We start from the raw sequence: 72,089 nt of genomic DNA on the forward strand, positions 1-72,089 counted from the left end.
TATATTCAGAACACACAAAAGTAACTAGAATATCAGTATTCAATGTTAGATTAAATGTGACCAAAAAGAGGAACAAAATGAAATTTAATGTTGAAAAGATGGAAGTTTATTGTTGTCGTTCTCGTGATATTATTAGAGAGGAGAAAAATGTGATTCACTTCATAATTGATGAAGGTAAATGCAAGCAGCATAGTGTTGATTTTCTTCAGGCCTTCTATTTGTTGGAGGAAAATACTCAATTATAACTTAAGAATGCTTATTGCCTCCAGAATGTGGTTTATACCATAGTGCATGCTGAGAGTTCCTATCTGGGCATAACAAAATAATATAGCACTTTGGGGCAAAGATGCAACCTAGTAATCCAGCACTGGAAGCCAAGATGGAGAAGATCTCCACAGCTGCCATGACCTTCCCCTTGGTGCTGTGGTAGACAGGGAGGAAAGTGACCCAAACACTGCAGAACACCAATATGCTGAAGGTCAAGAACTTGGCTTCATTAAAGGTGTCAGGCAGGTTCCTGGCCATGAAAGCTACTGTAAGGCTCCCAAGTGCCAAGCAGCCCAGGTATCCCAGGACAAAGTAGAAGGCAGTGGCTGAGCCCTTATTGCACTCAATGATGATATAACCAGGCTCAGAGTGTGCATCTTTATCAATGAATGGGGGAGAGGTTCCCAGCCAGATGCCACAGAGTGCCATCTGTATCAGGGAGCAAATGGGAATAATAAAGTTAGGTGACCCTGACACCAAACACTGCCTCATCCTTCTCCCTGGAGCAGTGACCTTGAATGCCAGAACCACAGTGATTGTTTTGGCCAAGACAGTGGACACAGCCACGGTAAACACAATTGCAAATGTGTTTGTCGGAGGATGCAGATGGCTGTGTTGGGCCGACCGATGAAGAGTAAGGCGCAGAGGAAGCACAGGGTGAGGGAAATGAGGAGGATGTAGCTCAGAGTCCTATTATTGGCCTTGACGATGGGAGTGTCCTGGTGCTTCACAAAAACCCCAAGAGTAACAGCAGCGAGGAAAGAGAAGCAAAGAGCTGTGCAGACCAGAGTCATCCCCAAAGGGTCTTCATAAGCCAGGAAAGTCACAACCTTTTGGATGCAGTGAGTTCTCTCACTGTTTGCATACTGATGATCTGGACATCTCACACAGTGTTCTGTATCTGACAAGAAATGCAAATTGTCATCAGACCATGTTCAATAATTCTCACCTATTCACTGGACCCAACAAAACAAAACTGGACCCAAATCGGTTCAGTTTGTGATGACTCTAAATAATTCCATATTTTAATCTGCTTGTTATCCTTCCCCTAACCTTTCTTTTAGACCTCTGGCTTTCTTTTAGAAATTCAGTGCTTCAATTTGATAACAGTTGCACTTTATTCACTGATGAGCTTCCATTCTTTTCTTTTTTAAAATATATTTCTTCATGTGTAAAATATGGTCATAAAAGTAAACAAACCATAAGTGTACACGCTGAAGAATTATGAGGAACTGAACCTGTGGGTAACAGCACACATGCCAAGCACTAGAACATACCCAGCCTTCCAGAAGCCTCTTCTCTAACCCCTCTAAATAATTTACTCCCTTGCAAATCTCCAAACTAACTACCTTCTTGAATTCTAAGCATGTAGCTTACTTCTGCTTGGGTCCTTTGTCCAATATTATTTGTGAGATCCATTTACATAGTTCTTTCACTTTTTAAAAATTGTATGCAAAATCACTAATACATGAATTTACACAAGAACTGAATGTAATATAAAAGTTGTGAACTTACAAAACAAGCATGCATCATATCATACAGGGGTCCCATATGTCAACCCACCACCAACATGCTGCATTGTTGTGAGAAAAAATTTGTGAAGTATGGAAAAAGTGTGCCAAATATATGGTATGGATGATGGCTGGTGGCAATATTCTGATGATATAATCTCATAATCTGTAACAAATATTCCCCTATGTTTTGGTGTGTTGATGAACGGGTGTTGTATGGGAATTCTACACATGTGCTTGACTGTTTTTTAAGTGCCAGCTTTGTGAAAAATTTGTTTAAAACTAATAATTGTGTGGGTTGGTGCTAAATACTCTATTATATATGGACTATAGTTAATAGTAAGATTGTTATGATATTCTTTCATAATTTAGATTTCATTTATTTTTAAAATATATTTTTAGTTTCTCTTTGCAGTCTCATTATGTGGACCCAACATATATTTCCTCTTTCCTCTACCCTCAACCACTAGTAACCTCCTCACTGCTTTCTGCTACTGGAGATTTACTCCTTTTTAACATCTCATATAAATGACATTTCACTTCCTTATTTCAAAGAGTATAACATTTGCAAGGTTCTTCCGTTTAGCAGCACATCTCAGAAATTCATTGTTCTTGTAGCCAGATCATATCCCATTGTTTGTATGTACCTCAGTTTGTTTATCCATTCATTTATTGATAGACATTGGGTCACTTCCACATGTTGACTATTGTGAAAAATGCTGCTATAACCATTGTGCACAATTATCTGTTTGAGAACATGTTTTCACTTGGTATGGGTATATACAGAGAAATGGAATTACCAGATCATGTAGTAATTCTACTCTTTAAGAAATTGACATACTGCTTTCTGCAGCAGCTGAACTATTTTACATTCCCACCACCAGTGTATAAGAGTTCCAATTTCTCTGCATTTTTCTGACATTTGTTATTTTATGTTTTTAAAACATAGTCTTTGTGGATGTGAAGTGTTATAATCTATTCTCTTACAATGCTGAATAGAATTCTATTAATACATCATCTTTTATTTATCCATTTTATAGTTGATGGATTTTTAGATTGTTTATGAGTATTGGTTATTATTAAATCTACTGCCATGAACATATTTCATACAATATGATGCTATAATTTTGGATCATATAATAAGCAAATATTCGCCATTGCAAGTAATACCATAGAGCTTTCCAAAGTTTTACACCACTTTGCCATCCAGTTGTTCCATATTCTCTTCAACAATGGACACGGTAATATTTAATTTTAGCTTTTATGGGGATGTTTGGAGCTATTTTATTATGCTTTTTAACTGTAATTTCCTTGTGAATAATTAATTAAGCACTATCACATATGTGCACTGTGTGCATGGAGATATTTTGGTAAGGAGGCCTTGTTCACACATTGAACTATTTTCCTAATGAAATTTTTGCTTATCTTGTTTCTGTAGGAGCTCCCTGTATATTCTTGATGTAATTAATTGTTCACCAGATCTATTTTAATTAATTTAATCCACTTGTGTCTTGACCATTCATTGATGAACAGAAAATAACAGTATTAGTGTAGTTAACATTTATTAAATGTTACACTTGTTTTATTTAAGAAATTTTTGACTTTGAAGATGGAAAATATTCTTCTTTATGTTTCTTTAATATTTTTATTTTTACATTTAGAATTCCAATTTGCCTGATTTTAATGAATCTTTATGCGACCAGTTTGTTTCTGGATATGCCATTTGGATTTTTTTTTTCTTTTCTGTCCTATGCTGAAAAAACATTATTGTGACTTTATAAGAAATAAGCAACTAGAATAAGTACTTCAATTTCACTTTGTCTTAAAGTTTGTCTTAGCTAAGTTTTTCTCCTGTTTGATTTCATATGAATGATTTAATAAGTTTCAGTTGCCTCAAAAAAGTTGTGATTTTAACAGCAATTGCACTGAATCAATCAATTTGAAGTATACTGCTACCTTTACAATATTGAATACTTTCGCTTATGAATATGGTTTTCCCCTCCATTTATTTAGTCTTCTTTAAATTTTTCTGAATGATTTTCTGTATCTTTATGTGTAGAAGTCTTTCAACAGTTTGCTTAATATTATTTTTAGGCATTTAACACATTCAAGATATTGTAAATATCATCATGACAATTTCATTTTAGAAAGCCCTATGACTTGCATATATAAGAAGGATTTATATTACACTTGTATTCAGACCAATAATATCAATTTATAAAATCTTCCCAATTTTAGACTTGCACAATAAAATCCTTCACAAATTATGTCAACTATAGTTTATCCTTTCTCATAATTATTCCTTCCAATTCTTTTCCTGCCAATATTTCATTGGGAAAGAACCCCAGTGTATTAGTAGCTGTGTGAATATTGTGGATTTTTGTCTCATTATTGATCTCCCAGGGATGAATGCTTCCAAATAATGATACTTGTTAATTTTCAGAATATGTCTTTTAAGGGATTAAGATGATTCCCTTCTATTCCTATATGATAAGTGCTATTTTTGTTGTTTGTTTTAAAAACACTGGTGTGTGTTGAATTTTATTAAATGTTTTCCTGCATTCATCTAGATGACTGTTTCTACTTTTCAGGGGCATATGTACTGAATTACCTTGCTGCCATGAGAACGCATCTTTATAAAATATTGCTGGAAACTTAGACTGCAATTTTTTCTTTGATTTGTGAGTTTATGTTTAAAAAGCAAGACACCTGTAAATGTTCTATCTTGTAATGACCTTATAAGATATTGATACATATGGTAAACACTAATCATAAAATGAATTGAGAAGTTTTCCGATTTCTTTCCTATTCCTTGTAAGAGTTTAAGTAATTAAGTATTATTTTTGCCTTGAAAGTTTGTTGGAATTCCCCAGTAAAACCATTGCTCAATATAAAAATATATGAAAATGTTTTAAACTATGAATTCAATAATTGAAGGAGACATGAAACTTTTGAGATATTTCATTTTTTCTTGGGATATGTTTTGATAACTTTTAGTTTTCTAGGTATTTGTGTATATAATTTACATTTCCAAATGTACTGGCATGAAATTATTTACACTAGCCTTTTATGTTACAAAATTCTGCACAGAATCACCTTTTTAAGTCCTGGTATTACATATTTTGCAAATTTCATTTTTTAAAATATATCATTCTAGGGATTATTAATTTTTTTCTAATTCTGGAGTTAACTTTATCTTTTTATCCTGTGTATTTTGTCCTTTATTTTGCTTCTTTCTTATATTCATATTTATTATCTTGTCTTTTATTTATGATTTCTTTGCTTTTATAATTTTAATTTTTGATGACTACTTAGATGTTCAGCTTTTTCCACTTAAATAAATATAGTAAACTACTTAAAATTATATATTCTAGGATTATACAGTTTTCTCTGAAATAGTTAGCTTTAGCTCTATACCAATGAATTGAAATGCAGCATTTTCAATTTCAAAATTTTCATAAAATCTATTGTATTATCTAAATTAAATGAGTTGCTAAAATGTGTATTTCTTAATCTTCAAACATGTGGGATTTGAAGTTGATGATTAATGCATTCTTTATATGTGCCCATGGATCATATACTTGAAACTATTTTGTACTGATGTGTACATGGATCATTTTCCCAAACTGACTAATTGCAAGGTTATATCAGTAGTCTGAACACATCTCCAAAAATAAAATAATAGTGTTTTGGAAAATTTAAATGCATATTAATCAAGAAATGATAATCAGAAATTCCCCACTGAAGATGCCATTCCAACAAGTAATATCATGAATATGGTTAATTTTTAGAATTGTATTATGAAGAAAATATGGCACACATTTCTTTATGTTTCCATCGATATCCTCAGTGTTTTCTATGATTCAGTCATACGGATCCTTTGTTTTGCAGTTCTCTGAATCTCTGAATAATACATGCAGTGGTGATTTGCCTTTCTCTCATTCATAAGAATTCTGCCAAGAGTTTATTGCCCCTTTATTCATCTTAGATAATACTAATGCTACTGCCTCTATGAAAAACTCCTTAGAACCACTTTTCCCAATGAAATTGCAGGCTCTTAAGACTCTATACATGCACTAATTGCAGGATTTAAGGATGTACACAAAGTATCCCTATGTTTTGTCCCCTCAGTCAGCTGTGAACTATGAGAAAGCAGAAAGTGAAACCCATTCATTGTGGCTGTGCTATATTGTCCTCATATAGCACACCATGGAAATACTCATTCTTAAAACCATCACAAATTTTCTGAGCATCTGTTCTTCATCTCAGGATTAGTTATGAGGAAACTGAAGATGATTAAGACCCAAGCTTTTGATACAATCTAAATATTCTTTCAAACAGGATGGAGAGCAAGTGCTTATAATACAATGTGTTAGTTACAGGATAAGGATGAAACTTAGTTTACTATTGTGGGTTCAGAAAAAGTGTTTCCTAGAGATGACTTTGCCTGCAATTTGGCTAAAGCTTATCAAATAGGATAGATTATTGCAGAGGAATGTCATTCCAATGGAAAATATTATTGATTATAAAATTAAATTGCTAAATGAAGGAAGGATAAATTTTGACTCTAGTTTCCTACAGAAACTTTTCAATACCTTGTATGAGTGGGGGACATAAAGGAGAGGTAGGACTTTCTTCTGGGCATGAACTTGCCTGTGTCATTGGAAATCTCATCCTCTGGGCATGCAGTACAAAGAAAGCAGCAGGCAGGCTTTCCCAACTGAGAGATTTTGCTGAATCCAGGAATGCACTTCTCACTGCATACTGAGTGGGGAGTCTGGGAAGAAAATAAAAAAATGTGTTAACAACTGTGTCTTTAATTCTCCAAAATATAACACTGCTAGTGGTTTTGACTCAAACACAAATTTAAATTTTAAATACATAAATCAATTTATCTGGAAGGATTTCATTTTCATTGTAACATGTGAAATACATAATAATTTACAAATACATTATTTGAATAAATGTGTTCTTACCAACCATTTGACACTGGGTAAGAAAAATTTTCAAGTTGAAATGTAAGATGTTAAATACCCACATGTGGCAATTTACTAAGCAGTAAGGAGGAAGAAATCCCCTATAAAGAGATTTTCTTCTACGTAATACAAAATATGACGATTGAGACATACTCACCTCTGAAAATCCTGCGTTCCACTCAATCATCTCCTCAGATTTTGAAAATTGTTCATCGTGTGGCACATCTGAGGCAAACTCTCCTACTTTAACTTTTAGAGCAAAACTTTCTGGGAAATTCCAAAAGTTAAGAATGTCAAACCTGGCATCCAATTTCCTTGCCTCATCCAAAATCATGCGGTCACCAACAGGATTTTTAAATTGTATGTTTTTCAGAAATGGGTGCAGCTAAAAGAGACATCATTTTGTGAGGGAGTTTGTCCAAAGATTAAAGATTGAAAATCCAAATTAGGGAACATACATGAACCTATGTGAGCCCTGCTTCAAAATGCAAATTAATTATTAGCATCTAATGAACTAAAAGAATTAAAAGTGAATGGAGGGAAGATGGGAAAATATGGTGGCCAGGTAAGGAGTTACAAATGTCAGCTTGTCTTACAAGGCAATTAAGAAGCACCCAGAACTATCTAAAGCACCTGTTTTGGGGCACCTGGAGGACTGTGGAGCAGCCTGCAACTTCTTTGAAATTGGAAGCACCACTTTGAAAAAATGGCAGAGGAAGAGTCTTGGGTGTCAACTTCAGCTCCTGATTATTAAACTCTACTGGATAAAGTATAATCCTAAGAACAGCTAAAGTTTGAAACTGCCCAAGTCAGAAAAAGAACAGTAGCCTCCCTTTTAAATCTCTCTGGCATGATGGGAGGCAGGGTTAACAGAAATTCACAGTGAAGGTAGGGACTGGCTTTTTTCCACCAGAATTGAATAGCAGCCCTAGCCTAGGCTCCAGCCCCAGCTCTGGCAGGGAGGGAGCTGAGGAGACCTGGACCAACCTCTCCCTGTAACCACAGGTGATTTTGACAAGTACAGAATGAATAGTTGGAAGGCTTGGACTGCTGTTTTGTAATCACTTTCAATTCCATCTTCACCTTTGCTCCCCAAATAGGATAGGAGGGGAGCTGGTTTTCCTCAGCCTTTCTGGGCAATGGTAGGCACTTTTGGATTGCATAGACTGAACTGGTGAGGATCTTTTGATCTGCCCCAACTTCCAATAGTTAAGGGAGGGTCTGATGTTTCCAAGCCTTTCAGGTTGCATGGCCTGAACATTTGGTCACCTGTGGGTACACTCCTGTGACCCAAAAGGATAGGAGCATGCTGGCATTTTGTCAGTCTCTCTGGGCAATGGAAGACACTTCTGGCTTGCATGGAATGAACTGTTAGGTGCCTCTGGATCCACCCCCACATGCTCCAAGATTTAGCGTGTACTGGTGTTTCCTCAGTCACTCCAGGTATTGGTAGGCACAGACTAAACTGGGGAGTGTCAGTGATTCTGGTATCACCCCCTAAACAGCAGTTCCTCAGGGCAACTGCAGCCATATTTGGCCCAAATGAATATGATTGTTGGGCACTCCAGAGGGTCATTCCCCACCCCCAGCAGGGAGAGGTCCTGGAGCTATGTCAGTCTACCTTGGCCTCACATTTTGAACCTACATGACATAGATTGAAGCCCATACCTGAACCTCTACCCCCACCCATAGCAGGGGAGGAAGGGTCCTGATGCTTCATCTGTCTCTTTGGGCAACTACAGACAATCTTTGCCTGAACAACTTGGATTACTATGCATGGCTGAGGTTCTGTCCCTACTCGCGGCAGAGAAGAAATATTGGAGAAGCTTAATCAGCACCAGGGCAACACAAGCAGCTTACACCTACAAACTTACAGCATCAAGTTCATCCTCAGCTTCTATTACAACACCACCAAAAGAGAAAAGGCAATAAGGGTCTAGAGTAAAAGCAGAACCTGCATCCATTATAAATAAATCTTGTAAGCCAGATGCCAAGGTACCAAAACAAACAAACAACCAAAAAGAATACAATCCATAACAAGAAACAGAAAGATATGAGCCATTTAAAGGATCAAGATAACCCTCCAGATGACAAAGGATTTGACACTGCTAATCCTAGACTTCAAACAAATCTCCTTAATAAAATCAATGAGATGGATAAAGGGAGTAAGGATATTAAGAAGACACTGTGTGAGCATAAAGAAAAAATTGAAAGTATTCATAGAATAACAACAGATCCTATGAGAATGATTCAATAAATGAAATTAAACACACACTGGAGGCATATAACATCAGATTTGAGGAGGGAGAAGAAAAGTTCTTTGAACTTGAAGGTATCACTTCTAAAAGTAAACATACAAAAGAACAAAGATAGGAAAGAACAGAAATAATTAACTGAGTCTCATTCAACTAAATGGCAGAAAGAGACATGGAAAGACATATATCATTTGTTTTCTAACAGGAGAAGATAAGGGAAAAGGGACAGGATTATTTGAAGAAATAGTAGTAGAAAATTTCACAACCCTATTGAAGGACTTAGATATCCATGTCCAAGAAGTAAAATATACTGCCATCTGAATAAATCCAAATAAATCACCTCCAAAACATACAGTAATCAGAATGTCAAATACCAAAAACAACAAGGGAATTCTGAGAGCAGTAAAAGAAAAGTGATATATAACATAAAAGGGCTACCAAATAAAATTGATGATTTCTCCTTGAAAACAATGGATAAAATAAGAAAGTGGCATGATATATTTAAGATACTGCTTGAGAAAAAAATACCAGCCAAGACTTTATATCTGGTGAAATTGTCTTTCAAAAATGAGGGTGAGTTTAGAAGAGCCATAGAAAAACAGTAGCTGAGAGAGTTTATTACAGAGACTAGAATTATAGGAAATACTCAAGAGAGTGCTAGACTCTGAAAAGAAAAAAAAAGGAGACAGTCTTGAAAGAGAGTTTAGAAATGAAGAATATATCAGTGTAATTAAGTAAAAGTGCCGAAAGAGTGGCGAAAATAAAATATGATTGATAAAACCCAAAGCTTAAAAAGGGTTAAATAAGAACTGATTTTACTGGAATAACATTAAATATTAATGAATTAAAGTCCCAGTCAAAAGTCACAGAATGATGGAATGGATAAGAAAATATGAGCCATTTATAGGCTGTCTGCAAGAGTCTCACCTTAAAACCGAGATACAAAGAGATTGAACATGAAAGACTAGAAAAAGATATTCCCTGCATGCAGTAAACAAAAAAAGAATGCTTGAGCAGCTCTACTCATATTGGATGGAATAGACTTTAAAAGCAAAGTTTTCATTACAGTCAAGGAAGGACATTATATATTAATAAAAGGTACAATACACCATGAAGAAGTAATAGCCATAAATGTATGTAGACCTAAGCAATATGTCCCAAGGTACATGGAAAAGCTGAAAGGAGAAAAGTTAGCTCTACAATAATAGTGAAGACTTCAATACACCACTCTCAGCATTGGCGAGAACATTTGCACAGAGGATCTATGAAGAAACAAAGTGCTTGAATAATAAGACAAATGGTTTAAATCCACTGGACGTACACAGTGCAATACATCCAAATACAGCAGAGTACACATTTTTTCAAGTGCTCATGGATCTTTTTTCAGAAAGACTGTATGATGGATCACAAAGCAGATCTCAATAAATTCAACAAGATCTAAATTATACAAAACACTTTCTCTGATAATAATGGAATGAAGTTGGAAATTCGCAAGAGGTAGAAAAGTGGGAAATTTACAAATATGTGAACATTAAACATCACATTATTAAATAATCTGGGGGTCAAATATGAAATTTTGAGTAAATCCACAAATAGCATGACATGAATGGAAATAAGAACACACCATATCTGAACCTATTGGATGCAATCAAGGCAGTGCTGAGAAGGAAATTTAAAGTCCTCAATGCTTACATTTAAAGGAAGAAAGAGGTAAAGTCAATAACCTAACACCTCAGCTGGAGAAACTAGGACAGCAAAGTAGTGACAAAGCAAGTAGAAGGAAAAAAAAAATAAGAAAGATGAGAAGAGAAATAAATGAATTTGACAACAACAACAGAAAAAGTAGATAGAATTAACAAAATCAAAATTTGGTTCTTCAGGAAGATAAACAAAATTGATAAACACATATGTAGACTGCTAAAGGAAAATATAGAGAAGATACAAATAAATGAAATACAAAATGAAAATGGAGACATTACTACCGACCACACAGAAATAAAAGACAGCATAAGGGGATCCTATTAACAATTGTATGCCAGAAAACCAGACAATTTAGAGGAAAGGAATAAATTCCTAGGAATGCACAAACTATGCTGTTTCTAAATGAAATAGAAGACCTCAAAAAACTAATCACAAATAAAGAGATTGAAACACTCATCAAAAAAAAAACAAAAACAAAATGAAAATCGCATGACCAGATGGTTTCACGGGGGAGTTCTTCCTATCATTCAAAGAAAATTTAATAGCAATCATACTCAAGTGTCTCCAAAAGTTTCAACAACAAGGAATGATTCCAAACTCATTTGAGGAAGTCAATATCACCCTCATAGCAAAGCCAGATAAAGATATTTGGAAAAAAGAAAATTACAACCCCATTTCTCCAATGAGTATGTATGCAAATATCCTCAACAAAACACTGGATAATTGAGTTCACTGACACATTAAAATAATTATTCATTATGATCAAGTGGGTGTTAATGAAGCAAGAAAGTGTGGTCCAACACCAGAAAAACAATCAACATAGCACAGCATATTAATAAATCAAAGAGGAAAAATCAAATGACCTTATTGATTGATGCAGTAAAGGCATTTACCAAAACAAAGCATCTCTTCTAAATAAAAATATTACAGAAGATAGGAATTGAAGGAAACTTTCTCAACATGACAAAGGCCATATATGAAAAACCTTCAGCTAACATTGTAGTGAAAGGTGAAAGACTGAAAGCTTTAAAAGTGAGACCATGAAGAAGAAAAGAGTGCCGACTGTCACTGTTGATTTTCAATATACTGTTAAAGATTTTAGGTATAATGATCAGGAAAAAAGTAAATAAAAAGCATCCGTATTGAAAAGGAAGAAGTCAAATTTCACTACTGCAGGTGATATATTCTTATATCTATCTAGTACATCCAAAAAAATCTACAATAAAGTTGCAGGAGCTAATAAAAAGTTTCAGTAGATTGTGAGGATACAAGATCAATATGCATAAATGAGTGATATGTCTATACAATTGTAATGCCACAATCGGAAAGATGAAGTAGAAAAATTCCATTTAAAATAGCAAATAAGAGAATCTCATATTTAGGAATAAATTTCAACATAAAGTAAAACACATATTCAAAAAACTATAATGCATTGTTAAGAGAATTTTTAAAAAGATAAAAAATTGGAAGATCTTTCAATGCTCATGGATTGGAAGACTATATATAATTAAGATGCCAATTTAACCAAATTGTTATGCAGATTTAATGCAATCCCAATAAGAATTCCACCAGCGTTTTTGTAATTTTACGATTACAAAATTTTATTTGTAAGGGTAAGGATCCATATTATGGCCTGAAACATGTTCAAAAGGAAAAGTGAAGTTGGAGGACTCTCACATCCAGACTTAAAATCATATTACCTAGCTACAGTGGTAACAGTATCACGGAACAGGCATAAAGATACACACATAGACCAACAGAAATGAACTGACTGTTCAGAAACTGACCCTCACATCGATGGTCCAGTGATTTTTGAGAACCCACCCTGCGGGGCAAAACAGCTATTGAGCAAAAGCTGCTAGGAGACTGGATATCCATAGCCAAAATAAAGAAACAGGATGCCTATCTCATATATTGTACAAAAAATGAACAAAAAATGGATGAAAGGAAAGCAAAAACCATAAAGCTTCTCAGGGAAATGTTGAAAAATGTCTTCAAGATCTGGAAACAAGCTATGCATTCTTAAACCTTACACTGAAAGCACAAGCATCAAAGAAAAATAGGGATAAATGGGACATCCTGAAACCTAAACGCTTTTGTGATTCAAAGGAAATTGCCAGGAAGCTGAAAAGGCAGCCTGTTAAATGCGAGAAAATATTTGGAAACAAGATATCTGATAAAGATATAATTTCCATTCAATTTAAAGAGATCATCCAACTCAAAGGTAAAAGAGGAGGGATCCAAATTAAAAATGGGCTAAAGATTTAAAAAGCCATTTCTCCAAAGAGGACATTGGAAATTCAAATGGACAAAAAGAACATTAAAAAAAGTTCCATGACACTATCAAGGAAATGTAAATCAAAATGACAATGAGGTATTATCTCACACCTAATAGAACAGTCATTATAACTTAAATTAGAATACAGTAATTGCTGGGAGGATGTGGAGAAATAAGAGTACTCCTTCACTGTTGGTGGGACTGTAAAATGGTGCAGTCTCTGTGGAAGACAGTTTGGCAATTCCTTAGGAATTTAAATATAGAACTGCTGTATGACCCAGCATTCCTTTACTAGGGATATAACTAGAAGAACTGAACATTGTGAGACACACAGACATCTGCAGAGCAATGTTCATAGTGGCATTATTCACAATTATCAAAAGGTGAAAATGATCCAAGTGTCCATCAGCCAATGAATGGTACAAAAAAACCTGGTTTATACATATGCTGGAATACAATGCTGTGGTAAGAAGAAATGAAATTGGGACACTTATGAAAATATGGACGAATCTTGAAGACATTATGCTACATGAAGTAAGGCAGAAAATAAGGACAAATATTGCATAATCTTATTAATATGAACTAAATATGAAAAATAAATGCATGGAGATAAATTCTAAGTGGAAGTTATTAGGAGATGAGAGGCGGACTGAAAAGGACTACTGATGCTTAATGTACATTGAATTTTAATTAACTTGACTCTAAAACTCGGAAACGGATATATGTGATGGTGACATATTAAAATGAATAGTAGTTGATTTGTAAATGGGATTGCGGCTGAAAGGGTAGTCTAGGGATATAAAAGACAAATGAAAGTAAGCTAGAGAATAATCTAGGGGCTGAATAACAGTGAATCCAGAGCTGGATGACAATTATGGTTGATGGATCAGGTGTAAGGGTGTCCTTCTGTGAGCTATTCTAGATGTGTGTCACTATTTCAATGTGGTGAGAATGTGGATAAGCATGGGAGAAATACAATTAGTGTGACCCCTTGACTGTGGTTATCAGCATTCCGGTAATATTCTCAACTCAATGCCAAAAATATACTGTGTTGATAATGGTGAGGTATGGAAAAGTTTGGCATATGTACACTCTGGACAACAATTATTGATAATAGTCTGATTATATTATCTCATAATCCATATTAAATATTCCACCGCTGTGTGATGTGTTGGTGAATATATGTTGCATGGGAATTCTGAACACATGTATGATTGTTTTGTAACTTCACAACCTCTATAATAAAAAAAATATAAAAAATAATGTGGAGGTTTGGGGGAAAATATACCAAATATAAGATATGGACTATAATTATTAGTAATATTTTGATGACACCCTTGCATAGCTTGTAACAAAAGTTTCAAAACAATGCAAGATGTTGGTGGTGGTGTGAAGTATGGGACCGATGTATGATATGCATGGCTGTTTTGTAAATTCATAGCTTTTACTATACACTTACTGTTTTTCCATTTTCATGTATGAATATTTCAATAAAATAAAATGTATGGCGGTCTAACATGTCATAAAGTCAATAAAATAATACTCAGCTTGTGCAGAAAACTTCAAAGACAAGATAATAATACAATCTATAGATGTGGGTTGCAGAAAATCTTAATGTAGATTATACCTAACCATACTCATTTACTCTTTGAATTCTCCCAGAGTATCATATTGCAAAGCATGGCTATCAATATCTAAAGTGGTTGTAGAACTAAATGTGATAATATAAGTATAATACAAAGCACTGTCTAAGAAGTCTAAAAAGAATTATTTCCTGTTGTCATTTAAGTGCCTCGTGGAAAATGTCTTGATATTTACTATTTAAAACATTATTTGGGAAGGATGTTGAGGTCCTTAGTAACAAAAATTTTGAGTTTGATTGTAAACTCATTTCCTCCATGCCAATGGCATTTTCTTTTTGATGACCATTTCTACCTAGGACTAGATTTACCTCCTAGACGCTAAAACAAGTACAGTGAATTCTGGGATTTTGGAGAAAAAAGACTAATCTATAATCTTGAGCACATACGGCACTCTAAGAAAGTCACATTTATGATATGTTCTAAAAAACACGTGCTATCAAATGGAAGAGACATTACCTGTCAAGGCTCAACAATAAGCCCATCTCCATTTCCCACTGACTGCATTTCTATTTGTTGAAGAAGCATTTCCTGAAGGCTCTGAGCTACAGCATACACTGCATTATATGCATTATAACTTCCTTCATTCATGTCCTTGTCAAACTGCCACCAAGGCATCAACTCCAAGGAGGCATTGGGAGGACAATTTTCCAGAGTGTTACAGTCAGATTCAGAAATCAAGCAATCAAAAGACATGACCCACAATTTAGTAAGGTGAAAGTCTTCTGGGTATTTCACAGGGTTAACAGTCTGGATAAAAGTTTTGAAACCCGGTATCTCACCATGGTGCTGTGAAAAAATGAGGGTCCCATGGAATGAGTCAAGGAAAAAGTCTCCTTCACTTGTGGTAACATCCCATTTTGAGGTTGTGATCCAGACTTTCCCTATCACTAACAATCTCCATCTACAAAAACTCAAACCCATTAATGAGTCAGAGTCACCATAAATGACAACCACTTTCGCTGATGATTCTTTGATACGTAAATGATACGTCCAGTGGAATGAGAAATATGATCTCTCAGTGACGCGGATCATTTCCACAAAGGCTGCACAGACTCCATTCCTGTCCATCTCTTCTCTCAAGTCCCATAGAAACTGGATACCTCTCTTGTCTTCTGAGATGACTAGCCCCACCCAGGTCCAGCTGAAAAGCAGCATCAGTGAAACCATGCCAGGGGCCAGAGAGGTATCCTTGGGAGCCATCTGGTAGATTGATGAAAACTGGCCATCATCACTCAGATTACGATCATAAAAGCCATAGGTAAGCTACGGGGTAAGGGGAAATTAAATCCATGTGAAGAAGAGAATTGGTGAACTACCCTCTCAAACCCAATAAATATTCAGCATTCTTAGAAACAGAGAAGGAAAGACTTGTACTTTCTATTTTCTAATCATCTTCTAATTCCTGGGAGAGTTCTAGAAAATAATTCATCAGTATTTGAGTTCTGGGGAACTACTTTGTCTCTTCCCTCCTTGCCTGTTTTGTTTTTTTTTCCCCTTCCTTATCTTTTTTAAATGTTACATTCAAAAAATATGAGGTTCCCATAAATCCCCCATGTCCCTCACTCCCCTTGCATTTATATCTGTTCCATATAAAGGTCATGTGCACATCCCACCAACTCTCTGTATAATGGTCACACCCTTTCAGAGATGTATAAACATGCTTCCGTATTTGAACTTTCCTTTTAAGTTTCCTGAAAATTGCAACAAAGGATACTTGATTTATTCTCCCCCCACTCCACCCAGGTTTAACTGTGGAATTTTGTAGAGTTCCAGCAGTGTCCCAACCTGAACGGAAAGTGCCCATGTTATTCCTGTAAGGGCTGCTACCGACTTGCTTTTTTTCCTACAGTTGTAATTAGGGTTGTACTTGTCCAGCACAGATTGCCAAATGATGGGACTTTCCAAAGTCCTCTGTTCACTGTGCATGGCATTGTAGATATCAAATCCCAGGGAAATATTGGGTAATAGATTGGGGTTCCTGTTGATCTCTTCGATGGCAAAAAGCATGTCCAGAACATACTGGTAGTTCTTGGTTAGAAACCTTTGTGGTGGGCACAGGGATATGTAGGCAAAAGACACAAATCATGATTATCTACTAATCCAATTCAATGACCAAATTAAGGAGGAAAACACACTGAATTCAATCTAGACTCAGTCTTCTGAATTTGCAGAATTTTAGCTAATGCTAAAACCTAAAAATTTCTATAAAGCCCTAACTGAAATTCAACCTATGTGGGGAAAGTTGGGAGTAGCGACAATGGAAAATGTAATGAGTGGAAAAGCAGACCACCTTCATGGTAGGATTTGTTCTTTAATTCTGGAACCAAAATCCTTTTTTCATATTAATATATCATTAAATGGTTTGTAGAATGTCAGCAATATTGTCATGAGTTTGAAGAGGGATTAATTCCAACTACAGTGTGAATCTCCTTGACAGATCAGATCCACAAAACAGGCAGAAGTGGATGGGACAGACAGAGTGACCCACAGAAGACTGACAGTCAATTAGCCTAAACATTTACCCCACCAAATTTTGGATCTTTCCTCATCAAAAATCAATGAACTATGAAGAGTCTCAGAGACCCAGTGAAGGAGGAATCAGGCAAGGTAGGAAGATTTGGGGGAAAAAAAATGATGGAGAAGGAATTGAATATTACGTTTACCTAATAGGAGAGGAAAAACTTTAGGGTCTAAGACCAACAGCATCATAAATTCTAAAAAGTCTATCATCTGTTTGCTAACTAAAAAAATAAAATCCTATTATTAATAATTAATCAAGATTTTTTTCCAAATAATCCTTATTCTTTTCATCTTTTCTGCAGCTTGTAGTAAGTTCCCATTTATTTATTAGGAAATCATCATCCAGACCAAAGGAAATACCTTTCATTTTTATTACTTTTATCTGAAATTGCAAGAAAAATAAAAATATCTTGTATTTCTTTCAAAAGCCCTTTTGTTCAGGTTTGATTAAAATATGACTAACTGTAGCTTACTGCACCCTGTATGTTTGACAAGAATGGATATTTTTCAGTAGTAGCACACAGGTATCCAAATGTGCTCAATAAATCAAACTTGTTATTCTATTATCAAATAGAATTTGTATTTCTTAGATATATGTATCATTTGTTTGAGAGATAAATGTTGAAAATTTCCACTATGATAACTTATTTTATATTTTCTTGTTTCTTTTTTGCTTTATTCATCTTAGGGTTTTATATCTTCATTAATATAAAACAACAACTATACAATTTCAATGATTTGAGTGTTTTTGTCATTATGAATTTGCCATTTGATTCTTAATGATGCATTTGATCCTTATCCATTTTGTCTGATATAAATATATCTACCTCTGATTTATTTTGATTCTTATCTTCCTTGGGAGCCTTTACCTCTAATTCCATATGTTGCCTTTCATATTTTCCTTTCCCCCCCAAATGTCTTGTAAATAAAAATATGGAAAACGCATGGTACAGGTTTTATGAAAATAAATTGAATTACCTAGTGAGAAATGCTTTCACAATACTGAAAAAGAAAGAAATAATTTAAGAAAATTGAACAACTTCTAACTGAACATATTATTTTAGGAGAAGAGTTGTTACTGAATATGCTTAAAAACACAAACCCTCTTAACATTAGAATATAGACTTTGCTTAAATCAGAGACAGTGAATCAATTGAAAGTAGGTGAAAGTCAGGGATGCTTGAATCACCCCCACCCAGGGACTCATCTCCACATTCCATAATCTCTCCTTGCAGTCTGAATGAATCCTCACTATTAGCGAAATTTACTTATGAGTGTCATTTTCCTCATGTATAGTTGGATGAATATTGCTAAAGATTCCTTGCACAAAAAGCACTCATTTTAAAATCAAGAATATATATAAGTTCTGTAGGTGCCAGAATTATTACCTTGTTGGATTTCTAGTCAGTTAGATAATGCAATAAAATAACAGGTAAAAAACAATGGAAAGAGTAATGAGTCACAGTATTTTGCTGTGGATAAGGTTGTTCACATAGGAACTCCAGTAATGAATGTGATAAGGTAATGTACTTCATAAGGTGGTACTCAAACAAATAGATAAAAGTCAATGGTTTTTCAATATATACCAAGAGCTTATAGAAGCTTTTTGGGAAGATATATATGATAGCAATAGATTTAGACATTACTGCATCTCCTGTGGATAAGATTATAAATCTCTTATCAAGGAATATAAAAACATTGAAAACAATATTGCAAAGGTACAAACAAATCTACAAAATTTCTATAAAAGTTAACACAGGATAAATATTGTATGATGGTGTTATTATGAACTAAATATGTTGTATACAATCATGGAGTTAATAATTAGAAAATAGAATGAGGGTAGGGAATGGACAGTTTTTAACAAATTGCTGAATTGTTAAAAAGTTGCTTGTAAATCTTTGGAAAGGAATAGTAGTGGAAAAAGCACATCATAGTGTTAGTAACTAGCACAGAGCTTTTATATGGATATGATTAAGGATGAAAAGTAAAATCTAAGTACATGTACATTACTAGAAGGATAACTAAAAAAATTAACATTGGGTTATATAACATAATAAAACCTCATGAGAAATATGAATATGGGTGATATTGCATGTTTAAAACCATTTCTACAAAATATAAATTCCAATGAACTAAATAAAAAGAGTATAGCAGCTAGATACAGTAGAAGAAGCATAGAAAGATTGAGCAGTGATGAGTTTTCCTGTTTTTGCTTTTTGTTATTATTAATATTCCTAGAATAATGAAAATGCTCTCATAATTATTGAAGTGATATATGCACAACTATGTGAGTATACAAGTGTACACTTTGAATAAATTTATGCTTTATTAATATGTGTCAAAAATTGATTTCTTAAATAAAGCTAACACAGTAGATAAGTTACCAGGGCCCAGCAGATGAGGGAAGGGGAATTTGTTTCTAATTGGGCAAGTATTTTCTGTTAGAGATGATGAAAGTTTGGGGTAAGGGATGCTGCTGACGGTATCCCAACATTGTGAATGCCATTGATTCCACTGAATTGTAGACTTGACAGTGCTTAAAATGGAAACTTTGGAGTTTGCATGTAAGTTGATAAAAAATTATAAAAATTCAGGGAGCTATATTAAACGTCCTGTTAAAACAATTTTAGAAGTTTCCTGGAAGCATGAGAAGTTCAGGAAATTAGGGAAAATAATTGAGAACACTAAAAGCAGAATTTGATTTACCAAAAGCAATAACTGCAATTTTTAATTAGCCACAATATTTTAAAGAGTGTGGTAATGACACAGGAAGATATTGTTGTATCTCTAGGAAATAATAGAAAATAGAGAAAGGATTTGTGTCTAAGGGAATGTTTCATGCATCATCCAGGTGCTCTTGAAAAACTAGAAAGGGGAAAATGAATGGGTTTAATTAGTGGAGAAAGAAAATAATTTTGGAATATAAAATTGAAGTAATCTACTTCATCTGAGAGGTATACACTTTTCTTATTTCAAAAATAAAACAAACTACTGGAATTAGCACCTTTTTAATAAACCTACAGATTGGAGTGGCATGGCCAAAAAGGCAGACAGAATAGGAGAAAAGATGATTGGATTTTACTTAACTGAAGTTTCATTTTGTTTTTGATTTAAATATGCCACAATCAAAACTATTTTTTTTTAAAAGAACAACAGGATAAAAAAAATATTTTGGAGGTCCAAGCGATTGAACCCAGGAACTTGTACATGGGAAGCAGATGCTCAACCATTGATCTCCATCCACAGCCCTAAAATGAATATTTGTAACCACATACTTTATATTTTCAATATCTAAAACCTTTGTAAAAAGTGAAAAGTTATATACATGAGCAGAAAAAATAACCAAAGCTTCAGTCACCGAACAATATATTCTAAAACCAATTAACCAAGAAAATATTAATCCAACACTTATTTTAAAAAATGCAAATGTGATCAACAGGATACCATTATCAAACATTAAGTCATTCAAGCATGTTCAAAAACAATACAAGGAAAGTGATGTTTTCCTTTATAGCTACTGAAAGTATCAATTAGTATATTTCTGGAGGATTCTTTTATAATATGCTTATAAAACATTTAAAACACACCAATTGGCACTCAACCAATTAACCCCAAAAATTCTGTCAGTTGCTTTCATAATACAAAGATGTATTACTATATTAATTATGTACACAATTATAGTAATAAAATATTAGAACCCAATAAAAACACAAAATTTTTACTGGATAAAAGTCATTTTAGCCCTAAGACTTTAATATATGTAGGCATACAAATTGTATTTTGGAACCATGTATTTTTCTTCATGGTATCTTTTATATGCAAGTCACATTTAAGGGGAATGGGGAAAGAATGATCTCAACCTTATATACAAATTTTTAGCACAGAAAAATAAAGAATATTTTCAGGATTTCATTACAACTTCCATGGTCTGAGACATTATTATATAGATTTTACTTTTTATGACTGAGTTATTTTAAAGACAAATTCATTAAAATTATATATTAAAACAATTTCCTTGACAAAACATTTATTTTTTCTTCAGATTTAAAAGGATATTAAAACATTTCTTGACCCCCAGTGTGGTCAGCACTGGGCACTGCACCTTCTGAACCTAGTGGATAAGTCACCACAGAAAAGAAAGCCTTATTTAATTATCAGGGCATTTTAGAAAGTGTCACTCTGGGTTTCTACTCTACAACAATGAAATCCACCAAGTGCACATTTCCCTTCGGCAGTTTGAGAGAACAGCAGAATATACGAAGAAAAGCATTTAATATCTCCTTCTCTGACAATGCACAAACTCTTCCCCTCCACCTTACAGGGTGCTTCATGCAAGCTGGGACATGAGTTCAACTTGCCTTCTTCCTTAGGAGATTCAAGCCAGAATGCCGTGAATCAACCACCCTCAACTCGTGCAGCCCTGACACTGGAGAACAGTCAGCAGTGCCCATCAGAATGAGCTGTGTGTATATTACAGAGATTCACAGCAATTTTGGAAAATTACAGAAAGGAAATGAGCAATGAATCACTGGAGGTTTGTCAAAGAATCAAAGAGATAATCAGAAAAACAACTAGAAATGAAAAGTAAGAAAACATAGTTGCAAACTCTTTCTACAGAAATTTCTGAACCGTGCCAACAGCAGTCACAAATGTTTGCAGCTTCTTGTAAAACATATGTGTCTGGCACATTCTAAAAAGTATTAAGGCATCATTTTCTTTAATAAAACACCCTATTTCACTCAAGCAGCATCTATTTGCTGGAAGCCCATCAAAAACATTTTTAAAGAATTTTTTGAAACCTATATTCCTGCAGATTTAATTTATCAATTCATTACTAGAACATTGGCTATAGAAATGGCATTCACATAAATCTAAAAATGCAGTTAGTTTAAATACAAAAATAAATCAGAATCATCCTGGAGATGAAAATGACTCACAGACCCTTCATCTTTTAATCGTGGCCTGGTTGGCAGCTTTAGGAGGCAGGGAGGACACCTGGCAGGCTTTGATAGAAAGATATTTCAAAGAACAACCAGCTCTCTACAGTAAGAAATCTGCACATGCAAGTGGACCCCAGATATTTGTGGCATCTTTGTAGGAATATTAGCAATTATAACTATGGGGAAAGAAGCATTAGCAGACCCCTAATTTGGGTAACAGACATTTTTCTAGAACCTCTTAGAAAAGCCCTAATGACAGTGGATTGTGTTTCTAAGGATTATCATTTCATCCACCGTTTGTGGAAACTGAGGTCAGAAGAGAGGCAAGGAGAGAGGAGTTTGATGGAGTAGGATGAAGCCCTTATGTTCCAGAAATGGAAAAGAGAAAGTCATGGGAACTAAAATGAAGAAAAATGCAACATTTTCACTTTGCTTTGAAAGAAAAAAAAACAAAACAGAAGATTATGGACAATCTAAGATGTAGAAGAGCAGGTGGAAAGGCAAGGACTATAACGTGGATTATGTTGGTCTAGCCATCTGTAAATTATCTACACATCACTCAACATAAGAATGAAGCAGAAAATAAATGACAATGGCACTCACTGCTGAACATAGAGTTCCTTGATAGGCTGGGCCATCCTTTCTTCCGTTAGAAATATATAAATTGGGAAAAACCCCACAATGACCAGGTCGCCATCCTTAAATACACTGGGTTTCATTCTGTGGAAGCAGGAGGGATCCGTTAACTTCCATGCAGAAAGGGGAAGTTGCAGGAGGAGGACAATGAAAATCAATAGGTACATCTTTAAGTAGCTCCCCGATTTAGCCAATGCTTTAATTGTATGCCAGGTAAGGGGCATTCAGAGCTGAAATGGAACCTGCAGACTTATTGCAGATGTATCTGGGTGTATATATTGTTGTTATGACCTGGAAAGTCAAATCTAAGGGCTGTTATGGCCTCTTTTTTGCTAAGCTTTTCCAAATTCTCTAGACAATAGGGGGACCTGTAACACTTTTTGCCCTGGAGCTCTGCAGCTGAGGCTCTGTGCCCAGGTGAAAAACACGACTTGGAAAATATGTTTTGGATTATCCTCAGCAACCCCTCGGAGCTATGATTTCACCCCAGTCCAGGGATAGCAATGCCCCACAGACCACCTCCTCTCCAGGCAGACTGAGTGCCATCCCTTGTTAAAAAAACTGGTGTTTATTGCATCAGAAGGGTGTTCTGTTAATAGGGGCTCATGCCAGTCATGCTTTATCAAAGGACATCCTGGAATCATGGTCCAATAGCGAGATGGACAACCTCACACAGCTATGTCTGATATTAGGCAAACAGCATGCCTCCTAAGGTGCATGCCGGCCTGCATACCATTCCTGTGACTAGAAACACTCACAATCCAATGTGCCCAAGCCTGGGAAGCAGCAGTCATGTAATATTCAGAAATTACAAATCAATAGCATAAGATTAATGTGAAAATAAAATTACATTTTGAATTCCTAAAATTTGACACACTTATCTACTCCTCAGCCCCTGTAAAATGTGTTTAAACCATAGATCAGCAGGTTTCACTGATCCATTTCTCCATCAACAGATAGTTTTCCCTAATAACTGCACCTCTATAGGAACACAAAGCTATGTTGGAAACACTTATTTTTTTGTCACCCCAAAGCAGAGAACAGTCACTTTAATAGCCCATATACTCTCCACCATATCAAACATCTAAGTCACAGGCAACACATGGATTTTTTATTACCCTGGATAAAAAGTAAAGGGCTTATGGCCACTAACTCAGAAGGGAAATTAAAGTTGTGCCCATCTCACAGGCACATACACTTACAAGTTAATCAATGGTCAGGGCAGGAAGTTCTATGTTTTGGGAATACCACGTCAGGTGTACCTCCTCTGATTGTGGGCCAGTTAATGATCCTTGAGGCTGTTGAAGGCAGAGATCCTATAACACCAGGAACAAAGAGACAACTGAAACAGACAACAGGGGCTTTTTACTCTCTCTTCCAGGTAATAGTGAAGTTTGTACATAAACATGCTCCACTGTGGTTTTGTTGAAGTCATATATATTGGTAAGTTCATTACCATATTTGAGGGTTTTGAGACAATTTCATGTGACAATGAATATTATGCTGAAGTTTATTGGGATATAGGTGATGCAAGTGATTCAAATTGGCAGAAAGAGCTCTCAAGTTGTAACTGTATTTCACACCCTGCCAATGAGCCCTACTTTGGACTCTGTGACAGAGTTAGACTCATTTGTGGTTTCCCTACACACTGTTCTTCTGCACATTCTAGTTGAACCTCTACTTAGTACTAGCCTTGGTAAGACTTAAATGTTTGATGTGTCCATGTGCCAGTTGGGCCCTAAATCTCAACAGAGTTCTAGCACCTATTCTCCATTTCATTGGACACACCCAGGACATGTATCAAGGAGATGATGATGGACCACATCCACCTCAAGGAACGAGAGAAACTGCGACTGCAAGCCAGTTAGTCCCATCCATCAGCTCCATGGGATCTAAGACTCCTCATTTAGAGGTGGGATGAGCATCGCCATCCCAGCATCCTCAGGATCAGGGAATGAAAGGTGGACTATGGAAGCTTTATGGTTATTCTAGTACATTCTTAGTGTTATTCCAGCAATGTTAGGTATTTTATTATTGAGGTGAAGACAATGGTCACTGGAAGTTCTGAGGGGGAGGAAAAGGGAAAGACATGTGTAATATAGGGCATTTTTTGGACTTTGGAATTGTCCTGAATGACATTGCAGGGATGGATACAAGCCATTATATATTTTCTCATAATAATGTATTGTGTGGGACAGAATGTAAAATACAATGTAAATGATAATCCACACTTAACTATAGTGCTTCAATGTGAGTCCATCAGTTGTAACAAATGTTCCACACTAAGGAAGAATGTTGTTATTGTTGGAAAGTGTGGGAGGGGAAGGGACTGAGGCATGTGGGAATCCTCTATATTTTTCATTGAACATCTATATTTAAAATTCAATATACTTAAAAAAGGTAAATGTAGTCATGCACAATGGGTCCTTCCTCACATATTACAAGGAACAATGTCTCCTTAACCAGTTCATGATGAAGCAAGTAAGATATTCTATGAAACAGATTTTTTTTTTCTTTTTAATGCTTGGATTGTTGCCTGAGACTTTGAATCATCTACATTCCAAAAAGAAATGTTTCCTTTGTTTTTACATATGCTAAACTAGGAGTCTGTGGAAGCATGTGGAATGAGGGGTTGAAACTCCTGCTTTAACATGGGACTGTGTAAAATATTTTATGCTTATGGCCAAATTCATTTGGTCTGAGAGGGGATAACTCTCAGAACTTGAGAGGAAGACAGAAGTCTTGAGATGTCCTGAATCTGGTATGATTTAGGAGAAGGTTTTTCCTTTGTTGTTGTTTTTTAATTGGAAAATATGTCTTGTGTTTCCATCCAGAATGATTATAACAAAATTATTTAAACACATCTGAAAAACACTGAAATAATTCAAGGAAGACACAGAACAATCAAAATATTTAACTAGAGACCCTAAAATGAGAAAATCCAAGTGTTTTCATAGTTTCAATAAGTTATGAAAAAGTTTTCATCACCAAACATCGTTCCGACCAGTATCAAAAATCCTCTGTAAGAAAACCTGTGCCTTAAACTCATTCCACGGCTTCCGTATATATCCAAAAAAATTACAATTTATGAAAATGATGGGGTGGAGTGGTCAGAAGTGGGTTACATGGGGACCTCTTATGTTTTTTATGTTTTTAAATGTAGGATTCTTTCTGATCTATTAACTTTAATAAAACAAGTATACAAAAAAATAACATTGAAAACATTTTCCTCCAAAAATGCTCATTATACCCCAGGGCTCAATGTGAGTCTTTCACATATAACAGACTAATAATTATGATATTTGTTGATGTATGGCTACTCCCCAATAAAAAAGATGTACTCTTATAAAATGTTTTGAAAAATAGCAAAGTAGGTTACAAAATTCTCTCTGCAGAACAGGAAAAAACTTGTTCCATGTCAATTAAAATATCAAAGCATTCCAACATCAAATTATTTCAAAAGCAATCATCTAATAACCATACTGTAATGTAGAGGACATTTCACTGTGTCCTGGTTATATGTTGACCATAGAGTGTAGCAAAGGTGCTGAAATTATCAGGAATCATTATAAATGCAATTTCTTGTTTATTCAAAAGAGATATGTTTTTTTTTAAAAATTATTATAAAACTTACTGAAATCATCAGTGCCATGTAGATATACTAAACCATAGTAAGGAAATTACTAAGTTGGAAAATAAAGTGGCTGTGTTGCACAACAGATATAGTGTTTTGAAATATATTCTTTGATTATCAATACCATTTATTCCAGAGGTCATTTGTAAATTAGCTTACATTCTCTACTAGGTTTCTAAATGAAACTTTTTTCAAGTATGCATAATATTAATAAGGAAATGATACTTTTTGCAATTCATTTATTTATGCTATTTCAAAGGAAAACCATATTGAGTAAAGGACCAAAAATATATATATATGTATAGGTGCTCATCTTTCAAAAATATTTCAAAATATGAAATAGTCTAGTGACCAAGAGTTGATTGTAAGGTAACATCAAATATCTATGGTTTCAGATTAAAATAATAACTTTTCAATAATTTACTTGAAATAATTAAGTTCAGAATTAAAGAAATAATGGGAAAACAAGGGCTTCTAAAACATTTAAGACTTTTATGAAAATAAGATAAATGATCTCCTTCTCTTAATAACCTTTGATATATATTTACGAGTGTATATCTAATAGCAGTATGGTTTTATCTTCATCCATTTTAATTCCATAAGTCACAAAAATATTTCCAGTCAATGTGGCTGATAATAAAAATACATACTCCAAAAACAATATTTAGCAAAAACTGCTTCAGAATTTTTCTTCATAATGAAACATTCCTTTGGCAAATAATTTTTAATGCTGCAGGACTATTCAAATAAATGCTTTAACCATCTTCAGCACTAAACTATAATTACTTTACAAATTCATCTTTTCACTAGAAAAGGTGCTTGATTCAAAACTAATTTCAAGAAAGTGAGGGCTGAGGAGAGTGGGGCATATGAGAATTTCCTACATTTTTAGTAACATTTTGTGTGCTATTTCTATCTTTTAAAAATAAATAAAAAATATATTAACTTTTCAAAAATATACATGCAGCTTCCAGGCTAACAAATGGTCAACATGACTTTGTTCCTCTGCTCCCTCAGGATGGAGATTAATGTGGAATGGCTCATTCCAATGTCAGATAGGCCATTCACCACCACTGTATTGTCTACACATTTTAGTCTTCCATCATAATAAGCAGAAGTTTCCAGGATGATAGTTTGAATGAAAAAATGCTGATTGATGTGGCTCTCCTCATGTCCACCAACTTCCCAAATAGCTTCTTCTTAAATCTAGATCATGGCAGCCATGCAGGGCTCTTGGAAGGCCAACCATGTGACCCATGATGGGGACCAGCTGGCAGGATACTCATTCTCACTGAATGCACTTGGTGCACTTTCATGGCTTGTACTGGCTCCTCTAAAATTGGACCTCCAGTGTTTTAAGGGCATAAGCTGGGGAAGCAGCACTGGTTTTCAGCATAGCTACCACCACACCGTGATTTAAATTGGTGAAGTCTCTAGCATTGATAGTCAGCACGACATCATCTCTCTTGATTGTGCCATCTTGTGCAAGACAGCCATGAGGTGATGTACTGCTTACAGAGATGGGCAGCTCACCTCTCTTACTTCCCTGCTTTGAACAACTATCTTTCCAAGGCACTTCTGTGGCACCTAAGTGTGAGAAATCAGAGTTTAAAAAATTATTCTTGAGCATTTATGGAAATTCTTCTTCTTAGGTAGAGGTTCCCGTGTGTGGGTAGAAGTAGGCAGGAGTGAGTCATGGAAGGAGAGAGAAAATCCCTATGATTCATCCAAAGATATGAGAGAAAATATTACTAATTGAGACTGCTCAGCCTTCAAAAATGGGAGATGAATTCATTCAGGAAAAAATAGAACTACTAGGTAAATCTCAAAATGAACTTACATCAAGTATATTTAAGTCCTTCAAAGAAGCAAGAAATATTATGCGTATTAAGAAATAATATGGAATAAATTGATATATAGTAATCAAGAACAGAAAGATAAGAAAAAGAAAAATTATAATTCATTAAAACAATGTATAAACTAGTTGAAATGAATTATACAATTTAAATATTTGGAACAAATACTTAGACCAGACGTGAACATAGTCATCAAAAGACTGGAATTGGACAAAAAACTGTAGAATTTACCAAGAACGCAGAAAAGAATGAGAAAACAGTGAACAATACCAAAGGAAATGAGTGTTATTGAGATAATCTTGAATGATTCCAATCACTAAAGATGTTTCAGAAAGAGAGAATACATTGAACAACAAAAAAATCCAAATTAGAGGAAATAATGGAGGAGATATGTCCAAAATTTAAGCCTGATGTTTTTCACTTAATAATGTCCAATATGTGCTGTTTTGTACAGTCAAAAAAAATCAGTACAATGCAAAAAAATGCATTGGAATCTAATCTCTCCCCTGTGTTATACTGATTTCCTTTATTTCGCTGGCCCCAATGGCTTACTCTTGGTGTCCAATTTTGAATTAATGCCTATCCTCATTCAATTTGGGGACAGCTTACCTAAAAGCTTTTTAAAAGACTCTATTTACAACTGGGTTCACACACCCATGAGCTGAACATGCCTTTTTGGGGGTCATGATTCAGTCCTCCACACTAGCCCATATAAAACACATCAAGCCTCCAATCAATGCACTCCCTATCCATTTTCAAATGAAAATGAAAATAATAACCTCTCATAGAGAAAGGATGTGGAAATTGTTACTATAGTTCATTAGAAACTATAATGTATATAGTAACTAAAATGATATAAATAAAGTAAATATTTTTGAAGATAATTTGGAAATATTTTTCAGAAATCTTGCAATGTGCATGCACATAAATTCCACAGACTTGGTGCATAGCATCTCCATGATATGAAGGAGAGCCAGTATGGAGGTATTGCCATGCCATCTGCAGTTGGCAGAGCCAACGATATATGAAGGAGAAACACATTTCCATGTTCTCCAAGAGAACGTCCAGGAGTTGTGACAGATACCTTTATTATTTTAGGGGTCATAGAGGTCAAACTAGCTAATAATGATTGAGAGGCACCATACACAGTAGTAGGGGCCTGGATTAAATGAACAAGAGAGTCTAATGACACTGAAGTCCAACTGTTAAAATTTTTACACACTTTCTAATCTTTACCTAGGTATTTTATAACATTTCCATTGAACTTAACTAATTTTGTACTTTACATTTTATAAGGTGATAGAATATATTTTTTGAAATCATTTGAAATAAAAAGATAATTTTCAGGAATTGCCTTTGAGAAAGCAAAAGGTTAAAAGTTGTGGTTTAGACACTTTTGTTTTTAAAGTGAGAGGAATATTTTCCCTTAAACCAAGGACACGATAAATTCAAAGAACAAGAAGCTCTTTTTGACAAAACAGTCTTTCACCTTTGTTTACTGCTTATTCAGGAGAAAAACTCAATGATATATTACTAATCTATACTAATAATTTAAGCAACTTTGTCATTTTAACAGAGAAAAAACAAATTTTACTTTTGCATCACTATACTACTTGATCTAAAGATTTCGAAACTCTCTCCAAGCAATTCTCTTTTAAGTATGCAATTATCATCAACACTAAGAAAAATGGTCAGAATAGTGATTCAATTTAGTTATATGGAAACATAACTTTTCTTCATTTTAAATACTACTTGTATATTGATAGCTTATAGGGATCTTTAGTTTACTATTTTTCAGTATATTATAGAGCTGTATTAAGAATCATTTATAAGGACACACTCTGAAACAATTTTCTTGAGCCACATTTTCAGTGCTAAGTCACAGTGAAAATGCAGGCTTAAAAAAGCAGCTAGCATTTTTTTTTAATTTTATCCCCTTCTTTTATGTTCATAGAGTTGTCTAATTCAAAAGTTACTAAACTTTAAACACATGGATATTATTAACTTATCTTTCAAGATCCCAGTAGAATTTACATGGAAACAAAACTGAGAACAACAATGTTGCTAAGATTTTCTGCTTCTTCAGCAGTTAAACTAATTCCAGTGGTGATTTATTTTACAAAAAGAAATCAATTGAAAGACATTATTGAAATTTAAAGACTCATTAATAGGTTATTTACACCATTTTTTATACTGTGGCCAGTCAATGTGGAAATAGAATAGCATTTCTTTTTTCTTAAGGGGGTCTCCTCCAAATTCAGACCAATTTTCCAAAACACCAATGAGATCAGATGTAGCTGAACACACAGCACCAACAGAAATAACAAAGACAGAACATCAATATCAGGACTTCCTCAAAGTCAACATTTTCCCACATCAAAGCAAAAGTACAATTGATGGGGGCTTTGGGTGGGAGGCTATTCTTCTCTTCTGTAGATAACCTAAGCTGTATGTGTTTCAACCTGTGCGTGTGGGACAGTAAGAGGCTGCAGCCCTGCCCTTGGTGACCATGGCAACGACTCCAGTCCTGGAAAACAGTTTAACAACGCAAACTCTATAAACTTTAAATATTCCAGGAAAATGCAAACCAAATGTGCTAAAAGCTTATCTAGAATGTATAAAGCCCATGTGAAAAGCTTGCCTAGGATGTGTAAGATATATGCTAATTCAAGCGTATTGAGCACTGAAACAAAGAATGGTTTGGTCCTTCCTCTGTATAAAAGGAACTCAAAATTTTGTTTGGGGTTCGTGTTTGAAACAGAAAGCTCCAGAGTCCGGCTGGCCACCAATAAATTGTTTTTTCCTTCACAAAATCATTTCTGAATACTGGCCCTTCTATATGCAAATGATTGAAACTCTGTCATCTTCTACAATATTTTCGGTGGCTCATCCAGGATTGGAAATGAAGACAAGAGACGGTAGCATTTTGCTGCCCCTTCCGGATCCCAGAGGAAGCAGGGAGGACTTGGGTGAACCCCAGTCATCAGGCTGCTCCTGGGTTAAATTTAATTCAGAAAATATGTGGGCTCCAGCAGAGTCTTCCTGATGAAAATTGAGGGCAATGGAAAGTCTGGAGGAAAATTCTGGGGAAATAAAAGAACTCTGGATTTGGCATAAGGTAAGAGACCCCAGGGGAGCATAGTTGGGAAAAAACATAGCTTTAATTGCTGTAGAGGGATCCTGATCACCTCCCAAGAAAGGACCCTAGTACCTCCAGAAATCTGAGGGGAAGCAGTTCTCTTTAGGTCTGAAAAAAGGGAAAAAGCCTGATGATTTTGTTTTGTCTAACTGCATGTTTGACTCTAGTACTGTCTTATCTCTGCTGAAAGAGTGGAGGCTTGATTATCATGGGAAAGGTTGTTTATAGTTTTGAGTCCTAAGGTCCTGGAAATTGGTCTGGATTTTGAAAAACTTGGTTAGGGAAAATGATTCACCTTTTCTAGTGAAGCTTAGACTGGGTGTAAAGTTAAACAGTGAAATAGGTCTAGCTGGCATCTTTTGTTATGGTGCTGAATTGCAAATGAATTTACTTTATATCAGATGTTTATGTTAAGTGTTCTCTCTAAGGTTTGTGGCTCTGGGGGCAGCTGTGCTGAAAAAGATAAATATAGACCTTGTGGGTCAGATTAATGACCTTTTTGCTTCTGTATGTGTCATCTCAATGTGTGGTTACAAAAAGTGGTGGAATTTGTTTGAGCTGGAACCCTCCCTTGCCATTGGAAAGGGGGTGAATTGATTATAAGGCAAACCTGCAGAGTCTGGATGTTTGCGTATGCTCTGCTGTCTTGTCTCTGGTCTGCCTCTTTTCTCGGGCTTGGGGGCTGTCCATTTCCACACCATTCACCTGAGTTTGCTGGGGCTGGCCCCAGACAGGGTGGCTGGGTTCCCAGGAGGGGCACCAAATTTGAGTAAGTTCTTTATGCCCATTTTGGCAGAAAGCTGGAAAGCAGGTATGGCTTGCCCCTTTCCAGTGAGTCCACACCTTCTATTTATAAGCCACATTCTTATTTGATTGCAGTGCACATGACTGCCTGGAAGTGGGGAGGTAAACAGGATGCAGAGCATGATCAAAATAAATGCAGTAAAGTTTCCTCCCTAGGGTTTTAATGGCCAAAATAAATTTACATTCTGTCCAGGTTCTTCTGCTTTTCCAAATATCTCTCTCTCTCTGTGAGACTATGTAGAAATGCTTTGAAATGTTTTAGAACTGTACACTTGTCTGAAGAAAGGAGGCTATCACTTGAAACAATAGATCTCTAATCATTTGATAGCCTTTTTAATTTCCTGGCTGGGAACATCAGGGTTTTAAAACTACAGAGGAAAAAATCTGTGTTTGTTTTTTGTTGGTTGTCGGTGCCTAAGTATTCATTGTATAAGACAAATTAAAAATGAATCTTTAAATGCCAATACTCTCTTGATGGTGAGTTAAATGTATAACTTGCAGATGAGAATTTGTTCCATTACTGGGAAAATGCAGAACTTCACAGAATTGTTACTAATAAAATTCTTGTAAATTAATTAGTAAAGGTATCCAATTCACCATAAGGTTAAAACATAATGAAAACTGTAATTAAGATCTAAGATTAAAAAAAATAAGAAAAATAAGAGTTAAGATCATTTATAGATGCATTTATGTTATAAAGAAGCACAAGGATAATAACTGAAATTAAAATGGGGTGTATTTATAGCCTGAACCTATTAATGTAAGTGTGAATTCTAATCTAACCTTACCTTCTTTTATGGTTATATCAAGCCTAGCCTCATCCCTTGCCTTTGCTTATGGTTATTTCATAACAACTTCTGCCCCTATACTCCAGGGAAAAGCAGACATGAGACATCCTTCTCTCCTGTCCTACTGATGTTGGTAACCCTGCTTTCTCTCATCATTCCAGGTGTGAACTAAATTACTGCCTGGTGAAATTCTTAGCCCTCGGGGTTGAATGACCACAGGAGTTTTATTATCTCCAAGGACTGGAAAATAAAGGAGGTCTCCTGCCTTGACTGTCAGGGTTCCTTTGAGTGGCAATTCATGAAAGAAACCAGTCTCCCTGAAGCTCCAATAGCCTCAGTAAATATACATAGAATCAGTCCCGTTGTTCATGCAAAATTCTGCTAAATTCCAGGTAAAATATAAAATTCTGAAACAAAAGAAAATGGTGCTAGAGCGTTGAGAACATTTTGGTTACAAGCCATTAGTTAAGTGACAAAATTCTTGTGCAAAATTGCATGGTTATAGTGGAAATTAAGGGGAAAAAAACTTTAGAAAGTTTGCAGTCACATTTGTTTTATAAAAACAATGAAAGTTTTAAGTAACTAAGTTATGTTTCTGTGTCAAACTATTCATGTATGCCTATTTGCTCATTGTTGCTTAAATATGCAGTTATATAAGTAATATATATAAATATAGAGAGAGACTGAAAGGTACATAAAATAATGTAAATTATACTAACATCAATGAGTTGTGTTTCTGTGTCTAACTCTATTTGTGTCTGCATATTTTCTCAGTGCATATCTTCATACATGAGGATAATAATATCAAAGTAACAAATGAAAATTCTTAAAAGAGCTCTATTCAAATTCCTAAAAGTGAAATATGCAGTTATATATCTGAATAAATATTCCAGGAGCACAAATTAAACTAAGCAGGATGGTCATATAAAAATTTGATTATAGAAACTATCGGGAAAGGGCCTTCTCTTTACAAGAGCTTTGAGGGCTGAACTAGGTGTGGCAGATTAAAACCTATCTGCTAGGCTGGGGAATTAAGAATCAGTTTGCCCTGTAATTCCCCAGTTTAAAACCTTTTGACAACCTTAAAATAAGGATGATTTTGGTTCCGTTGCGTAAATTTCAGTAAGTAAAGGAAGGTCCATAAAAGCTGTGGAGAGATCTTTCCTGGATTATGATTAAACAAATTATATGATTATAATGTGTTTTGGAACCTGGTAGCCAGTATACATATAAAAGTATTCACAGTTTCAAAACCAAAACAAAGAAAAGAGGTTGTAGCATCCTGCAAAGAAAAGAGAATTTTCCTTGCAAAAACTATAATCGTTTCAATTTTATTTAGCTTGGGTATAATCTCCCTTAGTTTATAAATTACCCATTAAATAAATTAACATTATATATACAAAATCTTTGGAATAATGAAAATTTTAAGTTCATGTTAATGAAATTAAGCTAAGAAAAAATGTAGATAGGCTCTCTTAAATCAATAAGGTAAACTTCTTTGGTTGGTAATTGTAACTTAATAAGTTCATTTAAATGTAAGGTAACTAGTCTATGTGGTTGTGGTCAATTAAAAAGAGTTTGTAAAAACATGTTCCAAACTGAAAACATTTAAATGGTTCTAGTTATAGAATTCACTGTTAACTAAAAACCTGGATTGGTATTGGTGGCAAAGAATAACTTTTGATCACAAAACCTGTCTGAAGGCCTCTGCAAGGTGCACATTTAAGTAAAGGGTGATAAAAGTTATCTTGATTCTACTGGGAATCTTCCATTTTCATTTCAACAATGAAAAAGTTTTTTCCCTCTATTAGTAAAGTAAAATACCTACTATTATCTTCATGGTAAATTTGAATAAGTAAATAAAGTCATTTGATACATATGATGAGTTGCATTAAAATGTTTAAAATATATAAGAACAAGGAATAAACTTCAACATTGTCAAACTCTTTTGTGCATACAAACCAGGCCTTGAAAACATTACAGGTTGCTTCTCCATGTGAGTTATTGGCTGGTCACTGAGCCCTCAAATAGAAATATTTGCTCTATCAGCCTCTTGTTATCCTCCTGAAGTTGACAAAAACTACGATGAAGTTTCAAGCTCATGCAGCAGCCAATGATGACTCGGTATATCAAAGCGTACAATGAATATTGCTTCCAGACTGGCACTGTTCCTTAGTGACGGGGGCACTATGCACCAGGCTGGTAGAATACTGGAAACTCTCTCTAGGATCAGGGATGATGTGACTTACTCACTGTGTGAAGAACATGCTAAGTGGAGCCACGATTATCAGGATTCTGTAAGTAAAATTTAAACAAAATTTTCAGTATGTCCTGCTCCCATGGAGAGATAACATGTAAAGTATTACAAACCTGAAACTTAAAAGTATTAATGACAACTCAGAATTTTTATGCATTAAGTAATACGTCAATTAATATTAAATGCTGTACTTTTATCCTGTACTAAACATATGCCTAATAATTATAATGTTATCTTTTCTATTCTAGATCAAGTAAAAAAGTGCATTAGACATGTTAAAATCCTGGTAACCTCACTTTCTAACTATTTAATAAACATGTTTATAAAATAAGGTGCAGTCTTAGCCAGGCTCAATCAAGTTACTATTCTACTGTGTAGCAAAAATGAGGCTTGCTTGCTAATAATGTATCGCCTATTGAACATTCAAAATTACCAGAAATTGTATAATTAAAACCAAAATGTAAAAAAAAAAAACAACAACTTTATTCTGTAGTTCTGATCACTCCCACAGCTAAAACTAAGAAAATTTCCAACTTGGTGCACTAATCCTAAATAAAACCAACTGCTGAAAAGTTGCCAGTTCACCAAGACCATCTGACAGAGCACATGAGTGCCAATCATTAAACAGACTGAAATGAGTCTGCAAAACAAAGCTAAATAGCTGTTGCAGTTTCTCTCTGAATATATATATATATATATATACATATATATATATATATATATATATATATATATATATATATATGTATATATATATATATATACAGTTCCCACCAGCTTTTAAAATGGGATGCCATCTTTATAGGCACCTAACCTTGTCTACCTCTGTAATTCAATGTCCTCTTTTAAAAATGGGGATTCCAAATTTTTAATTAAGTTTGTTTCTTTCAGAATGAGCTTCTTATTAACCATATGAAAACTTCATACAGAATGCCAGATCCATCTTCCTCCAGTTAAAATAAAATAGTAGTTTTACACCTTGTTAGGAGATAACTACAGCCCATGGCCAGCAGGAATCAATCACAGAAAAGAGATCATGCCCATTCAGCACTCCCTTAAGACAAAGGTGTAAACTCTTCAAGGGTAAAATAAAATTAACTGATGTTTCTTGGGCCTTACTGGAAATCCATGTGAGCACCAGTGGCCCCAGGATGACTGCAAGGTGGCTCCACACCCAGGATTCTACTGTCCAGAACGAAAACTTCTAAAAACAGGAACTTTGTGTTTAGGTCCTCACTGAAAATTGATAAGTAATCAATCAAAAAACAAACAGTCACCCACCTCATAACTCCAACAATAATTATGCCAAAGCTTAGCAAGTTAAGCTTCAGCATAAGGGGGGAAATGATGTGGGCTCTGGGTGGGAGGCTGTTCTTCCCTTCTGTAGGTAACCTAAGCTGTAGGTGTCCCAACCTGTGGGTGTGGGACAGTAAGAGGCTGCAGCCCTGCCCTTGGTGACCATGGAAATGACTCCAGACCCGGAGAAACAGTTTAGCAATGCAACTCTATAAACTTTAAATATTCAGGGAAAATGCAAACCAAATGTGCTAAAAGCTTATCTAGAATGTATAAAGTCCATGCTAAAAGCTTACCTAGGATGTGGAAGATATATGCTAATTCAAGCTATTGAGCACTGAAACAAAGAATAATTTGGCCCTTCCTCTGTATAAAAGGAACTCAAATATCTTGTTCAGGACTTGGTTTTGAAATAGAAAGCTCCCAAATCTGGCCAGCCATCAATAGATCATATCTTCCTTCTCAAAATCATTCCTGAGTCCTGGCCTTTGAAAATGCAAATAATTGAACCACTCTCATCTTCTAGAACACAATTACAAAATCAACAGATGGACCCCAAATCTAAGATCATGGAAAATAGGATGCAATGCACCAAGCCCATATTTACCAGCTCAGATCAACTAAAAATTCAAGTTTCCTCTCATCATGAGCAGACCCCCAGAGGCAATCCCACAGTCCCTTCAGCATGAGCAGACCATCAAATCCAATCCAGCACTCTTCTTGGCCGGAGCAGCTGGAAATATGAAGAATCACAGGTCACAACAGAAGAAACTATTTCACACTCTTACCTAACATAGAAAAATCCAACTTCACAATCACCTCCACACAATGTACCCAGTGTCCATGCACAGCAGAAAACCCACTCAGATCCAACTGAAAGTGGTTCTGAAATCACCCAAATTCATCTTTCTGGAAACTGTGGGAGAAGATATTCAAATGTACATTTTTCTGATTCCAAATAAAGTATCTTTGGCTGTACTTCTGCAAATAATATACTCTTCATTATTGTTGAATTTTTAGTTGATCTGAGCTGGTAAAAACGGGCTTGATGGCTTTGCATCCTATTATCCATTATCTTAGATTTGAGGTCCACCTGTTGATTTTGTTATCTGATAATGCTCATTAATGTTGTCATCATTTTAATTATAGCCATATTGAACTGTATTTTGAGTTGTAAAATCATGTGAGAAGTCAGAACATATTACTTCCTTATATCATCCCACTTCCTTATCAGATTAATATAAAACTACATTGTCTTGGGTATTCCCTCTTTTTAATGAATAATATTTTCTTTGGATACTCATTCCATTTGATGACATAAAATTCCATTTTTTATTTAATTGCCAATAAATAAAACAGCTAAAATCATGCAGCATTTTAAAAAAGATACAACTCTTTTGTGTGTTGAATACATTTCTTTCTTGGGCACAAATCATATCAATCAAATGAGTAAGTATAGGTTTTCATAGGATGCAAATATACAAAACACTTTGGATGGGTGTTACAGTACAGACCAGAAAGGAAAATTTGAAGATTTGGAGCAGGCTTGAATTCAGAAAAGATTGGATTAAGATTTGGTTAGAGAAAACAAGAGGGCAGAAAATTATTTTATAAGATCAGAAAATTACATGGAATGTAAAAGTAGAGTCATTAATCAGCTATGTGCCCTGGGGAAAGCCTAGGAGGAAGTATTTATTCACACTAACGTCTCAGAGGACTGTGCCTACATGTCTCCTAAATGCGGGCTATTCATTCCTACTGAAACAAAATTCCTTTTCTTTCTTATGAATATAAATGGGCAGTGTCAGTCAGGTTTCCTGCTCATCCATTTAACATATATTTACATGCTGAGTAACACACACATGTACAGTGTCAAGTTCATCTCTGGAGGAAACTGATACCTAAAAGCCTCATGTCACAAATTCTGATGGCAGGAAGTGGACATGATGATTCCACCTCCTGAAATATATTCTTGTTCTCCTCTTGATTTCAACAAATTTTGTCCCCTGTGGAAATGTCTCCACTCTTTGTTTCCCAAATGCAACTTGCTAAAGTACTAGCAATACACTTTTGTTTTAGTATAGGATTTATATTAAGTTGTGGAAGATAGCATTTTATGAACAATTCAGAGTAGTGCAATGGTGAGTCAAAAGAGCACATTTTCTCTAAGAAAATAGGAATGCAATTAGGTGCACCAAAACTGAACTAGTTCTATAGAATGTGACATGGGATTCTAAAAATTGTCTTAATAGGTGCATAAATACACCAGGTAAAGAACAGGAATAGAACTGTAATTTGAAAGCATGCAAATATCTGACTTATCTCTTTTATTTAAGTCTTACAAAAATGACACTGAATTTTGAGATCATTCTACATCTTATGGTATTAGTCATTCCTCCCCTAACACCAGTTAAAAAGTCAGAATTTTGTAAACAAAGCACAAGCTCTTTCACACTTTGAAATATTTCTAAGCAAAGAGAATATCCTTTATGCATTATCAAAAGCAAAGGCTAGGAATAAAAGTGCGTCATAACAGATAGAGGCTGACTTTTCCCTATTTTTCCAGTTCCTGCCATCGAGGTCTACCAGTGTAGTAATGGTGGAGTTTTCTCTTCTCATCTGATAGTGTGAGAAGCCTGGGGAGTTATTAGTGTGTTGCAAATCCCACTTTTACATCCAGGTATTCTCTCAGAGAAAATACCCTGTGATATTTTCTCTAGCCTTTGGTAACTTAGGAATATTTCTTATCTTCTTCGCCTAGCCATCATTATGTCTAGGCTTAAAAACAGATCCCAAAAAATGTATGATGAATGAACAAACTCACATAGTGTGTGTTTTTAAAAAATTAATTTCTGAGTTCTGACCTTTTAAATTCTGATTTAGTGGGTGTGAGTGAAGCCTGTGAAACTATATTTTCAGCAAGTGGTTCTAAATAATTATAATGTTATTTGACCAGTTTTACCTTGGAAACAACCTTACATAGACAGATGGAGTAAATGTTTGCCCACTCGGCTAGTTTGATATTGAACTATTCACTCCATTCTGGAGATGTGGATGAATGCCAAAAGAGCACTGCCTGCCCACCCTCTGTAATTTATAACAATGCAATTGGAAGCTACTTTTGCAGTGGGTTTGACCCAAGTAATGACACCAATTTTCACACATCAGGAAATAGAATGCACCAGTGAGTATTGATAAAGTGTAGCATCTACAGGTCAGCAGTAAGACACCTTTAGTCAACCAAGTTAGGCGTGCCAGCTTCTTGCACCAAAGAACATTATCCCCGTGTAAACATTGAATATCTCCATTAAAGGAAGTTAGAGTAGTCGTGCTTTATGGTTTTACCTTATGCTGGATATCTTTAAGGAGGACTTAAAAAAGCAGAATTTATTTTTCAGAGGGCTGCTGTCAGGAAATGGGGGCAATTTAATAAATGAGTATCAAGACTTTTAGCTAGGAGATGGTAGGAATGAAGTGATATTAAAGTTGCCCTTTATAAGGAAAAATAGCCACACATTATCAAAAAAAGATGAATGTCAGAGAAATTGTTAGAAATACAGATTATCAAGCACCACCTCAGACCTAAAAAAAGTTCAAGTTCGGGTCAGCAATCCTTAGAAACTCCTCCAGGAAATGCTGATATACCCAGAGATCGAGACTCAGTCTTCATCCAATTTTCACTGATATTCAAAACACGAGGCACAAAATATTCCACTGCATAATATTAAGAATTGTCTTGCCTACTAATGTTGATGAATGGTTCCACTTTTCGTTTTATATAAAAAAGAGACTGTATCTTCTCTAAGGTATAAACTACAGAGATGATACTAGGCCTTGTAGAGAAATATAGAAGACTTTCAAAGGCAAATAGTGGTGGGGATAATATTGCATCTTTTTGGACCACCAATTTTTTTTGGAGGGGGGAATCATAGATAACACAATCATATTTCATTTTGAGAAAATTGATGCAACAGTAGTTTGTGAAGAAATATGGGGAGTTTTTTTTTCCCATTTCTTTAGGTCTCCACCCTTGAAAAACCACTCTCTAAACTCTCTTCTACATTTCATCCTTAAAATAAATCCTCTTTTTCACACCTTAGAAAGGATAAATTTTCAAGAGACTGTAAATTTGAGGAAGATTTATATCATCATAAACTTATATAATGGGCATGGAAAAGGAACAGTAATACAACATACTTAAATGACTTTTAACTTATATTGGATTGTTTGGCATTGTGAAGTATACAGTGCTATTTTTTTTTTTCTCCAAAGCACACTCAGAAATCCCTGCTCTTATGCCTTAAACAATTTTCCAGATGCCTACTAATTCAAATCCCCCCCTGTGGTCTTGTGATTTGTGAATGTTTGGGCACCACAACACTGTTCCAGGTACGTAATTATAATTTTTGATTCATACTAAATGAGGGAATGTGTTGGTAATTGAGCCTAAAATACAGGGAGGGGAGGGGCTGAATCTGAATAGGTGTTAACAAGGCTCAGAAGGAAGAGTGGCTGCAGAGTAGTGCCTTGTATACTTTCAGTAATAGGTGAAATTTGTCATAGCAGGTAGTTTAACTGGCATTTCTCTTAAAAGGAATGAGCTTGACTATCTTTTCATATGTTTAGGGGTGTGGGAGCCTGGGAACCAGGATGTTCCCATTTAAAAGAAACTCAGCCTGAAGCACATAGCGACCTGCCATAACCTGTGCACATACTAGTTAAGTTGTAAAGGTCCACTGCAAACTTTAATTTTCTCAAGGCTATATATTCCATTCTTGTGAAAATATCAACAGACAGCCCATTTGTGAATGTCATGTATCTTTTGCAGAAACTCAGTTCTTATACCCTATGCAATGTCTTTGTCCTGAGGTCCCTTACATCCTCCTTCTTTTTTTACTTCTTTGTGGGGTGATAAGTTCATTCTTTCACTGGCCACTATTGAAGCTTCTTCTATTTATAAGTCTTAAAAAAGCTCATGCTATTAATTTGCCTCATGTGTTCTTTGGTCAAATGGATTCCCCAACCTGTGTCCTTTAAAGTTGGGTTGAAACAATTGTTGAGCCACAGAAGGAGACTGAAAGAAAATGGCAGTATTGGGCATGAGCTCAGAAAGGGAGTATCTGTGCGGAATATTCCACATTGTCCTATCATTTTCATGTAGGAAATTGCCTGCCCTCCTGGGAATTTGGGGACCAGATGAGTGGAGTTGATGAAGAGAATATTGGTTTGCCCATTTGATTGGATGTCTTGGAACTCCATGTGCCTATGAGGACAGCCAAATACCCTTATGGGAATAGAGTTCATGCTGAAAGCACAAAAGATTATGAAGTTTGGTAAAGATACAGGCATGCTGCCACAGGAGTCAATTGTCTGTTGCAATGGGTGGCATGGCTAGCTATAACAGATTGTCTTGAGGAAAACAAAGAAATCTGCGGTTTGAAGGAAGAGTTACAACTAGAAAATGATTTGTGAACGTCCACTTTTACCTTAGAGAATGATCTCTATGAGAAACTATTTAAGAAGGATTTGGAACTTAACATCTGGTACCCATGGCAAGAAAGACAGTGATTCGGAGGTAGCACCTCTGGAAGAAAAAATATTTGAATCATATTGAACTGCTTTTGCAAAGGAAGGATACATTTCAATTACAACAACTCACACAAACAAAAATGCTAATTTAGGGCACTTGTCATTGAAACCATGTTTGTAAGAAAATATTCTGCCAGTGTTAACTGAGATAAGGAAAATATTCCTGCAGCAAACCTGCAAACCTCCTACCACCTGGATGATGCAGCTGTGGGATTGTGGGGGCTGATAGAATTAGTTTAACTACTGGAGAAGTAGAAAAACATAGCAACATTAATGTTCTCTCTTTTTTGTCCATGTTAATTCTAATTGGACCTTAGAGTTACATTGACAAAATTATTGCTGTTAAAATTTAGTTACTTTAAAACCAAACAACTTGATGAAAGTAAAAGAGAAAAAAGTAAAAAAAAAAAAAAATGCTGACTGCTTTTGTAAGCCTACAATTAAATTATGGCTTAGTCTCAATAGAAACCAGTCTCCTCTGCCATCTTGTCTCTCAAAAACTCTTTTGAGTATTGCATGCTCCTGGGTATTTGAAGTGAAGTAAAGTTGTGTCTCCATGTAACCAAATTGAATCATTACTCTGAAAAGTTTGTTGAATATTTATGGTAGTTTTATGATTTAAATAATTTGCTTGTGACAGTTTCTAACATCATTTGATAGCTTAGGTATGTTAATGTAGCAGTTTCATACTGTTTATGAATTCCAAAAATAGATATTAGATGATATTTGTAATCTGGCCTCCTTTCTAGGCATATTAGACTGTACTAGATTCAAAGGTTTCACTTCTAATTAATTAAATAATGCTTATGGCTTTGAAGGGGCCACTTCAGTAGGATGTTGAATGCAAACCCCCTTGGTGGTTGGGGACTCACAGGGAAAACACATTGCAAGAAAGGGAGATTGGATTTTTGAGCTAGAGCCCCTGGGAAGTAGACACAGAGAAGCAGATAAAAGAGAGAAATCTCCATTAGACATGGCAGAGTTCCCAGGAAGAGAAACAAGCCATTCACAGAAGAGTCTACAGTTGGCCTTGTGGAGGGAGCAGAGCAGCTGAGACCAGAAAGGAATGAGCCCCACGAGAGAGACAAGACTTATCTGACCCTACAGCTGATTGGAATAAGCTGAGCCCATAGAGGCAAGAGAAGAAGGGGGAAGCTGAAACTTTGCAGACTTTGGCAGCCATCTTGCTTCAACATGTGCCAAAAGACTTTGGTGAGGAAAGTAACTTATGCTTTACGGCATGGTAACTGTAAGCTTCTACTCCAGATAAATACCATTTTATAAAGGCCAACAGTCTTCTGGTATTTTGCATTAGCACACCTTTGGCTGTTCTGCAAGGTATATTGAATATGCTTTTATTATTTTTAAAAAATGTAGTTTGGCCTCAAGAAAATGACTGGTTATTAAGAGAAAAGAAAATGTGGGACAAAAGCTGAACAAATACAGAAAGTTCAGAAGATTTGTAGAAAAGGAAGTTTTGTGGTCTAAGTAAGTGAGATTTAATGGATCTATCTAAAAAAAAGAAAACTTTAAAAAGCCTTAGTTTCAAATAATATACTGATGCAAAACTAAAATTTGGTTCTCTCTCTTTTAAAGTGAAAATATTTCTTAAATAATCTGTTTTAGTGAAAGTTTGTAAAGAGTTTTTTTCCCTGAATAAATGGTGTACAAAGCAGAAAGTCTGTTTTATCAAAGTAGCTTCTTACACTTTAGCATTATAGTGTCCTGCATGATTAAAAACATCTTCTCACTTTTAAAAGAGCATAATATTCAAACCTAGCAACTTTTAGCATTTTGTTTTCTCAAGTCAAATCCTGAAAAATATCTTTTTATTTCAAACTGTTGCAAAAATGTGCTCTTTCACCCTAAAAAATTTTAAGTACTAAAAAGTTAAGTTCATTTAATGTGTTATTAATTAAGTAAAAAGTATATAGAAAGTGTAACAAAGTTAAAAGGGATTTTCTAGCCTTCTGTTAATCTAAGAGGTATGGGTAAAAAATATATATACATATATATACGTGTATATAAACACTTAAAGATTATATAAAATTTTCCTAAAATTTAACAATTGTTCTTGCATATTTTTTCATATTAAATAACAGTATAATTTTATTAATCATGGTTTTAATTATTTTTAAAATATTGTATGTCACCTAACCAACCTTTCTGCCTGGGAATCAAGAGGTGGCTGCTTTAGCTAGTATTCATCTGATCTACCCCACCTCCACTAAAAAAGCAGCCCTGTGGCTACCTAATAAAGTGGCCTTGGGGGCTGCTTCAGGGTGGTGCATGACAGTAGATTAATGAATTAAGTAAAGTATTAAGTAAAGAATTAAGTAAAGTAGCACCACAACTCTATTCAGCAGGCCCACACATTGTCAGTTTATTGCAAGAAATTAGTACAGAGTTGCTTCACTATCACTTTGTTGTAGGTCTTGTTAATGGTTTCTTTAGTGTCTCCCTAGGCAAGTCAAACCATCCTGCCTTCGCCTTCCTGTGCAAAGGCTGACACTGGACTTTTACAGTTCTTCCCTGAGCCTATTTGCATAGCCAAACCATCTGGAAAGCTTTCTGGCAAAAGATCTGGCTGCATGGAAGAGGCCTGTGGCTGTAAATCTATTCCATTTTATTGATGATATTAAGTTAATCAGTGATTATTTCTCAGAAATAAAAAAGCATCAGAGACAATAATTTCTCTTCTTAAAAGTCAGGAATGGGCAATCAGGACAAGCTTCAAGGTTCTGACTGCTCAGTCAAATTCTTAAGTGTTGTTTTATTGGATAAGACAAAAACTATACCCCCTAGGGTAGTTGATAAAGTAGAGCGTTCTCTCATACTGCAAAGTGTAAGAAAGAAATCTGGAAGAAAACAAGGCTCACCCGATTGTGAAGAAAATAATTTATTCTCAATTTTGCAAGAAGGGGCGCACAACCAGAAATGGTGGCTGGTGCCTTGAATAAAGGAAAATGACACAATTATTCCCCTAATCCTAGCATGTAAGTCCTTCCTCTCTTTCTCCATTGATTGGATACTTCAGAGGTTACAGCCTATCTGAGATGACTAACTTTTCTGGGCAAGCCCACCAGTTTTTGATTAACAGCTTCCCGCATCACATTCCAACCATTTTGGCTTTTACTTGTTCCTTTTGCTAAATAAGGAATGGAATTTACCACTGAGTTGGTATTGACTTAGCTCTTTTTCGTCCATTCTTTTTACTGCCTTAAGGACTGGCTTAAGATGGTTTCATTTGTTCCTGTTTATCCTGGGAGTGGGAGACTGAGGCAGTAGGCTGCCAGGTTACATTAAGTAATATTTTATTCCTCCCTGCTTTATATTACCTTTATGTGAAAACTAAACTTATTCCCATCACTTACAAAACTCTAAAACAATTAATGGCCTATTTGGGGTTGTTGGGGTCCTGGAGAACAATCAACCCTCATTTAGCTCAGATATTAAAATTTCCGTATGTGCTAATCAGAATAGGTCACGCATGGGAATAGGAGGACCTCCAGCAGGCTGCTTTTGAAGGAGAGAATAGGTCAATAGCACAGGTTCAACCTATAAGGTGGGTGGACCCCAACTTACCCTGTGAATTGGATGTGGCTAACACCAATATTGGCTTTGGGTGTGATTTGTGGCAATGGCAACATTCTAAGCAAACACCCTTTGGATTTTAGTCTATGGTTGTGGAAAGGGGCCATATTACAATTTAGCCTATCTTGGGAATGTTGAGACAGATGCCCTCACAAAGGTCTGGAGCCATAACACTGAGACCTTAGAACTGGCAGAATGGCTCTACAGGGAAAGCAGACATCATGTCACCAGAACCTGTGGTGCACAGCCCAGCAGTTCCAGGTGTCTGTCACTCAATAGTAATTCATGGAAATTACCCAAGTATGATGAGCATACTGGGCCTGACCACCATGACAATTATCTCATTGAATGTGATATATTGGCAGAGCAAAAACTCCAGTACCATGGTGGCAAGCTGATTACATCCACCCCTTCCCACTCTCAAAAGGGGCAAATTATACTTTCTCTGTTGCAAACATTTAAAGGGACTCTTGTTGGCCTTCCCAGAAAGAAAGCTCAACCAGGAGCTACTCTTTGCTGCCTGAAAAATATAAGGGCCCAAGAAGAGGTAACAACCCAATCTGACATTGACCAAGGCATTCTATTTACTGGTTACCTCATTTAGTCTTGGGGTATGGATCTGGATTTTGTTTGGAGTTTCCATCTACCATATAAAACTGAAACTTTTATAGAAAGGAGGAATGGCCTTTTAAAGGAAGAGATAAAATGTGATAATTGATTTTTTTAAAAATTTAATTTAATTTAATTTGTCTTGGGTGCTTTAACATTTTATTGTCTTTTTTAAAAAGATACAAATATCACAACCAATATTACATTAAAATATATAAGAGGTTCCCATAAACCCCACACCCCACAACATCCCTTTCTTCCCACATCAACAATCTCTTTCATCATTGTGACACAGTCATTGGATTTGTTGAATACATTTTGGAGCACTGCTGTACAATACGGATTATAGCTTACATTGTAGTTTACACTCTCTTTCAGTACATTCAGTGAGTTATGGCAGGATATATAATTTCCAGCATCTGTCCCTGCAATATCATTTAGGACAAATCCAAATCCTGAAAAAGCCCCCATGTCACATGTCTTCTTCCCTCTGCCTGCCCTCAGCAACTACTGAGGCCATTTCCTCCACATCAATGACACAATTTCTTACATTGTTATTCAAAAATGTTCTATAGTAGAATACCAGTAAGTCCACTTTAATCCATATTTTCTTCTTGCATCCTGTGGGCCATGGGATGGTGATGTCCACTACACTTCTAAATCAAGAGGGGACTTAGATCCCAAATGACTGAAGAATGCAGTTCTCCTGCTTGAATTTCTAGGCACTCTTGGTTCCCTGATGTGTTTGTTGATCATCTTCATCTCTCAATTAGCTGAACCTGGTAAGTCCAATGAACTGGAGAGTAAGGTTTGCAACTCTGCTGAAGCTCAGGGCCCAGGTGGAACAAGGAAAGCCTGGAGATTCAAGCCTCTTGAACACACACCAACCCCAGTACCAACCACAGTTTGAATAAAAGTGACAGAAGAGGAATGTGTAGAAAAGTCACATCTGAGTCCAACTCCATTACATTAAGGAGCACAAATTGCAAAGTAGAGCCCACTGACAAGGCACTGAACTCCAGAGGCATCTGCCAAAACCATAGAATCTGTGTGTCTCCATAGCCTTTAGGAGAACCAGTACCTGGGGTTGTAACTACTTTACTGTATCTGGGATCCTGCTGAGACATGTTTAAGCACAACCCCTCTTATGAGCTCCCAACACATTTTGAAGTCTCCCATCCTTATAAACTCATTTGTCTTTACCATTTCTGTCTTCTATTCAAGGTCTTTTTTTCTCTTATTTCTCACCCTTCCTCCACCCCCATTGTCTGCTCTTTGTGTTCATTCCCTGTTTGTACTTCTGATGCCACCCACAAGGAGAGCTGATGCAGCAAGATGATGCACTGAAAGAGAGACACAGAGAAGAGACAATATGAGATGCAGTGAACTAGGAAGCTGAAGTGGTGCAAGAGAATGATTGTTTTTCTCCCACTCTGAAAGGTCATAGGATGGGTTCCAGAAGCAGCCTAAGGAGAATGGATCTTTTTAACAATAGACTAAGAAGCTGTATCCAGCCTAAAGCCATTTAAATTCAGCACCCAGTGATGCTGCCCTGCTTCAACTGAATTGGTATCAGCTGACCTAATGCAGGCTTTAGGAATACAATTTACAAGGCAAGAGGATGTGCAGTCCAAAAAAAAAAAAGTTATAATAATCTATCATTTCTTATGCCTCAAACTACACAATCTGAGGAATGTGAAGTCCTTTGTCCCTGATAATGGCCTATTCAGCCTCATTTTTGGGAATCTTAATTTCATGGGAAATGGAGTACCCAAAAACTTTTTATAAGGCCGTAGATTGTACAAAGATCCAGTAATCTTTAAAAATCTGGGGTCTCCTGTACCTACTGGGCCTCTATGTTTAATTATGTGGACTCTTCTTATGCCTAGACTAGTTTTATTTATTTTTCATTATTTCCTTTTAAATATTACATTAAAAGAATATGAGGTCACCATAAACCTTCCACCACCCTCACACCACTCCTCCCACATCAATAACCTCCTCCATCATCATGGCACATTCACTGCACCTGGTGAATACATCTTGGAGCACTGCAGCACCACATGGACAGTGGTCCACATTGTACTCTACACTCTCCCCCAGTCCCTTGGGCCATGGCAGGACAGACAATGTCCATCATCTTTACCTGTGGCACCACTCAAGATAACTCCAAATCCTGAAAATGCCCCCACATCACATCTCTTCCTCCACCTCCCTACCATCAGCATCTACTGTGGCCACTCTCTCCACATCAATGTTACAATTTCTTCCACTACTGATCACAACAGTTTCACAGCAGAACACCAGTAAGTCCACTCTAGTCCATACTCTATTCTTCCATCTTGTGAACCCTGGGATGGTTATGTCCAGTCACCCTTTACATCAAGAGGGGGTTTAGATTCCTCATGAATGATGAATGTAATTCTCCTGCTTCAGTTGCAGGCTTTCTTGGCTCCCTGTTGTGATGTTTGATCTTCTTCACCTCCCTGTTAGCTGTCCAGGGAAAGTCCAATAAACCAGAGGGTAGGAGTTGCAAGTCTGCTGAGGTTCAGGGCCTGGCTGCACATGGACAGTCCAGAGATTCAGGTCTCCTGCATATACATCAACCCCAATGCCAAACACAGGTCTGGTAGAAGTAACAAAGAGGCATGTGTAGTCCAACTCCATCACACTCAGGAACACTCAGGAACACAAACTCCAAAGTAGGGTCAACTGACATTGCACTGAACTCCAGAGTCATCTGCCATGACCATAGAACCTGTGGTTCTCTGTAGCCCTCAGGAGAACTAGCACCTGCATTTTTATCTTCTTTGGCAGTCTCTGGTACCCTGCTGAGGTGTGAGTAAGTGTTACATCTCTGATGACCTACCAATTTTTTTGGACTCTCATGCCATATAAACTCATTTGCCCATTCCATTTTCCCCTTTTATCCAAAGTCAAAAAGCACTTTTTTTAACACCTGATATTACATGTAGGCTGAGATATTTTGCTGGTCTGAGTTGACCCTTCTATTCAAGGTCTTTTTCTAGTTATGGCTGGTACTTGATATTAATCCCTTGGTGCCAGGGGAGCTCACTCTTGTGTGCCATGTCCCACACTGGGGAAGGTAATGCAGTGACTTGTTGAGTTTGACATAGAGAGTGGCCACATTTGAGCCACATGGAAGCTCTCGGAAGGTAACTCTTAGGCAGCCTGCATCTCCAGGTCCAGTTCACATTCCAGTCATACAGGCTCATAATCATAGTCATCAGTATCAAGGGCTCATTGTTGGACTCTCGGTCTTTATTGGTCATTGCCATTGAATATGGGGAATTGTTGCTGTTCCATCAGGGAATGTGATAGAACTCCCCTGGCTAGGAATTCTGCACTCCCTCAGTTGTCATTTTCAATTTAAACCACTATAAAAAATCCAAACATTGTTATGTACCTTGTATACATGCCCTAGAAAACTCCCTCCCAACCATGTGCCCCCCAACAACACCCCACACCAGTTTTCCACCCCTACCATAGTTGAACCACTCTGTAGTTCACAACTTCTTTAAAAAAAGAAGCCTAATGTTTTACCTGTTTCCATTAATAGTAAAATGGAATATAGTGATGGGTTTAAAGGTAAGATATAGAATACATAGTAATTAGAAAAATTAAATAAAGGACAAATAAATTGGGGTATCAAAAAAAGAAAAAAAATGAGAAAGATTAGTTTCTGATGTTTTCTCTTTCATCACTGCTATATGTTTTGCCATGTATGGACAGTGGCAAGGCAATTTCTTCCATTTCTTCCTCAGTGTCTACATCCTTTTTTTTTTTTTTCTAATTATTAAGTTTACCTTCACATAAGTTTTAGATGACAGTAATTCACATATACAATATATGTTACTCCCACATATCCAACACCAAACCTTTTATGCATTTACAAACAATGATCTTTTTTATGTTCATATTCTATATGCTTCAGCTGATGTACAGATATTGAAACATAGCTTTCAAACATGGTTCCATTTGAGTTTTCATTATGGTTTATATTTTACACTATAGAGATCTCTAAATTTTTAGTTATCATTATGTTTTACATTATGGTTTACATTTTAGCCTATAGATGTTTATACATTTTTGGTATAATCTAACATGTCCTATATCCATCACTGTATGATCTCGTGAAACACTTCCATTGCCCCACAGTTACACTGATTCCAACTATTCAACACCTCTCTCCCCTTCCCCTCAGGGCCCACAGTGACAATCAGTCTTCATTACTTGAAGGAACATATTCAGAGATACTTGCAACAGTGTTGAACATTCAACACTCAACATTCAACATTCAAGTAGGACATACTTGAATGCCCTAACCCATTGGAAGCCACCAGGTCTCTTGAGAGACAAAATTCTCTCTGTTTGAGAACATCAGTCCTTCCCAGGATGTGAAGACCCATACACTATAATTTTATGGATCTTCATACAATGATATATCCCACTATGATAAAATGAGCATTCACAGACACCCTAGAAGCTTGCCCTATGTCAGATATTCCCCATTAAGCATCCTAAACAGATAACCTTCCATATTATATTTTCCAAAGGGTATTCTCCACATTATAATTTCAACCACATACCTGACAATCTCCCATTCTCAAATGTTCTGCCCAACCTACCCCAATTTCCAGGCCACCTGGCCATTGTCCCATCCTCAGGCCCCCTCGAGCTCACAAAGGCACACCCAAAGGTATCCCCATGACCCCACCCCATCCCTTCCCTGTACAAAAACTTGCTTACAGCTTATCATAGATTTCACCCATGTAGGTTTCAGCTTGCAACACTCCTATACCTCCCAACTTCCTTTAAGCTTATCATCTGGTCTCTAGCTCTCTGAGACAGCTTGGTTTATTTATTTGATTTCAGAGAAGACATGCAGTATTTATCTTTCAATGCCTGGGTTGCTTTACTCAATTCAAGGTTCTCAAGATTCATCCATGTTAACACATGTGTTTGTACTGTATTTGTTCTTAAACCTAAGTAGTATTCCATTGTATGCATATACAACATTTTATTTATCTACTCATCTGTTGATGGGCATTTGCGTTGATTCCAACTTTTGGCAGTAGGGAATACTGCTGCTATGAACATGGGGTGCATATATTGGTTGTGGCCTTCTTTTCAATTCTAGTGGGTATATACACTGCAGTGGAATTGCTGGGTCATGTGGCAAATCTATAGCTAGTTTTTTTTGAGAAACTGCCAAACTGTCCTCCAGAATGGCTGGATCCTTCTGTATTCTGACCAGCAGTGGATGAGTGTTCTCATTCCTCCACATCATTTCCAGCCACTAGTAGTTTCTAAATTTTTGATAACTGCCAGTCTAATGGGAGTAAGACAGTATCTCATTGTTATTTTGATTTATATTTCCTTAATAGTTAGTGATTTTGAGACTTTTTTTCATGTCTTGTTTAGCCATTTGTATATCCTCTTTGGAGAAGTGTTTGTTCGATTCTTTTTCCCATTTTATAAATGGGCTGTTTGTCTTTTTATTTTCAAGATATAGTTCTTTATATATAAAGGATATAAGTCTCCTATCAGAAATATGGTTACCAAATATTTTCTCCCATTGTGTAGGCTCTCTTTTCACTTTTTTGATAAACCCCTTTGAGGTACAGAAGACTTTAATTTTGAGGAAGTCCCACTTTTTCTATTTGTTGTTTTACAGCTCATGCTTTTCGTGTGAATTTCATGAAGCCGGTTCTTATTACCAAGTCCTATAGATGCTTCTCTACATTGCTTTCCAAGGTCTTTATGGTCTTGGCTCTTATATTTAACTCTTCAGTCCTTCGTGAGTTGATTTTTGTATATGGTGTGAGTTGTTAAACCTCTTTCATTCTTAATGTATATCTAGTTCTTCAGGCATCATTTATTGAAGAGGCCATTCTCTCCCAGTTGAGAGGATTTGGTGACCTTGTCGAATACAATATGGCTGTATATATGAGTAACTATATAGGAACTCTCAACACCTTTCGTTTGGTCAGTGTGTCTATCCTTGTGCTAATACAATGCTGTTTACACTACTATAGATTTGTAGTATGTTTTGAAGTCAGGTAATGTACTCCCTCCAAATTCATTTTTCTTTTCAATATGTCTTTGGAAATTCCAAATAAATTTGATAGTTAGTTTCTCTAGTTCATTAAAGAACGCTGTGCTGATGTTTAATGAGATTGCATTGGATATGTTCATTAGTTTTGGTAAGATAGACATCTTAGTAATATTTAGTCTTCCTATCCATAAACAGGGAATTTTCTTCCATTTATTTAGGTCTTCTTTGATTTCCTTAACAGTGTTGTGTAGGATTCTGTGTATAAGTCTTTTATTTCTTTAGTTAAATTTATTCCTAAGTATTTAATTTTTTAATTTACTATTGTAAATGGTGTTTGTTTCTTGATTTTCTCCTCAGATTGCTCATTATTTGTGTACAGAAATGGTACTGATTTTTGCTCCTTGTTCTTGTTACCTATGACTTTACTGAACTCATTTATAAATTCTAGAAGCTTTATTGTAGACTTCTCAGAGTTTTCTTTGTGTAGAGTCATATAATCTGCAAACAGTGAAATTTGATTTCTTACTTTCCAATTTGGATGCCTTATATGTTTGGTTCTTGCCTCAGTGCTCGAGCAAGTATTTTTAAGATTATGTTAAATAAAAGTGGTGATATTGGGCATCCTTTTACTTTTGTTCCTGATTGTAGAGGGAAATATTTTAAGATTTCACCATTGTAAATTATATTACCTGTGGGTTTTTCATATATACTCCTTATCATGTTCAGCAATTTTCATTCTAATCTGATATTTTGAAGTGTTTTTATCAAGAAAGTGTGCTGTATTTTGTCAAATGCTTTTTCTGCATCTGTAGATATAATAATGTGATTTTTTCCTTCAATCTGTTTATGTGGTGTATTACATAAATTGATTTTCTTATGTTGAACCATCTTTGCATATCAGCAATGAATCTCACTGCGTCATGGTGTATTATTCATTTACTGTGTTGTTGAATATGATTAGCAAGTATTTTGGTGAGGATTTTTGCATCTAGGTTCATTAGAGAGATTGGTCTGTAATTTTCCTTCCTTGTGGTTTTTTTTTTCTTTTTTTTGGCTTTAGTGCTAGAGTACTGTTGGCATCATAGAATGAGTTAAGAGCTGTTACTTCTGTTTAGATTTTTGGAAAAGTTTAGACAAGATTTGTGTTAGTTCTTTTCAGAATGTTTTGTAGAATTCACCTGTGAAACCATCTGTCCTAGGACTCTTCTTATTTGGGAGGTTTTTAATGACTGATTCTATTTCTTTAGTTATGATTGGTTTGTTGAGATCATCAATTTCTTCTTTTGTCAATGTAGAGTGTTTATGTGTTTCCAGGAATTTGTCCACTTCTCTAAATTGTCCTTCTTGTTGAAATATAGTTTTTCAAAGTATCCTCTTATGATAGTCTTTATTTCTGTGGGGTCAGTGGTGATAACTCCTTTCTCATTTCTCATTTTGTATATTTTCATCTTTCCTCTTTTTTCTTTGTTAGTCTAGCAAACGGTTTGTCAATATTACTGATCTTCTCAAAGAACCAGCTCTTGATTTTGTTTAAATTTTCAAGTGTTTTCTGATTTCCTTTTCATTTAGTTATGCTCTGATCTTTGTTATTTCTTTTTTTCTTCTTCCTTTGGACTTAATTTGTTGCGTTTTTTTTTACTTATTCTTACTATTGTGCGGTTAATATTTCAATTTTAGCTTTTTTTTCATTTTTGATGTATGAATTTATGGCTATAAATTTCCGTCAGTACTGCTTTTGCTGCATCCCATAAGTTTTGGTATGTTGTGTTATCATTTTCATTAGTTTCAAGGTATTTATTAATTTCTTTTGAGATTTCCTCCTTGACCCAATGTTTTTCTAAGAGTATTTGTTTAACTTCTAAATACTGGTGTCAAATCTGGGTCTCTGGCCCTTACATATATCCAGCTTCACTCACAGTGGTCAGAGAAATTATTTTATATGATTTCTAACTTTCTGAATTCATTGAGTTTTTTTTTCTGTGACCCAGCATGTGGTCTATCTCAGAAAATGATCCATGTGCACTTGAAAGAATGTATATCCTGCTGTATTTGGTTGCAATGTTCTTTATTTGTCTATTAGTCCAGCTCCTCTAACATACTGCTCAAAGTGTTTGTTTCTTTATTGATTCTCTTTTGAAATGTTCTGTCAAAAGTTGATAGTGATGTATTAAATTACCCCAATTTAATTGTACAGACATCTATTCCTTCACTTAGTTTTTCCAATGTTTGCCTCACATTTTTGGAGTCACACTTGTTAGGACCATTAATGTTTTGATTGTTATTCCTTCTTGAAAGATTATCCTTTTCATTAATATCTAGTGTCCATCGCTGTCTCTCACAACTGTTTTGCATTTAAAGTTTATTTTTTTCTGATAATAATATAGCTACTCCTGCCCTTTTTCGGTTTTGTTTGCCTGTAAGACTTTTCCAGCCATTCACTTTCAACCTCTTTGAATCCCTGGGTTTAAGATGTGTTTCTTGGAGACAGCATATAGATGGGTTATTTCCTTATCCAGTCTTCCAGTCTGAGTCTCTTGACAGGTGAGTTTAATCCATTGACCTTCAATGTTATTATTTTCAAGGATTCACTTATATTAACCATATTTTCTTTGTATTTGTGTTTGTCTTATTTCATTTGATTTTTCCCCCCTGGTTTTGTTTTTTAGTTCTCTTACAGCCTCCTCCAACCCTGTCTCTTTCTTTTTTTTTTTTTTCTTTTCCTGCTGATCTCCCTTTAGTATTTCTTAAAGGGCAGGATTCTTCTTGGCATACTCTCTTAGATTCTGTGTATATGTGAATATTTTGAATTCTCCATCATTTTTGAAGGCTAACATTGCTTGATAGAGTATTCTTGTTTGGAAATTTTTTATTTTAGAACCTTGACTATGTTATACCACTGCCTTCTTGCCTCCATGGTTTCACATGAGAAATCAGCACTTATTCTTATGGAATCTACCTTGTATGTGATCCTTCTCTTTTCTCTTGCTGCTTTTAGTATTTTCTCTTTGTATTGAGCATTGGATAATTTGACAAGTATATGTCTTGGTTAGGCCATTTGGATTTATGCTGTTTGGGGTGTGTTGTGCTTCCTGGACATATACATCCATCTCCCTCAGTAAATTTGGGAAGTTTTCAGCTATTATTTCCTCCAACACCCCTTCTGCTCCCTTCCCCTTCTCTTTACCTTCTGGAATGCCTATAATGCAAATTTTTGTGCATTTTGCATTGACATTCAAGTCCCTAATTCCTAGCTCGATTTTTTCTATCTTTTTATCGATCATTTCTACTATCAGTTTGATTTCAAATGTACTGTCTTCCACATCACTAATTCTTTCCTCTGTCTCTTTGAGTCTGCTGTTATTTTCAGAGAGTGTATTTTTTATTTCTTGAATGGTGTTGTTCATATCTGTTATCTTTTTGAGTATGATTACAATTTCTTCTGTATTCTCTCCAAGTGTTTTCTTCATATTCTTGATTTCCTTTCACTTCATCAATTTCATCCCTAATATGTGTTTTGAAAGCTTTAATTACTTGTTTGAAGTTCTGCTCCTTTTCTTAGTTTCTAGTTTGTTCATTGGATTGGGGCATGTTTTCCTGATTATTGATTTGGTTTGTAATTTTTTGTTGCTCTTTGGTCATCAATCTTGACAGGTTTAATCTGTTGCTTAGCTTCTTTGTCTAGATTGGAGTTTAATTCATTGTTGTTTTTGCATGTGTGTTAAGTCTTCTCTTTGTCACTTTTTTCTTCTTATTCTATTTCCTTATTGTTTTCTAAGTTTACTTGAAGGAAAAATATTAGAGAAACCAAAAAGTGTAAGAGAAGAAAATGAATAATAGTAGTGTTCATAGTAAATATTAACAGAGGAATGATCTGAGATCTAGGAGAATGGATATTTGACTCATGTAAAATACTCAATAACCAGTATACTATCAGCAGGAGGCCACAGAGCCAGGGGATCATGATGACCATGTTGAGTTATAAACATAAGAAAAAAAGAGTACATATAATGATATAGTAAACTGAATACAGCAATAGTGTTTATCCTTTCCTTGTACAAATACTTACCTCCAGATTATCAGGTAGGTGTCAGCTCACAACTTTCCTCTACTCCCCAAATGCCTTTAAGCCTATCATCCAATAGACATAGTTTTTCTTACTCCAAGATTGCATCCTCCATTTTGAGAATTTCAACAGCTGAGAACAAATATAAATCATTTTCTACTTTTGGGTCTCATTGCTCCTTGTACTGTCCTTGTTTTATGGTACAGGTGTGTAAGTGCATCTCAACTCTGCTGCTACCCCAAATTCAAGGGCAAATTCAATTTCATCAGTGTTGTACACAGTGATCATTTTCACTCACTGGGAAGAGGTTGGGCATAAGGCCCTCAAGATTCATCCCTGTTATCACATGTGTTTGTACTGTATTCGTTCTTATAGCTGAGTGGTATTCCATTGTATTTATATAATGCATTTCCTTTATCCATTCATCTGTTGATGGGCTTTGGGTTAATTCCAACTTTTGGCAATAGTAAATAGTGCTGCTATGAACATTGGTGTGCATATATCAGTTTGTGTCCTTGTTTTAGTTCTACTGCGTATATACCCAGCAATGGAATTGCTGGATCATATGACAAATCTATAGCTAGCTTTTTGAGAATACACCAAACTGTCCTCCAGAATGGCTGGATCCTTCTGCATTCCCACCAGCAGTGGATGAGTTCCTCTTCCTACACAATCTCTCCAGCACTTGTAGTTTTCTGGTTTTTTTCATACCTGCCAATTTTATGGGAGTAAGATGGTATCTCATTATAGTTTTGATTTGCATGTCCCTAATAGCTAGTGATTTGGAGCATGTTTTCATGTGCTTTTTAGCCATTTGTATTTCTTCTTCAGAGAAGCATCTGTTCAAATCTTTTTCCCATTTTTTAAATGTTTTTTTTTTTGTCTTTTATTTTTGAGATATAGGATATAGTCTCCTGTTGGAAACTGAGGCACAATGGCCTCTCAAGGAAAGATGTGCTGTCTCCATGCTCGTGCTGTCTCCATGACTATGCTTGCAACCTAAGGAATACAGTGATTGGTAGTTCCTGGCAAATGGGCTGAAGCTGTTAAAGGCTAAAGGAAAAGATGAGCTCATACCTTTTGTAATGTATAGAACACTCAGACTTTGAACCTTGAGATAAGACTTTTTTTTTTAATTCTTTAGACTATAGGTAATGTTGATTGTTAATACGTGTTGCTCCTTGATGTCACGTACACTATGTTAATGCTAATGTTTATGCTTAATGGCAGGTAGGCTGCTGTGGGCCTGCTTGTAGACACATACACTGTGGTATATAAAGAGCCCCTTGTAATCAATAAAGTTGTCTGATGAGCTTGAGAAATCAATGCTCTCAGATCCCCTGAACCCAATCTTTCCTTGTCTTTCATTCCCGATACCCTTGGGTCACTGATTAACACTCCAACAGTCTCCTATCAGATATATAGATACGAAATATTTTCTCCCATTGTTTAGACTTTCTTTACACTTTCTTGACAAACTCCTTTGAGGAGCAGAAGGCTTTAATATTGAGGAAGTCCCATTTATCTATTTGTTCATTTGTTTCTCGTGCTTTGGGTGTGATGAAGGTCAACCACCACACCAGAGAGCCAAAAGTGCCTACAATTGCAAGCAGGAGAATTGCATCCATCATCCAAGTGGAATTGAAGCACCTTCTTGAAACAGAGGTGGAGTGAACATAACCACCCAGGGCCAACAGGATGGAGGAATAGAGTATGGATTAGAGTAGACTTGCTGATATTCTATTCTGGAACTATTGTGATTAGTAATGGAGGAAAATGTAACATTGATGTGGAGAGGGTGGCCATGGTAGCTGCTGAGGGTAGGGAGAGGGAAAAGGAAATGTGATGTGGGGGTATTTTCAGAACTTTGAGTTGTCCTGGGTAGTACAGCAGGGACAGTTGCTGGGCATTGTCCTCCCATGGCCCACTGGGTGGACTGTGGGAGAGTGTGGGCTATGGTGTGGACCATTGACCATGAGGTGCAATGGTGCTCAGAGATGTATTCACCAAATGCAATGAATGTCTCATGATGATGTAAGAGGTTGTTGTTATGGGGGGAGGAGTGGGGTCAGGGAGTGGGGGTATATAGGGACCTCATATTTTTTTAATAAACATTAAAAAAACAAATAAATACCAAAAAAAAAAAAAAGAGAGACATGCAACATGTGCTTTGGAGTTGGATAGACCTGATTCAAAACCCAGGTTGGCCTTTTATTTGCCATGTGACTTTGACGAGTTGCTTTATCTTGGTTAATCTCAGTGGCAGCAAATTCACTACCCAATATCCATTCTCCTTTTTGTCCTTATATACAAACACCAATTAGTTTTTGGCATCCATGTGGCAAGTTAATATTCAATTTTCCTTGTCTTGATGTTAGCCATTGAGATATATGAGGAAATTCTTGAGAGGGGCTTCCAAGAAATATTCTCATCCAGGAGCAGAATCACCAGGCAATCAATTTTAGCCATTTCCAAAAAAATAAATAAATAAATAAAATAAAATAAAATAAAAAGATTTTTAAAAACCCACAAAAAACAAAGAAACAAAAACAAAAAAAGGGGGTGGGGGTATAAGGGGACCTCATTTTTTTTAATGTAATATTAAAAAATGAATAAAGACAAAAAAAATAAAATAGAATAAAAAGACAAAAAAACAACCAAAAAATTTTTTATCCATTTCTCTTCTGCTTTCCCCTTTGTTTCTGGTGTAGACACAGTACCTGGACTAGAAGCAGCTATATTGTACATGAGGAAGCACTCTATACAGTAAGATGGCAGAGGATTTCTTACACAGCATGGAGCAAATGCACCATCCCTGGACACTAAACCTCTGAACGTAAGATATACGGAAAAAATTAAAATTGCATTTGCTTAAGCCCCCTTTTTCTAGGTTTTCCATTGCTTGCAGCAAAGCACATTCTAATAGTCTCCTGTTTTGATATTATGGCATCATACTTAATGTCATTTGCTTATCAAAAAATTTAGCACATGGTAAATGCTAGGAAATGTTAAATTACCAATGTTGTTAGCAGGGATTCTATCCAAAGCCTTAAGAGGCATACTTGAGATCCCTAATGTCTGAGGCAAGACATGAGTTGGGGAGGGTCATGAACCCAAATATAGAGCTATCAATTTTTGTAACTCTTTAGTTTATAAAATCTGTTTGGCTTCTAGTTGCACCTTCATTCAGCAGGGAAGGCTTCTACATTACACACTTAACCTTGGAGCTACTGCTGTTTTCCCATGGTTTCGAACACATCAATATTTAATTGATAACATTTCTGTTACTGTGGGCAATTAATAGGAGCTACACAGCTTTTGTTATATCAATTTTCCTGTATCTGAGGAGCAAAAAATTGATTTCACAAACTTACTGGTGCATATTGATCCAATACTTATCCCTAGGTCATTTCTATTTAATGCTTTTGTGCAGTCACTGGGAAAAGTCTCAGGACTGTCAAATGAAATGCACTTCTGTGGAGTTTTATCTATTACATAATTTTGCAAGTATTTTTGGTATCAGTAATATACTTTCAAGCTTGGAGATCTAGATCTTTTCTTTTCAAATGTTTTCATTTCTGAAAAAGAAAAATAGGGACCAGCTAAAAATTATCTTCCATTAAATTCTGAAATCTCAGAAGACACTTTGCAAAGGAATTAGAAGCCTGTGTGTGTGTTTTAAACAAACGAATAGGATTTGTGTTTTAAACCTCTCTCTTAGATTTCATTAACTGGCTTGACATTATATAATACAACTATGTCTCCAACACTTTATTTGTTAGGGGTGATCTCTTTCTTCCTGTTCCCCAGGAGCCCTTAGTTAGACAAGGGTAACCTTAAAAGAACAAAGAGAAGAAAGGCATGAGACTTCTGTAATAATAAGCCTTACAAGCAAACCTAAATATTTCTTTACTGAAATAGTTCCCTGTCAACCAATATGTATAAATTATCAGTTCTGTGTTGGGCACATTCTAGGTCCTGGGGATAATGCAGTGAGTAAAATGGTCAAGACCCCTGTCCTCATAGAGCTTATATTCAAAAGAAATAGAGGTGTTGGAGAAGGGAAAAGCAGAAAGAAAAACAAGTGAATAAACAGTGTCATTTCAGATAGTGTTGATGTTGTGGGCAATATTATAGTAATGGAATAGAGAGTAGGAAGCTTGGATGGGAATTTGCTATCAAGATAAGATGGTTAGAAAGTTTTTTAAGAGATGACATTTACGCTAAAATTTGAATGACAAGGAGGAAAAAGAGCTGTACACAAACAAGGTGAAGAACATTCCAGAAAGAAAGAAAAACTTGTGCAAAAGCCCTAAGGCAAGAAAAAGCTTGGTTGGTTCAAGAAGCAGACTTTCACAAAGCTAGTGGCTGAGCGGCTGGAGAGAGCAAGGGGCAAATGGGAGAGGGTGAAGTGAGAACAGAGGCCAGATTGTGAAAAATTTTACTCTTACAGACCACAGTAAAAACATTGGAGATTACATTCTGTGACTTGAGTAGCCACTGCAGGGCTTTAAGCACGGGAATAATTGGATCCAGTTCATATTTTGTTTCTTCAATCCTACTGTCCCTAACTAATTCTACATTTCATAGGAAGTAAAAGATTTTTTTAAAATTACAAAGAATGTAATTGTTTTCCCTCATACTTCAAAATTCAAAAGCTGCTGACTTGGTTTGTAAAGAATGGTTTTCAGCCAAGGATGAGTTTTGTCCTCCAGGGACACTTGACAATGTCTGGAGCCATTTTTTTTTTTTATTTTAACGATGAGGGTGTGATACTGGATCTAGTAGGCAGAAGCCAGAGATGCTACTAGATATCCTACAATGTAAACCCTCATTTCCCCCCACAATGCCCTGTCTGGCCCAAAATATCAATATTGCCAGGGTTTAGAAACTATGCTGCAAAAGAAATTCAAACAATAGAATTGTAAGGACACTTATGACACTTGATCTAAAATATAAGAAGTGAATTTTGCTTGACTTGATGCTGGCCTCTTTACTCAAAAGATCCAACAACTCTCTAATAAATAAATACATGAATGCATTTATATGAATAGACCAAAAACAAAGCAGTCAGACCTCGGCTATGAGCTTTCCCAACCAGTGATCAGTGTAGCTGGAGGGAACAGTTCAAGAAAGAAACACTAACCTGTGTGACTGTGTTTCAAAGTAACCACAGCTTTCAACCCATTGCTTATCAAAACAATTATATTCACTTTGATAGACAGCCAGGATATTGTTTTCCAAACTCTTCCCTGGGATAGAAAACCTACAGCTTCTCCAACACCCCTCAATGTAGATCTTATACACAGCAATGTCCTCCTGAACTCTGCTATCTCCTTGATGAGTAGGCAAATGCTCAAACATATGACTTCAATAAAGTAGTGGTCATGCTATGTATATTTTCACTTTAGGACAACCAACTTTCTTGGTGTGGAATTTATTCTCCAGTTGAATTTTACTATCATTTCATCTGGAGGAAAATTGTCTGAAGATGTGATAGTATTATATTTCAGCCATTGTAGTTTTATTCTTTGTAATTAATAATACAATTGCTGTGTACTTCTCATTTTTGATGCAGTGCAAGAGAGACTTGGCAGTTGGAAGAGTTTACAAAATGTGTTATATTGTGTTGCTTAATATCACATTAAGGAATCTTCCTCGCCTCTAAAGCAGTTCTGTTTGCTACATTCCAATGAGACTGTAAGTTACTTTGACTGGGAAAAGAGGAAAAAGAAGTCTATACTTTTAAATTGTTTCTTTTTTTCTGGGTTCTTATTTATATTTATAATTATTCCATAACCTATATGATGATTGAGGATACTGATCTGCAGAAGCATGTAACTCAAACATAAGGCTATTTTCTTTTCCTCTGATATCTTTATGAACATAATCAAGACTTTGATACAGTCTTTGCTAGTCAATATTATAACCCTGTTAATGTTTTGAATATATATAACAAATTTCCATTTTAAGCATTTACCTCTCACTAAAAATAAATTCCCTGTAATTCTGTTCAAATTAAGTATTGTTTAAAAGTCTACCAGAGCCTGTCTCCTCTGTAAGAATAACAAAATATGGTTATTTCATAGATATGTAAGACTGTTCTAGTGTAAATAGTCATAAAATTGATGGTAAGATATTATTATTATGTTCTTCAACATACTGTCTAAGTATATAGGAAAGAGAAGAAAGGAAAAGGTTGCTCAAGATGGAGATTTGTTATTGAATTAAAATAATAGAAGATTAAGAAAAGGATTTTTATTCAAAGGGAAATATAACAGTCCACTTTCCTGATGAATTGTTGCACTGTTAAAGTTAATCAATTCTGCTTGGTGAGTATCCGATGCTAAACTCCTAGAATGAAATATTAACTAGTCATCCTAATAGTTGAAAAAGAAGCTATGTTAATACACTAGCCTCCTCTCTCAAAAAAAAAAAAAAAGAAAAAAGAAAAAAGAAAAGAAAAAGAAAGCATGGGAAACGGACTTTGGCCCAGTGGTTAGGGCGTCCGTCTACCACATGGGAGGTCCGCGGTTCAAGCCCCGGGCCTCCTTGACCCATGTGGAGCTGGCCCGTGCGCAGTGCTGATGTGCGCAAGGAGTGCCCTGCTACACAGGTGTGTCCCCCACGTAGGGGAGCCCCACACGCAAGGATTGTGCCCATAAGGAGAGCCACCCAGCGCGAAGGAGGGAGCAGCCTGCCTAGGAATGGCGCCGCCCACACTTCCCGAGCCACTGACGACAACAGAAGCGGACAAAGAAACAAGACGCAGCAAAAAGACAGAGAAAACAAACAACCGGGGGAGGGGAGAGGAATTAAATAAATAAAAATAAATCTTTAAAAAAAACAAAAAGAAAGAAAAAGAAAGCAAAGAAAAGAAACAGAAAAAGAAACCAAAATGGAAAGGGAAAAGGAGAGGGGAAGAGAAGGGGGAGGGGAGCAGAGAAGATAAGGAGAGAAGATTAAAATGTGCAGGCTAGGAGGAAGAACTTTAACTGAGTTTAGAATTCATCATTGAAATAATAATAATATAAAGAAATAATATAAGTTTCAGGATGCTCCAGGAACAAGGAAAAACTAAATTATGAAAATCATAAAAGACAGCTTCTACTCAAACCACCCACTTCAGTAATGACCACTGTACCACATGGCTTGTCAAATTTCACACCCCCTTGGAAGCCAGGATTACATTAATCATAACCAACTTTGTACCCTACTGGGCCAACCTGCTCAGGGAGCTGATAAACCAGATTTGGGCACTCAGCTTCAAGTATTTAGAGAGCAATAATAAGATCTGGCCTGCTTACTCATTGTAGCTTTTGAATATCATGTATTGCTGCACAAAATGTCACTTTTTAAAGATAAAGAAGTTATATCCTCCAGTAATCAACTTTCATCCGTTGTTTAGGTTCATGTCACCAGCACTTGGTGTGAGTATTCCTTTGTAAATATACTTGGATTTCATGCTGCTTTGTTACATGGGTACTTGCATAATTTATAGCCCGAACACTTGGATAAGGATTATAGGATATCTGTGCCTGGTGCATACATTTTGTTCTTTCATTTGACCAAGCATTTACTTTAAAAAGATAATATTAATAATTTCACCTTCTCATTTTTCCTTAATTTTTTTTTGTTAAATTATAATTAGTGCAAAATAAAATGGGCTTTACTTTTCTCTCTACTTTTTGTACCTTGCTCTTTTTGCCTAAGTCCCTAAAGCAGGCAGAAGGACAATTTTAACTTATTTATCTTGAGTGTAGTTTTTCTCAACAAGTTTGATTTTTTTATCCCCATCATCACACAAGCCCCCTTAGCAAGAAATGGGGAATTCTATTCCTCTTAATATTCTGTGGAAGGTTGAATTACATATCCCAGGGAAAAGAAAAAACAAACAAACTTGTTCTTAATCATAATCCATTCCTGTGCATGTTACTATTTTTGTTAAGATGTGGCCCAACTGAATGAGGTTGGGCCTTAATCCTATTCTTAGAGTCTTTATGGAGGAGAAGAAGCTAGAAGTCAACTGAGCCCAAAAAAGAAAGGAGAGGACGCCACCCTGTGATGGGAAAGCCAAGGAACCCACAGATTGATGGCCAGGCAGAACCTACAGATCCTGGGAGAAAGAAAGCAAGTCTCTGAAACCATGAGCTAATACATTCTTGTTGGTAAGCCACACCATGTGTGGTATTGTCCTAGAGCTGGCAGAGTAAGACATATCCAACATATATTTCTTAAATAATCTGTTCTCTTTTAAAAGTAAAAAAATTAGGGTGCATTACCAAACCGTTAATCATTATATGAAGAGCCCCCAAAATCCATTCATAAAGTGGAGTATATTTACAGTTAAGATATAGATAAGGTATCTATCTATCTAGAATCATCTTAATTCCAAATTATTCAAAGAATTAAGGCAAAAGTATGAATTGGAATATATCACTTGCACCTCGAACTCAGCATTAAATTTGTAATCAGTGCCTTTGCACTGTCTGGAAAATGCAGTGGTGTTTATTATTTCTTGAATGCCTCCTAAGAAAACAGCTGATAAAATATTGACTAACACAAAGGAATGCACAGCTAATGATTGGTTTTCTGGTGTTCCCAAGGTGATCGTAGAGAGGAAATAGTTGTTTTATCAGGACAAACTCCATACCCTCTCAACTGAAATGACATCTTTTTTTTTTTTGCTTTTAAAACAGGGTTTTTAATTGTGTGTTCCAAAGCCACTATCTCTTTTTTAGTAAGCCATATGCACTGGCTACACTCTTTGGGGAAAACAAACGAATAGATCAAAGATAAGAAACAGCAATAGCTTGTTCAATTTGATACTCATGCTCCTTACCCACATATTCTGAGAGGAAGATGACAAAGAACGGAGTAACCAGGTCATTAATTCCCTGGACATACCCACTAGCAGGGTGTTGGATGGCCCAAATAAAGAGAATTCTCTCGAAGATCTCCTGTACAGGTGATTGCTGGAACAGTGGAATGAGAGGATTTGTCCTTGGAATGTCAATGTGAATCTGTCTGTAGGTGTCCTGGTGGTGCTTCTTGTTTTGAGAGTCATAATACTGGTCAATGAAGCCAAAATACTCCTCCCGCTTCCTCTGCAGGGTCAACTTCCTCCTCTCAGGGTTTGCGGGGAGATAGCCCTCATCAGGCAAGAAGGACTGGGTGAGGCTCTCACTTCCCCACAAGGTAGGCAGAGCTCACCGACAGGAGTCTCCAGGTTACAGGACGAACCTGCCTGGGAACCCCTGGCCAGCCACACTTCCTCAGTTCATCTAAGTCAGTGTTTCAGCTGGAGAGAAGCTGATGGAACTTTTCTAGGCGGGTTTTCTCCTGGACAGTCATTGGGGGAGCCCCAGAAGCATTCTGGTCTGAGATCTGGGCAACGAGGGGCATGATGGGTTGGAGAGGGAGCGGCTGCTGTTTGTGGAGAGGGTTCCTCAGGCATGTATCGCTGGAGTTTCTGGACAGTTGGGCATCACTGCTGGACTTTATGACCTTGTAGCTGGCAGGAACTTCGGATGTTGTTGACTGGGACTGTTCTGGTTTCACCCTCAGCTTGCTGTGGTTTTCCAGCACCTGGTCTGCAGTTGCCAAAGCAACCTTTGAGTTCAGGGTTTGGAAAGAAGGTGAGGAAAGTCCTCTTCTTCATCATCACCAATGTCCCACCCATCACTGGTATTCCAGGGAAACTTATGAAAACTGGAGGCCTTCTTATTCTTCAGAGCAACTGCATTGACTTTTGAGCGCTCTTTAATGAAGTTTTTGGTGAGCAGTGGGTCCAGAGGAGGGTGCTGTGCTCCATACACAGGCTGGATGCTCCCCGGAAGCTTGGAGCTCCTTTTCCAAAATTGCGTGCTGTTCTCAAAGGCCATTGCTCTGGCCCAGGGTAGGCGTTGTAGTTGGGCCGGGTGGGGGGGGGGGGGACCCAGCCAGACGCCCCCAGACCCCGCAACCCGAGGGCCAACCCAGGCTGCTTCCCCGGCGGTCACCCACTCCCAGCTCCTGGGGGCGCCATCTTGGATGTGGGCGACCCTCCACCCAGAGGCGCTGCCATTGGTGGGCTTCTAAGGCTGTGGACAGGCGGACCAATAGGGAGCAGGATTCCTGCATGCCCTTGAAGCCGACTGTAACGTCAATGACATCATTTTAATAACCGTTTACTCCATCAGTGAATATGAGGTTGAATCAAGTTATCGAGATGTGCTTACATAATATAGATTCTTATTTTGTATATTGTTAATGAGACAGATAAATAAATTACTGTTATGTAGCTATTGATATATGAACACACTTGTGTTGCTAATATGAATTAATAAAATAAAATTGAGTCCTTTGTTCCTGTAATCTTTATTTGCCCCTAAGATATAAAACATGCTATACCATCTTAGAGAGAAAGATAAGATACAATAAAGTCCAAATCGTTACAATCTTTCTCCAGATATCTGCTACCCAGTTACCCTTATATGATGATAAAAACAAAAAATAAAAGCATTGGTGAAAGTATTCCTGAAAAACTGCAAAAGAGTTAAGCAACTAAAATCTTTCTCATTATTCCCGTGCCCAGGGAATGGAAACACCACCACTGTGGCATGTTTCAGCAAGACTCAAGGTGAGGGGCAAAAGCAACCCTAAACCCACAACTCCATCTCAGAATGTCTTGATCATTTTGCAACCCTCTAAACAAATATCACTTATCAGATTTCTTTCCACTTTATCTGCTAGTCCCTTTGAAGAGCTGCAGTAACAAAGCACATCGTTTAAGGCTCTTAAGTCACTTTCCACCTACTGATGTCTTGATGTTAAAGACTATCACTCTCTTCCAAGCCAAAAATGTGTTTTCTAGAAATCTGCACAACTTTCCCCAAACGTCAAGTCCCTGTGCAAATGGCCTTCTTGAGGGAGGTCTTTAAAAATGATGCCAAAACAAAAAACAAAAAAATAGCTGTTTTCCTGCATCACACAAAAGAACTCAGAATAAAGGTATTAATAACCTAACTTCACTCGAGTTTTCCTCATAGTGAGAAAATGCGCATTAACATATACTCTATGCTAATTGTTTTTCCCTATAGAAAATGAATTTAAATTAATTAAGATGACAGATTCCTAACACTATTTCTACACTTGATCTTAACCAAAAGGCCAGGAAGCAATTAACTAGTCTTATTTCTAGATATCAGCGTGAAATAAAAATCAAGGCAAATGCCCAATTCTAGAAAATAGAGATAAACTAGGTATCTCTTTTTGTATGTGTGGTGATGGACATCAAGGAAATTGCATAAATGTGTTCACACTTCTTCCTCAAATTGCAATTTGGAATATATGAACAAAAGTCAGTGGTGTATAAATAAACTTCTAGTTTTTGTGTGTTTTATTTTAAATAATGTTCCTCTTAGTCGTCTTACCACGTGGGCCAACTGATCTGGTGTCTAAACAATTTCACATCAAAATAACCAATAGTCCAGCTATTCCAGAGAGCTTGTAGGATTTTGTGGGTTTAAACAATGAACAGATTGGATATTACAGGCTCAAAGAGGCACCAACAGCGAAGCAATCAAAGTCCTTAGATACACAACAGATAGGAGTTCTGCCAGGAAGAAAACACTTGTACAACAGAGACATCTCAGGTCTGCATCCACCTCACACTTACCACCCAGCTTGGTCATCTGTTACAACATCCCCAAGCCTATTTCTTTCTTATTTGTATGTGGACTAGAGGCATTCCCTAAGGAAATACACAAGAATGAAGTGTCTTAAGGGTGAAGTCAGGATGTAACAAATGACTTACAGCAACCATCTGAAATGTAGCAGTTTTGCATTTTCTAAGTCCATTTACTACACTTCTGCTATACTGTGGAGACCTAACCAAGACCCTAAATGTTTCATCATGTCTGGAAGACTCTAAAAGATGAACTTTTTATAAAGTAATAAGTTTCTCTGTGCTTATCTGTTGCTTCCAGGTAACCATAACTATAACAGTTATTAAATATAGTGGGCTAGTAGAAATGCCCTGAATGTTTCAGCTGCAATTAAAATAAAGAAAAGAATGCCAAGAGATAGAGATGACCCACCTTAGTCTCAAGGGTAAACCACTGTCACGTTTTGCCTGGTACGTTTTTTGTCATACCTCAATATTTAGCAAGAATTATATAGAATAGAGGCCATTTTTAAAAGGAACTGCTGTAGCCCAAACAAAAAATTTCAAATATATTTAATAGCAGGCACACTTAACTACAGTTAAATAATGAAAGATTAATGTAAGAATGCCTAGCTCAGTTCCTACCTCTGTGATAACTTCACTATTTTATTATTAAATTAATTTTCCTAATGCACAGGACATATCATTCCTACTCAGAATCCTTTAATGCCTCCTTAGTAGGCACTGGGTGAACCCAAGTTACGGTAAACTGCCCTCTCCTTACACCTCTAAATTTAAATCCCCTATATGGGATAAATCTTCTCAGTCAAAATCTTCAAGTCATTGTTGCTAGAACAAAATGTCAACATTCCCTTAAGAGTTTGCTCACCCCATTCTTTCTACCTGTTCACTCCTCTCTGAATGTACAAGTGACAATTTCCTTCAAGACTTCCACAGATGACGCCAGAGTGTGCTGATGGTAAAGTATAACTTTCTCAATAATTATAGCTATTTTTCTTATTAGCTACCAGACAGTGTGCTTGGAAAATTCTCACTATAGGAGAATTCCCAGCTTTGGTATTAAGAAATCAAATTTGAAAAATCACTTCAAATATTTGCAGTCCACATGTATTTATCAAGTGTCTATTCTGCCTAGAAATCTTGGCCAATAGTTTCAGACATGTTGTTTTAAAGCATATTAAGTATGTTTTAAGAGATATAAAATATAGACATTAGTGACACGATATTATTCTCTAATCCACAAATTTTACTCAAATTTTGCCAATGTCACAGTGATGATTTTTATAGCAACAGAAAATCCAAAAGAATGCTTGGCATTCAGTTCTCAGGTTACTTTAATCTTTAATTTGGCTGAGTTTTGTATTTCATGACCTTGACATTTTTAAAGGTACAGTCCAGTTATCTTGCAGAATGTCTCTCAATTTGGATTTGCTTGATGTTTCCTTATTATAAGATTCAGATTAGGCATTTTTGGCAGGAGCATCTCAGATGTGATGAAATGATGCTGATTTATTCCCAATGCATCCTATCAGGAGGTACATGGTATTGGCTATTTCCATGATTCTCATGTGGAAGCATATAGTGTGATTCTGGAAGTCATTCTACCTGAGTTTACATCCCAACTCAATGTCTTTGCATGTGCGTGTGAAACTTTATTTACAAAATCAAAGGGTAAGTTGGATTTTGCCCATGGACTTTTGGTTATGCTAGCAGAACACTCTGGGTTCTGGGCTTCTAGGTTCTTGACTTATGTCACATGAAAGAATTTAAAGACAGCCATAGGGTAGGAAAGGGAGTAAAGAGTTTATTAAGAAACAAGAAAAGAATGGATGTTCCCTAGATATGGACTGCAGCATGCTGTAGGGTGAGTAATTCAGGCAGAAGCCTCAGGTTAGGCCTTTTAAAACCTTGACTCCTCCCCCTTCCGAATGTTGGAGAAAGCTCCAGCCTTTTGCTCTTCTGATTGGTTGCCTTATGATCTCCGCCTCTTAGCTCTCAGAGGTCCAAAGAGGAGGCCTGTTTGGGGTTATCCGGAGCTTCTCCTTGACCCCGGAAAGAGTTCCAAGTAGAATCTTGGAGCCGGGTCTTGGGAATTCTTTCCAGCAGCAGTCTTGCCCTCAGGAGGATTCTGGGTGGAGTCTCATGGCCATGATGTTTGTCCACCATGTTGTCTGCCAGGTCTTCAGCTGTGACCCAAGTCTTCCCTTTCCCTGCACTAGCCTGTGCCAGTTATCCACTCCTAGTCCAGGCAATAGAGCACAGTAATGGTAAGTAGACAATCCATCTTAACAAAGGATGCCACATTAGAAATATTTAGCAACTATCTTTTTAAAAATGCACGTCCTTCCTTGCTTTTTACAGTTTGAATTTTTTTTTCTTTATTAGAGAAGTTGTGGGTTTACAAAACAATAGAGTACAGGATTCCCAAATACCACCCCACCACCACAGCACTTGCATTGGTGTGGAATATTTGGTACAATTGATGTAACATTTGTAACAATTCTGCTTCCTACTAAGTGTAAGTAGATTATAAGGATTATAATTAACCTCCCTGTGCCTCAGGTTTCTAATTCATAAAATGTAAATATTAATACCTGTCTTCAAGGTTTGCTCTGAGGATTAAAACTGTGCCTGCCCCATAGTAAACACTACAAGTCATCATCATCAACTAGTCCCATGTTTTTAAATATCATCATAATACCTCTCTAGTTCTAAAATCTCCTACATTCCAAAAATATTTCCAGCAACCGGACAAATAATGGTGACTAGTGTCTAATAAAAATCTCAAAATTAACATTAATGCCTATCTGAACACTTTACATAGCTCATGTCTACAGTTCCCCCTACTTATCCCATCTTCCTCATCTCAGATAACAGCCAGAAGGCTGTTGCTCATCTTTCCAGGGTGCTTAAAGCAAATACTTGAAATGGGTCAGGTTAAACAGTGGGAATGTATTTGCTTATGTTTAGTTTATGTGCTTGGTTTGGGTTTTTTTTTTTTTTATTAGAAAAATTGTGGGTTAACAGAAAAATCAGGTGTAAATACAGGATTCCCATATATTACCCTCCCACCAATATTTTTCTTTGGTTTACAATATTTGTTACAATTGATGATGGCACACTTTTATAATTATACTATTAATTAAAGTCCGTGGCTTAACTTAGGGTTACTTGTTTGTGCAGTGTATTTCCCCAGATTTTTAAAAATTTGTAATCTGTTACCATATAAACAATCTAAGGTTTCTCCTATTAAACTTATTCAGACATATATTACAGTGCTGTTGTGTTTCCAGTGTTGTTTTAGCATTATCACCATCCATTTCCAAAATATTTCTATCGTTCCAAATAGGAACCCAGTACACTTGAAGTAGTTCCCATTCCATATCCGCACCCCAACCCCTGGTAACCTATATTCTAGGTTCTGACTTTATGGGTTTGCTTATTCCAATTGTTTCAAATCAGTGAGATCACACAATATTTGTTATGTTTTTGTCTGGCTTATTTCACTCAACAAAATGTCTTTGGTGGCCATCCATGTTGCTGTATGTATGAGAATTTCTTTCCTTTTTAAGACTGAATAACTTTCCATTGAATGTATATACTGTATTTTATTTATCCATTCATTGGTTGATGGACGCCTGGGTTGTTTCCATCTTTTGGAAATTGTGAATAATGCCACTATGAAGATCAGTGTGTAAATAGTTGTTTGAGTTCTTCTTTTCAATTCTTTTGGGGTATATACTTAGTAGTGGAATTGCCAGATCATATTTTAGTTTTATACTTATCTTTCTGAGGAACTGCCAAAATGTCTTCCACAACAAGTGCTCCATTTTACATTGCCAGCAGCAACGAATGAGTGTTCCTATTTCTCTGCAACTTCTCTAACATTTGCTATTTTCCAGTTTTTTAATAACTGCTGTTCTAATGGGTATGAAATGGTATCTCATTGTGGGGTTTTTTTGTTTTGTTTTGTTTTTATTTCT

General features: G+C 36.1%; 2 pseudogenes; both read right to left on the minus strand.

The window, feature by feature from the left end:
• Positions 1-246: 246 nt before the first annotated feature.
• Positions 247-32,147, minus strand: LOC131276753 (vomeronasal type-2 receptor 116-like; annotated as a pseudogene).
• A 33,087-nt stretch (positions 32,148-65,234) lies between these two features.
• Positions 65,235-66,322, minus strand: LOC131276717 (TBC1 domain family member 22B pseudogene; annotated as a pseudogene).
• Positions 66,323-72,089: the final 5,767 nt, after the last annotated feature.

Source organism: Dasypus novemcinctus, chromosome 30, assembly GCF_030445035.2.
Source record: "Dasypus novemcinctus isolate mDasNov1 chromosome 30, mDasNov1.1.hap2, whole genome shotgun sequence".
In the NCBI taxonomy this organism is placed as follows: domain Eukaryota; kingdom Metazoa; phylum Chordata; class Mammalia; order Cingulata; family Dasypodidae; genus Dasypus; species Dasypus novemcinctus.